Here is a 72,089-nt window from a genome sequence, read left to right as displayed (position 1 = left end):
CCAACTAAGCCAGAGCTGAAACCCAGCCACCATCATCCTGAGAACAATCCCAAGCTGCCTCTGGCACCATTAATAATATTACTCAATCAGGTGTGTGCAAGAGTAGGACGAAACTCACAGAGGCACTGGTTTTCTTGAGCAAATTTCCCCATGCTTTCTATGTTGCAATTTTTATGTAAGGATTTTTATGTAACGATCTGATCAAAGTGTTTAAAATGTTAAAATGATTTAGTGGGCAGACACAGAAAACCCATTCCCTTTAGTGAAGGAACCATGAATGAGGGGGCAGAATTCTTAAAATTAGAGCTCAGACATTTAGCACAGAATTCCAAAAGCACTTTTCACACAAAAATTAGTCAAAATCTGTCCCAAAAAGGATGCTGGAGGCCAGTGGACAATTGGAGCTCTCAAGACTAAAATAGGTAGATTTTTATTTGGATAAGGATACCAGGGAGTTTGGGGAGCCTATGGTTCTCTGTTGCTTTCTCCATGGCAATGCCTCGGCCAATCAGAGTCAACTTGCCAACCAATCAGCACCCGCTTCTCCTGTAGCATAGATTTTTGTGATTGTTTGAAATTTGGCATTCTTGTGCTTGTCCTGATAAGTGCAAGACAAAAAGTTTCACCAACACATCTCTTTTCAGCAATATTCAAGTTTTGGACTACCAAGCGATTGTTTGTAAGGGCAGCAACGGAAATGGATTAAAGGCCAAAAAATGTCATTCAGGTGCAGATGATCAAATTGAATGGTGGAGCAATGTCAGAAGTTGAGTGGCCTCTCCCTGCTCCTTCAGAGGAGGAGGCAGTGAATGGGGAGCCCCCTTGATGGCTCTGTAGCTTAATGCATGGCATAAAATGGATTGCCATCATACAGGCTACTGAGATTCTAGGTTCAATCTCTGGTCCAATTTGTTGACTGCCCTCAGCCAGGGTAACAATGGGACTTCAACTTCCTTGGGTTAGGTGGAGAAAGAGGAACAAAAGGCTTGCACAGTTCCTGTTCTCGATCACAATACTGTAGCCTCAGCTAGAAAATGCATGGGTTGATCCACAGCCAACATGTCAGCACATTCAGGACAGTAGGAGAGGTGTGGAAGTGGGTAGGCATTGGGGAGGGGGTGAGGGGGGGAGGGGGGGGAGGGGGGGGAGGGGGGGGGGGGGCGGGGGGAGTTTGACAGGGCCCTTGCTGTCTCTGTCAGCTGTGACCCAGGTGTGGCACTCTCAGTTCTGATTCAGAAGGTTGTGGGTTCAAGTCCCGCTCCAGAGGTTTGAGCACGTAATCCAGGTTGACACGTCACGGCAGTTCAGAGGGGGTGCTAGACACTAGATAGAGACACTGCCTTTCAAATGAAACACTAGACCAAAGCCCTTTCAGGTAGACATAAAACACACTATGGTATTATTTGGTAGAAGAGTATGGGAATTCTCCCAATGTCTTGGCCAATGTTTATCTCCCAACTGTTGTAAAGTGTTGAGCTAGTTCAGTAGGTTTTATGAAGGTACTTGTAGTCTTAGGTAGTTCAACAGTAAGCATGTATTAACTACCAGGAACTATATACATTGGTACAGTAAAGGTCAAAGCTGGGAGTTGTCTCCATGCTTGCTTCTACACATGGCTCTGTCCAACACTATACTGATCCCTAGGTGCAAATCATGTGCTGTCATACATCACTGTGTGGGTGGTACTGTACTCAGTCCCACGTTAACCTTTTATATGCCAGACCCTTACACCACATCAACCAACACCTAAAACAGATAATGCAGCCAATAGCCATTCTGTGGGACCCTGCAGTATGCAAAGCGACTGCCGCATGCAAGTTACAGCAGTGCCTACCCTTCAAAAAGTCTTTTAGTGGCTGTAAAGCATTTCAGGACATCCTGAGGGTCATAAGGGGGCACTATTATAAATGCAAGTTCTTGCTTTCTTCTTTGTTCCTTGAATGGTAATTCTGTGCTTCTTCCATATAATTGATGATTGCCATAGTCGTGCTACCGAGCTGCAAGTGTCTCACTGTTCAGTACACTGACCCTTCTCACCCCAAGGCTAGGCAGACGAGTGCTGTGACCTTTGTGCATCACTGGCCAATCCTCGGTTAGTTTCGGTCTGACTCCAACGCCGTTTTCTCACAGTTTCCAGGCTTGCTTTAGCTGCCTGTGTCTCCAAAAACAAATAAACACAGGCAACTCAAAACAAGCCGAGAACTCGGGAGAGCAGCTCTTGTAGGGAGAGATGAGAAAATGACAAGAAGAAATAGAGGACTACGTGTATCATCCTTTAGTTTATATGGCAACTTTAATCCATTAAAGTAACCTGCGTCACGTCCTGTTCACCCGTCACCCATGTGCTCGCGGCCCTACTTTGGTGGTTAGTCCGGCAACCCCTGGATTTTAAGATTCTCATCTTTGAATTCAAACATTCCTGGACCTCACACCTCCCTGTGTCTGTAACTTCCTCCAGCCCAACAAACCTCTATTCTAAGTTATCTGTGCTTCTCCAATGCTGGCATTAGTGGAGAGGTCATGGTGTAGTGCTAGTATCACTGGCTTAATAAGCCAGAGGCCCTGTTTTGGGGACATGGGTTCAAATCCCGCCATGGCAGCTAGTGGAATTTGAATGCAATTAATTAATTTGGGATTATAAAGCTAGTCGCAGTTGTCATCATTGATTGTTGTAAGAACAATCCTTTCAATTCCCTTCAGGGAAGGAAATCTGCCATCCTTACCCGGTCTGGGCTACATGTGACTCCAGACCCACAGCAGCGTGGTTGACTCTGAAATGGCCTAGCAAGCCACCCAGTTCAAGGGCAATTAGGGATGGGAAACAAATGCTGGCCTCGCCAGTGACGCCCACATCCCGCGGAAAAAATAAGGAAAATAAATCCCTGATTATCATTGAATATAAAAAAACAGAAGATGCTGGAAATTCTCAGCAGCTCTGGCAGCATCAATGGAGCGAGAGAGAGAAACAAAGTTAACGTTTCAAGCCGACGGCTTTTCAACACTACACCGCTGGTGGCTGTACCTTCAGCTGCTTGGGCCCCAAGTATTGGAATTCCCCACCCCCCCAAACCTCTCCTTCTCTCCCTCCTCCTGTAAAGTGCTCTTGAGGACATGCCTCTTTAAGGCCACCTCCTTGTTAATCGATCCTGGGAATAAATGCCTTGGAACCTTTCACCACTAAAAGCTCTATGTAAATCCAAGTTGCTGGCATTAACGTATCTCAAGAATCAATGCAATTTAACTAAGTAATCAGGTCTCACCTCCACAGGCAGCTTGTCCGGTAGGAGGGGGCCTCAATTTCGGGTCTTGTACCTCACCAGCAGCGACTGGCACATGAGTTCTGGGATGGGGAGGGGTTGGTCGGTGTGGGGGTGGGCAGACAACAACTGCTCCCCCACGCTTCTCAGGAAAGAGAGTTTCTTACAAAACTAAAAACAAAAGGGAAATACTCGAGTTTATATAGTGCCTTTCACCACCACCAGATGTCTCAAGGCACTTTACAGCCAATGAAATATGGTGGCTAAAAGCAAAAAGCTGGAAATCTGAAATTAAAACAGAAAATGCTGCAAAAACTCAGCAGGTCTGGCAGCATCTGTGGAGAGAGAAACAGAGTTAACGTTTCGAGTCCATATGACTTTTCTTTCAGAGCTAAAAAGAAGAAATGTGATGGGTTTTATACTGTTTAAGAGGGGGTGGAGCAGGTGGAGCAAAATGGAAGGTCAGCAATAGGCGGGGGCTAAAGAGAGATTGACAAAGATATCATGGACACAAGATAAAGGGAGTGTTAATGGTAGTGTGAACAATAAAGGAGATGCTGATAGTGGCATAAAGGTAAAATAGTAGAATATGTTAATAGCAAAACAAGGGTTAGCGCTCTGCGAAATCACAATATAGAAACAAGTGACAGATGAAATATAGCAGCTGCTGTACTGTAGGAAGTGCAGCAGCCAATTTGTGCATAGCAAGCTCCCACAAACATCAATGTCATAATAACAGATAATCTGTTTATGTAATATTGTTTGATGGATAAATGTTGGTTAGGACACCAGGGAGAACTCCCCCGCCCTTCCTCAAAATAGCGCCATGGAGTCTTTTACATCCACCTATGAGGCCATCTTGGTTTAATGTTTGATTGGAAAGATGGCACCTCTGGCAGTGCAGCACTCCCTGCATACCGCACCTGAGTGTAGGCCTTGATTTTTGTGCTCAAGTCCAGGCGAGGGACTTGAACATGGAACCTTTTGACGCAGAGGCTAATTAAAACAGTTCCCCTGGTCAACTGGCACAAAGCCAACCCATGCTCCACTCATCAAGAACAAATTTGTCAAACGGGTCCTTTAACAGGCTTTAGGCTCCTAAACTATATAATCAAGTAGATTAACACCTATATAGACATATGCCCAGGATGCCTATCAAATAGGTACAGGCCATCCCACTGACAAATTGGCATGCTTTACACCCATTTTATGCTCAAATAACGAGTGTAATACATAATAATTTCCACCCTAACCCTTCTCTGTTTAGGCCATCCCTCAGGATTGAGGATGACTTGCTTCCACTCTGGTTCAATGGGCTCTGAGATGGCTGCGCGATCCTTAGATTGTGCAGGTGATGTCTGATGGGTTGGATAGATGGGAAACAGACGGGAAACTGTTCAACCTGCATCGCCTTCAATCCAAAATCAAAACCATTCCAATCTCAGCCATAAAGCTTCAGTGTGCAGATGACACTTGTGTGCGCGATCACCCAGAAACAGAGCTCCAGGTCATCGTCGACTTCTTCTCCGAAGCATTTGAGAAAATGGACCTTTCACTTAACACCTGGAAAACTAAGGTCCTCTTCCAGCCAAATCCCACGACAAAACAGCTTCACTCGTCAATTAAGATTAATGGTGAGATCCTGGAAAACGTGGACCACTTTCCATATCTTGGAAGCCTCTGCTTGATGAAAGCACACGTAGATATTGAAATTTATCATCAGTTCCAATGTGCCAGCTCAGCCTTCGGAGAGCTGCGGAAAAGAGTATTTGAGGACCAGGATCCCAAACCTGAGATGGTGGTCATGGTTTACAGGGCGGCTCTGATCCCCTTGCTCCTGCATGCTACCCTGACCAACTGTGTGATGACTGACTAGATAAGGAAACAAACAAAAACAGAAAGCTCTGGAAAAACTCAGCAGGTCTGGCAGCATCCGTGGAGAGAGAAACAGAGCTAGCGTCTCGAGTCCAATATGACTCATCTTCAGAACTGAAGAAAGGTAGAAATGTGATGGATTTTACGCTCTTGAAAAAGATAGGGTGGGGGGAGGGGTGGTCAGGTGGAACAAAAGGGAAGGTCAGGTAGGTTAGAGGGCAAGGGAGGCTAAATTACAATTTGTACCTCTCTTCAGTTCCAAAGGAGAGTCATATTGGACTCGAAACATTAACTCTTGTTTCTCTCTCCACAGATGCTGCCAGACCTGTTGAGTTTTGACAGCACTTTTTGTTTTTATTTCAGATCAACGGTATCCACAGTAGTTTGTTTTTATCTTAGATAAGGAAGCACTTCATTTCAACACCAGTGACACCCTTAGCTGGAAATTAATAATCACAAAGGTCACTACACTTCAAATGTACTTAATTGGCTGTAAAGCACGTTCAGATGGCTTGTGGTCATATGAGCATAAGAACATACAAACTAGGAGCAGAAGTGGCCATTCAACCCCTTGAGCCTGCTCCACCGTTCAATAGGATCATGGTTGATCTGTTTCTGTTTCGAGTTCCACGTTCCCATCTACCCCCGATAACCTTTGATTCCCTTGCCTAACAAGAATCTATCTACCTCTGCCTTAAAAATATTCAGTGACCCCACTTCGGCCACCTCTGAGGCAGAGGGTTCCAAAGTCGCACAACCCTCTGAGAGAAAAATTTCTCCACATCTCTGTCCTAAAAGGGCGATCCCTAATTTTAACACAGTGCCCCTTAGTTCTGGACTCACCCCAACAGGAAACATCCTTTCCACGTCCACCTTGTCAAGATCATTTAAGACCTTGTATACTTTAATCAAGTCACCCCTCACTCTTCAAAACTCCAGTGGAAACAAGATCAGTCTGTCCAACCTACCCTCATAAGACAACCGGTTCATTCCAAGTATCTATCTAGTAAACCTCCTCTGAACTGCCTCCAATGCATTTTACATCCTTCCTTAAATAAGGAGACCAAAACTGCACACAGTATTCGAGATGTGGTCTCACCAATGCCCTGTATAACTGAAGCATAACATCCTTACTTTTATGTTCAATTCCTCTCGTAATAAAGGATAGTATTCCATTAGCCTTCTTCATTACATGCAGTACCTCCATACTAACTTTTTGTGACTCATGCATGAGAACACCTAGATTCTGCTACACCTCGGAATTCTGCAGTCGTTCTCCATTTAATTAAAACTCTGCTTTTTTATTCTTCCTGCCAAAGTAAACAACTTCACATTTTCCCACATTATGCCCCATCTGTGAGATTTTTGCCCACTCATTCAATTTATCTATATCCATCTGCAAACTCCTTATATCTTCTTCACCAGATACCTTCCTACCTAACTTTGTGTCATCTGCAAATTTGGCTACCATGCCTTCACTCCCCTCATCTAAGTCATTGATATAAATTGTAAAAAGTCGAGGCCCCAGCACAGACCCCTGTGGGACTCCAATCGTCACATCCTGCCAATCAGACAAAGACCCATTTATGCATACTCTCTGTTTTCGCCAGCTAGCCAATCTTCCATCCAGGATAGTATGAAAGGCACTATATAAATACAAGTCTTTCCTATGGTATTGTTGTTTCAGGAAGGACTGGGGACTCAGGAGAGGAGATAATAAATGGAAAATGGTGGTAAGCAAGTGCACCTGAATTTCCGCTGGAGAGAGAGATATCTGAAAAGATGAAAGGCCAGAAGTGATGAGGGAAGTGAGAAGGGATTGAAATATCCTCACTCAGTCAACATTGAGCAATATGATGATGGGGAAAATCAGAATGGGGGAGGGGGGTGCAGAAGGAGTGAGAGGGATTGTGAGAGGAGGGTCAGAGAGGTTAATAGGTGAGTCCAGGTGAGATACAGCTTCTTGAAATGATCAGATCATTAAAAATAAACATTAAGCACAAGTGCGTCTCATACCAGTCCTATATATCAGAAATCACAGTGCACAGTAACCAGGATTCACTCCCCAGTGATTGAAACAGTCAGAAAATCAAGGGCTGCTCACCAGGGTCATGAACTCCGAAAGTTTCCCTGTTAATATCCACATGTGCTGACAAACAGCTCTTCAGTTTAAAGAAAGAAATACATTCTTCAAAGAAAGAAGTATATTGGGAGCTTTCTGATATAACCTTGTCCTCCAAGTGTTGGAGTTTCTCACCAGCCTGCATCCTATTGCAAGTGGATGCAACCACACGGGGAACATTTCCTGAAATCTGACCACAGCTGAATGTACCACCTGGTCAAAAAACATTTTCACCAGGATGATATCACATAATATCCTAAAGTGAGAGACAGAGAGAGAAAGAGAGAGAGCATGGAGAAAGAGACAGCATGGACAGAAAGAGAGAGAGAATAGAGAGATACAGCATCGAGATAAAGAGGGAGAAAGAGCCCAGAGAGAGAGAATGGAGAGAGAGAGAGAGAGACAGCACACAGAGAAAGCATGGAGTTTGAGAGACAGAGACAGTGTGGATTGAGAGAGGCAGCATGGATTGAGAGAAAGAGAGAGAGACAGCATGGAGAGAGAGCATGGAAAGGGAGAGAGAGAGACAACAGAGAAAGGAACTATATATATAGACTATGGAGCTACACTACTTATCTAGACTATAGAGCAAGGACTATATTTGGAGGTGGGAGAAAGCAAGAGATTATGTAGAGAGAGGAGGGGACTATGCAGAGAAATACAATAGAGACTGGAGAGAGAAATATCTGAAAAAGATGAAAGGCCAGAACTAATGAGGGAAGTGAGAAGGGATTGAAATATCCTCACTCAAACAACATTGAGCAATATGATGACGGGGAAAATCAGAATGTGGGTGTTTGAGGGGGAGAGGGAGTGAGAAGGAAAGCAAGAGGGTCAGAGAGGTGATAGGTGTGTGATGGGGAAAGAGGGGTAGAAAGGGGAGGGGCAGAGTGGGGGAGGAGAAAGGGAGAGAGTGAGGGAGAGAGAAGAACAAGAAGCAGATAATTGAGGGAGGGGAAGAAAGTAGGATAGACAGAAAAGCAGAGCTTAAGAGAGGGAGGAGGGGAGATAGAGAGAAAGGGGAGGCAGGAAGAGAAAGGGGTGGGAGGGGAAGACTAAGGATAGCGTGAGGGAGAGAAGGGCTGAGAAAAGAGATGGAGAGAAAGGAGGCAAAGGGTGAGAGGGAAGACTGAGGGTTAAAATGAGGGAGAGGGAGGCAGCAGATCCAGTTTGTAAGGGGCAGCGATGGGAGGTTCCTGGTTTTAGATGTTGAGGGTGAAGTTTCTAGGAAAACATTACTCACTTAGGGACGATCTCCAAATTCCTGGCAGGTTTCTGCTCTATCTCCGGGCGGCTGGGGCTGGACTGGCCGTGATAACTGAGACCCTGGGGAAGTTCCATCTCCAGGTCCAGCTCTCAGACCCAGGTCGAAGCGGCGGACACCTCCGGACTCCGCTCGGTGGAAGCGGGTTTGCGCCGAGTTGGTGAGTTGCTTCGCTTCTTGCCAGGTGGAGAATGAGAGGTGAGGTTATTGAACCCGGATTGTGAGCAGGATGTGAATGCGTGGCTTCTCTGTCTTAAGAGAAAAGAAACAACTAAACAAACAAATCTTTGTGAAGTCGCTTCCCAGTTGGGGGCACTATTAACTAACATAGCCCAAAAATCCAGGCACTTAGTGGCAGGGTGTCTGAGAAAAGACAGGGCATTACACACACACACGAAGACACATTTCTGCAAGTGTGGTGCAATTTTAACCGGTATGAATTTAATCTTGAGGAGTATTATGGGGATGTTTTTTTTTTCTGGACATTACTAACTTTCAATGTTTTTGTTCGTCACTGAATTTTTAACAGCAGCGATCAGCTTCCGAGCCATTGGTTTGGATATATCCACCCTCTCCAAAACCTGATTTAAAAGCATATTATATAAACTTTTGTTATAATTGTTAAGAGAACAGTCCCTCTCGAACAGACAGAGTTTAAGTCAGATGCGTCTTGGGTGAACACAGACTGGTTTGGCGTCACATGGGTCAGGGCTGTTCAGTGGACATGCAGTCGGGTATATTCGGTAAAGGGTCACCCATCGGACCACCACCAGCAGCTGGTTAAAAATCTACCTCAGTGCTGGGCGCAATGGCTCAAAATTCATTCCCATTTTGACATGGTGCGATCCTGAGAGAGAGAGAGAGAGACATCATCATTTTACTTGTATTTGTTTGGCATTAACTAAAGGGAAGCTGCGCCCACTTTTAGGGCGTGTGCAGCTGGTGGGAGTGTAACCATTGGCAAATTCCGAGCAAAGGGCATGAATCCAGGAATTGTGGGATAAAGTTATGAAAAAATTAATAAAGTTAAAATGAAATTACAATAAAATTTAATAAGGTCACCATTAACCTTGTTGAGCTAAGGATTATACTAACAGCTAATGTAAGATTATCAGCCAAATTCGCATTGTGGCTCACTTACGCTTGCTAGAAGCTACATATATTCATAAGCAGGGACCTGTCCTCTGAGGGCAAAAGGAACGAGTCCAGGTATTGCACCTTTTCTCATTAAATAAAAGCACTGGAGACAGTAGTTCCCTGATGCATTCTCCATGGCAATGCCTTGACCAAATCAGAACCGACTTGCCAACCGATCAGCATCCTTTTCTCATGAAGTTGCTCCCGTTGAAATTTGGCATCCCTGCGTCTGTCCTGATGAGTGCAAGGCGAAAAGCTTAGACAGCATGTCTCTTTTTTTCAGCATTACCCAAGTTATCATTTAAGATTTCTACCTTTTTATCTGAAACCCATGAAACCAGCTGACCATCCTCGACCCACACTCTCTCCGTTTTTCACTACTAAGGGAAAAAAAATGCCCCTCGTGCTCTCCACTATTGCTCACTATCACCCCCGGCGTGCAGTCTTCCATCCAATAACTACAGGGCCGGTTACATGATTAGAACTTCTGGTGTGTGGGAGAGGAATTTTTACCCCTGAAAAACCTGCTGACAGGATGAATTCCTCTGCGCATTGGTTCGTACAGTGATAATTAGGCCTGATTTTAACCCCCACCCAAATAAAGGTGGGCGGGATGAGATTAGCTGCAATGGCAGGGGAGTTCCTGCCTAGTACCCGACCACTCCCGGCCCTTTTTCCATCTCAAATTGACTGACATCAATGGATCAGTTTTAACATTGAAGAGACCAAAATCAATTTCAAGAAGGAATGAAACAAATACTTGCATTTATATAGCGTCTTTCACTGCCTTGGGGTCCACCAAAGCACTTTACAGCCAATGAAGTACTTTTGAAGCATGTTAGTTGTTGTAATGTAGGAAACACAGCAGTCAATTTGCACACAGCAAGATCCCACAAACAGCAGTTAGATACTAACACGATAATTTGATTTTTTTAGTGATGTTGGATGAGGGCCACATGTTCGCCAGAATTCTGGGGCTCAGCTGTTCTTCAAATAGTGCCATGGAATCTTTGTGTCCACCTGAGAGAGAAGTCTCGCTTTAACACCTTATCCGAAAAACTGCACCTTCAACAGTGCAGCTGTCCTTCAGTCCTACATTGGGAGTGTCAGCCTGGATTACGTGTTCAGCTCTTTGGAGTGGGACTCAAACCCACAACCTCTTGACTCTGTGGTGAGACTAGAGGTAAGGCAGAGCGGAGAAGCTTATTATTCCTCAGGAACCTACAGTTTTCACTTCAGCCCTCAAGCCACCAGTAAAACCTGTGAACTCCGAGCCCAGGTAAAGTATGGAAATTATGCTAAACCTGTATCAAACCTTGGTTAGGCCACACGTAAGAGTACCACATGTAGTTTGGTCACCATATTATAACATGAAATTAGAGGCACCTGAGTGGAAGCAGAGAATGTTTACAAGGCGATACTAGAAATCTATGAGTATGGATATTAGGAAAGGATTGATAGGCTAGTTATTCTCCTTCCTCAGTTCTCTGCCTGAAGCCAAGTCTAACCCACAGTGCTATGACCTCCACCATGTGTAGGGCAAGGAAGCAGGTCCAATATCCAGCCCAGACAGAGTGGGGCTTGAGCTCCTGTACTGTTGCTGCCAAACTGGCTGTCCCATCAACTGAGCTAACCCCCCCTCCCACAAGGAGTCTGAGTTGCTGTGGCAACATACACTTTTACATGCATGTTGTAGCCTGGAGCTATGGATTGTGATGGCAGAGGCTCCAAATTTGTTAGGTCTTATCTCTTGAAAAATAAAGGCTGAGTGGTGACCTGATAGAGGTCTTGAAAGGTTTTGCTGAGTAGTTAGAGAGACAATATTTCCTCTCGTGGGGAAGAGCATAACTAGAGGCCATCAATATAAGATAGTCAGCAAGAAATCCAATAGGAAATTCAGAAGAAACTTCTTTACCCAGAGAGCGGTGATTGGTATAGGTGCATTTGAGGGGAAACTAGACAAGCATATGAGGGAGAAGGGAATAGAGAATTACAATATTAGATTTAGATGAGGAAAGATGAGAAGAGGTTCAAGTAAAGCATTAACACCAGTTGGGTGGAATGGCCTGCTTCTGTGCCATCTTTTCTATTTTAATCCTACGTTTAATTTACATTTTAAAGGTTCCTTGTAAGAGCATAAGAACATAAGAAATAGGAGCAGGAGTAGGCCATTCGGCCCATCGAGACAGCTCTGCTATTCAGTGCGATCATGGCTAATCTTCTACATCAACTCCATTTTCCTGCCCTATCCCTATATCCCTTGATTCTCTTAGTGCTCAATAATGTATCCACCTTGTCTCAAAGATACTCAACAACAGAGCAACCCCAGCATTACGGGCTAGCCAAAGATTCACAACCCTCTGAGTGAAGAAATTTCTCCTCCTCTCAGCACTAAATGACCACTCCCTTATCTTGCTACATGGAACTTAGGAGCAGGAGTAGGCCATTTGGTCCTTTGACCCTGCTCCGCCTTTTGATAAGATCATGGCTGCTTTGTTTGTGGTCTCAGTTCCACTTTCTTATTTGCACCCCCCACCTCCCCCCACCATAATGCTTGACTTGCTTATATATAAGAACATTGGATTTAGGAGCAGGAGTAGGCCATTTGGCCCGTTGAGCCTGCTCTGCCTGTGACTATGGATCCAAGGCTCTCAGCATTTAACCTGTCAAGCCCCCTAAGGATGTTATGTGTTTCAATGAGATCACTTCTCATTCTTCTAAACTCCAGAGAATGTAGACCCATTTTATTCAATCTCTCCTCATAAGACAATCTCCTGATCACAGGAACCAGTCTAGTGAACTTTTGTTGCACCCCCTACTAGGGCATTTATATCCTTTCTCATGTACAGAGGCCAAAACTGTACATAGTATTCCAGGTGTGGTCTGACCAAAGCCCTAAATAATTGCAGCAAGAATTCCTTACTCCTATACTCTAATCCTCGCGCAATAAAGGGTAACATCCCATTTTCTGCCTGTTGTACGTATTCCAATGTTCCAACATTCCCATATTACACTCCACCACCCTGAAAGTGACCCATTTACTGGTATCGCGAATCCCTATTTTCTTTCCATTAACCAATCCTTAATCCTTGCTAATATATTATCTGCAATCCTATGAGCCCTAACCTTGTGTAAGAATCTCTTGTGTGGCAGCTGATCACATGCCTTCTGAAAATACAAATATACTACATCTACTGGTTCCCCTTTATCTACTCTATTAGTTACATGCAAAAATGCCCACATTTGATACCGCTGCTTTTCTAGAAGATAAGGGAGTTACTTATGAGGATTTAAGAGTTCTGTTCCTCAAAGCGTTAAAGGGGCACTTAGAATTAGAGTTTCACCTGAAAGCTGTAAGATGTATAATGTTAAAACATGTGGCCAGAAAATTAGGTTGCAAACCTAAGACAAGAGTAAGAAAAGAAATAGAATTGGTGAGAATACAGCTAAAAGAGAGATGAAAAGAGTTAGGACTTCAAGCATTGGAAAATGAGAGAGAGAGAGAGAGAGAGAGAGGAAAGAAAAAAGGGAAAAAGAGAAGGCTTTCCAAAGACGGCTACATGAACTGGAAAGGGAGACAAAGGCAGCTGAGGCAGGACAAAGGATTGTCCTCCTGAAAAGTCAGGAGAAGCCACTTGACTCAGAAGAAGCTAAAATGGTTGGAAAAAGCCAGCTGGAACCCATAGGAGTGCAGGGAAACGAGAAAGGCTCAGAGGCCCTGCAGGGGGCAATGAAACCTGTAAGGGTTGACGTAGCTTAGAAAGGGCTACCTGGATTTAAAGAGGCCGGAAAAAAGCAGCAGAATTCTGCAGGGGTGCAGAGAGCTGGAGAACGTTCAGAGGCCCCAAACAGGGCAATAGAACCTGTGAGAGTTGGGGTGGCTAAGAAACAGCTGCTGGATTTTTTTAAAAGGCCAATGTTCGGCATATAGAGTCAAAGGAGTTCCAGGAAGGACAAGTGGAATCTAAAGCAATGAGAATGACCCTGAAATTGGATTGGCAGATACATTTTCCTCAGACTTAAACAGGGACCAGGGGAGTCCCAAAGCAGGTAACAAGACAGTGAGGGGGTTACCACACCCAGCTGGAGAGCCACTTGAAGTTCAAAGGGACAAACAAGCCAGCAGAAGCACAAGGAAGTTAGGATAGAAACTGAGGAAATAGAGCAGGAATAGAGGTCCATGAATGGCCTGTAAAGGTTAAAAAGGAAAAGAGGAATAGGCCAGCGACCTGTTCGGTGGACAGTTGCATGGCAGATTTAAACAGGGACAAGGAGAGTTCCCCAACAGAAAAACAAATAGTGAGGGAGTCGCCTCACCCTGGTGGAGAGTCACAAGTGAGTACATCAGGAGCTAAGCATCCACTTGGGGGCAGTAGTTACAGGAACAGGTTAGGGAAACACCCATTCCCAAAACAAAGGAGGGTGCTAATGAACCAATGACCTGTTTAGAGATAGCTTCATGGCGGATTTAAATGGGGACCAGGGAAGCTCCCAAATAGACCAAGAAAGATGAGGGTGATGCTCCACTTAATGGAAGAACGACAGGGAAGTAGAGCAGGAGCTGAATATCCACTTGAGGGCAGTAGTGTTCCAGAGGACGTGGGACAGGCTAGGGGAATGCCTGTTCCTAAAACAGGAGAGGAAGAGAGGATAACCTACCCCAAATCAGGAGATACTTGTGGTCATCTCAAGGGGAATAGCAATGAAACTTATGCAGGGTTAACCACTGATAAGCAAGACGAAACAGACCGAGTTTTAAACCTCAACCGGATCTGCGCTGATGGAAAAGTCACTAAAGGCGAGGTGCCAGACACAAAACCAGGATCTCTACAGGGGGTGAAAATCAAAGCACACCCCACTAACCTCCTAACAAAGGAAGTGCCTGAATTTAAGCAAATAAATTCACGGGTTACAGAGGTAGGCAGGGAAGAGTTAAGCCTGACGAGAGCCCTACAGCCAAAGAAACTTGCACATTGAAAGCCTTTGTGAAAAACAGCATGAAGACAGGGCCAGGAGAAGCAAAGAATGCCTCTACAGGGAACGCAGAACAGCTTGGCTGTTATTAAAATCAGTCAGGTAAACCCACCAAACTCCTTAGATGATACTTAATCCAGAGTTACAGCAAGGGACAGGCACAGGGTGACTGACCAAAGGTGACTCCCATCAGAGATAAAGCAACTTCAGAACCCTGATACCAGCTTAATCTTTCAAACGAATGTAACAGACCACCTGAAATAAAAAGTAATGTAACGAGCAGGCTATCCGGGGCCTAACACTGTTCAGGGTCGTTGGGTATCAAGACGCAGTTAGAACTGATGGTATAATCTAGACCAAGCCTTAGAGAGTGAATGGGAGTGAACACATTTGTTGTTTTACACCCCAATTAAATCACCCACTCTGCCTCCCCTATTCTAAGGAAAACAGACCCAGCCTCTCCAATCTTTCTACATAGCTGCAATTTTCAAATCCTAGCAACATTCTCATAAATCTGTAAATCTTGTCAATTTCTCTCCAGGGAAATAACCCCTGTTGGTTTCTACTATCCTCAGATGTGTCAGAAGTTTCTGAGATGAAAGATGAAAAATGCAATTACTTGTTCTACAACAATGAGAGCAAGACATGTTAATCGAATTCCCTTCTTGGGAATATACATACAGTAGGTTTGAGAGCTGATTTTGCCAAGCCAGAGACGGACAAAAATCATCAAAGTCACCTGGGAAAAACTGCTGAAGGAAACAGTAAGGAATCTCTCTCTCTCTCTCTCTCTCTCTCTCTCTGAAGCTAATGTTGTCTCCAGCAAAGTGCAGATACCTGAACTAAAATTCAGCTCCAGGATTTGAACGGAAATCAGCTAACTTCAAACGGCCACAATGTTCGACAATCTACACTTCTTTTGACTTTTACTTGGACTCTAACTTTTCTTACTTCTGAGATCTGTGTGTGTGTGTGTGTGTCTGTCTGTGTGTGTGTGTCTGTGTGTGTGTGTGAGTGTGTGTGTGTTTGTGTGTTGTGAGTGTGTGTGTGTGTGTTTGTGTGTGTGTGTGTGTGTGTGTGTTAGTGTGTGTGTGTGAGTGTGTGTGTGTGTTGTGAGTGTGTGTGTGTGTTGTGAGTGTGTGTGTGTGTGAGTGTGTGTGTGTGTGTGTGAGTGTGTGTGTGTTGTGAGTGTGTGTGTGTGTGTGTGTTGTGTGTGTTTGTGTGTGTGTTGTGTGTGTGTGTGTGTTGTCGTGTCTTTTATCATTTTTTTCTTGGGTTGAGTAACTCATAAACTTGCTCTTTCTTTGACTCAAGAAAAGGTGGTTTGATTGGTTCCTCATTAAAAATAAATAGGATTGGAACAGGCAATAATGGGGAAAAGAAATTTTTAAAAACCTTTGTTATGACCAACCGAGGGGGCTGAATAAGGGGCAGCCAGTTCACTCCTCCTCACCTGGCCGTAACAATGCTCACCGAACTCTAATACATTTGCCATACATGATTTCCCTTTCATAAAACCTTTTGTCAAGTCTACTTAAACATATTGCGATTTTACAAGTGTCGTGTCCATTATAACAGATTCTAGCATTTTCTCTACTCAAGCAATCTGACCTATAGTCCCCAGTTTTCTGTCCCTCTTCTCTCTTGAACAGGGGCTACATTTGTTACATTCCAACCACAGGAACCATTCTAGAATCTAGGGAATTCTGAAGAATCAAAACCAGCGCATCCACTTCTCTGCAGCTACTTGTTTTAAAAACCCCAGGGTGCAGGAGGTCAAGTTCAGAGATTTGTTGAGTTTTAATCCTATTAATTTCTCTAGTACTTTTAATTAATCAATTAGGCCCTTGGTTTATTCAGTATGTTCCTTGTGTCTCCACCACTAAGGGACCCCATGTTTACTTTTGCTAACCCCTTTTTGCTTTTTACATACTTCTAAATTCTCCTGCAATCTATTTTTATATTTCTTGCTGGTTATACAAACATACGAGCGTTTAAACAAGGAGCAGGAGTAGGCCATTCAGCCCCTCGAGCCTGCTCCGCCATTTAATAAGATCATGGCTGATCTGATAGGAACCTGAGATCTGCATCCCACCTACCCCCGATAACCTGTCACCCCCCTTGGTTACCAAGAACCTACCCACCCCTGCCTTAAAAATATTCAAAGACTCAGCTTCTACCACCTTCTCAGGGAGAGAGTTCCAAAGATTCACGACCCTGAGTGAAAAAATTTCTCCTCATCTCTGTTTTAAGCGGGCAACCCCTTATTTTTAAACAGTGACCCCCCTAGTTCTAGATTTTTCCACAAGAGGAAACATTTTCTCCACATCCACCCTGTCAAGACCCCTCAGGATCTTACATGTTTCAATCAAGTCGCCTCTTACTCTTCTAAACTCCAGCCGGTACAAGCCTAACCTGTCCAATCTTTCCTCATAAGACAACCCGCCCAATTCCAGGTATTAGCCTGGTAAACCTCCTCTGAACTGCTTCCAACGCATTTACATCCTTCCTTAAATAAGGTGACCAAACGTGGTTCGCTCTAATATTCCACTTTCTCCCTCTTTTTATCAATTTTTGATTATTGTTTCTTGATTTTTTTTAAAAACCTCCCAAATCTTCGGCTTTACTGCTCATTTTGGCAGCATCACCATCTTCCTTCTTTAGTTGAATACTATCCTTAACGCCTCTAGTTAGCCACGGCCGTCGCACCTTTACAATCAGGTTTTCAATTTCCCAGCGTACGTTCATTGAGAACCCTGGGGCCATGAGGAGCAAGAAGGTTCCTTCGGGGCCCACTCAAGCACCTGTGCCTCCGCCCAACCTGACCTATCCTGCTGTTCAAACAATGTTTGCAAGCTTGGCAAGCCCACCGAGTGTTCGGCTGGGGAAGGTGGTCCCAGCATCATTGTTCAGCGCGGTTCCAGTGAACCTTCAGTCCAGCCTTGGCTATGACACGTTCGCTTTAGCAGGCGTCACCCTCAGTAAGTGAGAGCTCTCCCAGGGTGATGTTCAACCCTGAACTAACACAGCTCCAACATAATAAAAACGAGGCTCCCCTGAAATTAATAAACGGACAATAAATACAGTCACAACTCTCAAGTGTTTTGCAGAATGCCTTTTCTTTATTGTTCACTACAGTTATTTCGTAGTACAGGCTGGTCCGATGGTCGGTGAGCTCTCCATAACTTAGTGTTGGATCCGGCGGATAGACTGCAGCTGGTTGGTGTGGGCTTGGGTGCTGTACTCATTGTAGTTCTTGAACTCGCCATTGTGTCTGTCTCTCTCAAAGATGTACTGGTAGCCCCTGTATCCTGGGTACTGGTAGCCAACCCACCTGTAACAACAACGACATGCATTCATATAGAGCCCGTGATGTTATGAAACAAGAATCAGAGGTCATTTCATGGAAGTGTTATCAAACAAAACTTTGGCACCAAGCCGCGTAAGGGAGTGTTGCAACAGGTCAAAAGCGTGGCTTTGAGAAGTTGGCTAACAGAGGCGACAGGGAGGCGGCGGGGTTTAGTTAGGCATATCCAGAGCTTTGGGGCCTAGGCAGCTGAAGGCAAGGTCGCCAGTGGTGGAGTGATGGAAATTGGGGGCAGTGCATGCGGCCAGAATTGCAGGAGCGCAGGGATCTCGGAGGGCTGGGAGAGGCTACAGAGGTAGGGAGGGATGAGGCAATGCAGTGATACAAAAATTTAATCGGAAAATGGACCATGACCACATCACGCCTTCTCCCGCTCTAACTGCTTTTCCCCAGGCCCTCTGAGCAGTGGAGCTAATTTAATTCTCTCATGTTTCCCCACCCTCCAACATTTCACAAATTTATCGTCCAAAAGAGTTGCACCTAGGCCTCAAAATTGTGGGGGCTCTTGGCCGCTTGGACAAGGGGTCAACCAACCCATCGCTGAAGGCGAAGTCAATCCTGCTGAGGGTGATCAGCCCACAGTTGCTCCTTCTTGAATATAACTCCACTCCGTTCATTTTGTACTTTCACCTCCCACTAGTTTGCCCAATGCACAATACCTGATGTCAAACTCCTGGCCAAGGTGGTGCGCTTTCCCTTGGACAGTGGGGAGGAGGGACATGGGTACGTGTAACTGTGTTGCTAGCGTGTCCACTGGTTACTTACGCTCCAGAGTTGACCTTGATGGAAGCAACCTCCTTATTACACCAGCCCATGGCCTGCAGAGAGGGGTAGTCATCGCACAACTCAAACTTACGGCCCTGGAAGTTTTCATTTTCGTAAAGGGTGACCTTACTGTCGCTGTGGCTCTGGGAAGAGAGAGAAAGGGTGTAAGTGGCTGCATTGCAAATCCATAATATACAACACCCCAAGTCTCCAGAAAGATCCCTACTGCAAGGTGGCTAACTTCAGACACCCTGATGTGGAATCGCTTTCCCATTTGAATCCTGAATGCAACATGTTCCAGACCAGGTGGTGTCTTACAGGTGACATATTTCACCACGTGTTACATGTAACATATTCCAGACCGTGGGCGGGATTCTCCGCACCCGCCCGCCGCCGGGATCTTCTGGTCCCGCCGCAAGTCTATGGACTCCTGGCTGGGGGGCCCCCTCGCCCGTGGTGGGTCCCACCTGCGATGGGGCCGGAAAATCCCGGTCCATATCTTGTCATACGTGTACTACTCTCCAGCCCGTGTGTTTATCATAGATGTCATGTCACTCATTCCAGTCCGTGTACTCTCTTATATGTAACACATTCCAGGCCATGCATTCTCTTACATGTAAAACGTTCCTGCCAATGTATTTTCTCACCTGTAACACATTTCAACCTCTTATCCAATGCATAAACTCCAATTCTTGCATATTCTGTGTGTGACACACTTCAGTCCACGTGTTATCTTATGTGTAACATACCCCAGTCCATATATTTACCTGTGTGTAACACACTCCTGTACATGTGCTGTTCTTTATGTAAAACATTAAAGTCTACGTGTTGCCCCTGTGCGTAACCCACTCTAGCCTGAGTGTTCTCCTTTCTGTGGCCTGGCGAGATGGGACAAATGTGCTCTGTACACTTATAATAGCTTGACCCTTTCTGAAAGTGCATGGGATTTGATTGTATGTCCAGCACAGAGGAAACAGCCTCTTACCCTCACCTCTTTCTGATAATTGCGGGCTCGGAGTTACAGGACGGACATAGACGCTGAGAGAAAGAGTCATAGATAACGAGGTACTTACGGCACATTTGATGGGTCGGAAAGAAAGCAGGTGCTCTGTCCTGTAACCGCTGTTTCCACTCCAGGCATCCCAGTGTGGGTAGTCACCCTTCTCCAGAATGAACTGCTGTCCCTGGAACTCTGGATACTCATAGCCTACCCATCTACAAGTGAGAGAGGGAGAAAAGACATTCAGTGATTTTCCCCAAACAAACAACATCTCCTGATCCTGATATAACACTGCCTCCGTCCATGTACAGCTTCCCACCGCCCACATCTCCAATGTACGAACATGCGAATGTATGAACCAGCAGCAGGAGTAGGCCATTCGGCCCCTCGAACCTGCTTCGCCATTTATTAAGACCTGATAAGCAACCTGAAAACTGCATCCCGCCTATCCCCGATAACCTATCACCCCCTTGCTTACCAAGAATCTATCCACCTCTGCCTTAGGAATATTCAAAGACTCTACTTCCACCACCTTCTCAGGAAGAGAGTTCCAAAGACTCACAACCCTCCGAGAGGAAAAATTTCACCTCATCTCCGTTTTAAATGGGCGACCCCTTGGTTTTAAACAGTGACCCCCTAGCTCTAGATTCTCCCACAAGAGGAAACATTCTCTCCACATCCACCCTCAGGTCTTATATGTTTCAATCAAGTCGCCTCTTACTCTTCTGACATATTTCTCCCTTCCGCGAACATCCCTACTTCTGACCTTATGATGGAAGCAAGGTCATTGATGAAACAGCTGAAGATGGTTGGGCTGAGGACACTGCCCTGAGGAACTCCTGCAGTGATGTCCTAGAACTGAGATGATTGACTTGCAACAACCACAACCATCTTCCTTTGTGCTAGTTATGACTCCAACCGGCGGGGAGATTTCCCCCTGATTCCCATTGACTCCAGTTTTGCTAGGGCTCCTTGATGCCACACTCGGTCAAATGCTGCCTTGATGTCAAGGCCAGTCACTCTCACCTCACCTCGGGAGTTCAGCTCTTTTTGTCCATGTTTGAACCATGCGGCAATCTCTTTTGGAACCCCAGGATGTAGACCATCAGGTCCCAGGGATTTGTCAGATTTTAGTCCCTTGAGTTTCTCCAGTATTTTTTCTCTGCTGATATTATCTTAATTTTCTTACTCTCATTAGCTCCTAGGTTACCCTGTATTTCTGGTATGAAACTTGTGTCTTCTGCTGTGAAGACAGGCACAAAATATGTGTTTAATGTCTCTGCCATTTCCTTAATCCCCATGGTAATTTCTCATGTCTCTGCTTCCGGGGGACGATTGTTTACTTTAGCTACTCTCCTTTTTAAGTACTTGTAAAAACTCTTACAAACATATGAATTAGGAGCAGGAGTAGGCCACTCGGCCCCTCAAACCTGCTCTGCCATTTAATAAGCTCATGGCTGATCTGATCTCTTAAAATTTTTATATTCTTGGCTAATTTATTCTCATGTTCTACTTTTTCCCTTTTTATTAACTTTTTGGTGGACCTTTGCTGGTTTCTAAAACACCCCTAATCATCAGATTTGCCACTATTATTTGCAACATGGCTTTTAATCTAATATTGTCCTTAATCTCTTTGGTAATCCACAGATGGATCTTTCTCACTGTGTTTTGTTTTTCAATGGAATGTATTTTTGTTAAAGGTTTTGAACTGTTTCTTTAATTATCTGTATTTCCCACTGTTTACTGACTGCTATACCTTTTAGTCTATTTTTCCAATTAACTTTAGCCAGCTCTCTCCTCATGCCTATATAATGTACTTTGTTTAAATTTAAGATTCTAGTTTGGATTGGAGTATGTCATTTTCAAACTTAATGTATTATGATCGCTATTTCCCAGTGGATCTTTTACTATGACATCATTAATTAACCCTGCCTCAATGCACAAAACTAGATCTAAAATAGCTTTATGCCTAGTTGGTCCCACAGTATAACAGGAAACTGTGATAAAAGCATTCTACAAACTCACCTTCCAGACCACCTTTGCAATTGATTGGTCCAGTCTAGATGAAGATTAAAGTCCCCTATAACTATTACATTGTTTTTGTTACAAGTTCCAATAATTTCTTGCTTATCGCTCTGTCCAATGGTATAACTGCAGTTAGGGAGTGGGGGTGGGGGTAGGGGCTATAAACTACTCCCACCAGCGTTTTCTGACCCTTTCAATTCTTTAATGTATGAGACAGTGGGACCAGCTACCACACAAAATCTAACATCTCTATTTTACTAATGGCAGAGGACGTTGTTTGGGGATGTGAGAGGTGGCAGTGAGGGGCAGCGGTGTAATGTTGGATACTTACGGTCCACATTCCACTTTAATGGATCGGATCTTGTTGAAACCCCGCTCCATGATGTTGGGACATTCCAGCATAAACTCGCAATGTTTTCCCTGGAAGTTTTGCTCTTCCCAGATAGTGATCTTCCACTGACCCATGATGTCCATTGGTTGGGTAGTCATCTTGAATTGTTGCACTGTGCCTTCTGTAACTGCAGGAAGATGAACATATCATTAGCGGCAAAAACAAAGAGCAGCTCCCCAGTTGCCCTTTCAATTAAATGTACTGGCCCATTCATAATGGTGGTCACGCCTTCAGTGTTTTGACTCTACACTCTGGAATATCCTCTTAAAACATCTCCACCTCTTCACCCCCCTCTCCTGATCTAGAGCTGAACTATTCAGGGACCAGTTTGCTTCTAAACCTGTGACCCTCATCATCTAAAAGGGGAAGGGGAGCAGGTTCACAGGGCACCATCACCTCCGAGCTCCTCTCCAGTCACACGCCACCCCGACTTGGGCATGCAATGGCCATTCCTTCAGGATTGCTGAGTCAAAATCCTGGACCTCTCTCCCTAACAGAACTGGGGAAATACCTTCACCATGAGACAGCATCAGCTCAAGAAGGGAGTTTTGCTCCTTCTTCTCAGGGGTAACTAGGGATGGGCAATAGGTGCCAGCCTTGCCAACGATGCCCATATCCCAAGAATGAATTGAAGCAAAATGGATTTGTTCCACATTTGCGTTTAGTGAGTTGATCCCCCCTGAAGCAGGAGCTTGTTTTTTCAAACACCCCTGATTTGGGAAGGGGTAAAATATTGGCTGGGGTTCTTGGCTCCTCATCACAATCCAGATGGAAATTCTGACCTTGAATTTTCCTGAAGGCTACTATCGGCCATTTTCTGTAACTTTGTTGAGAGACTGGCAGAAACGGAAAACAAATGGACTAGGGAGTCATTTTCAACCATTTGAACTATTCAACCGGTGTGGTGTTCCACCAAGTCTCCTACCAACTAATCGCTTGGTAATGCAGAACCTGAGTATTGCTGAAAAATGAGACATGCTATCAAAGCTTTTCATCTTGCACTCATCAGGACAGCTTGCAAGAATTTTCCAACAGCAACAGGAGAACAACAATTTATACTGCATGAGAAGAGGGTGCTGACTGGTTGGCAGGTGGACTTAGCTTTTCCTGGTTGAACAAAGCTGGGCAGTTAACTGTTCCATACTGTATTCTCCAGGGCAACACCTCCATCAATCGGAGCCCACTTACCAACCAATCAGCACTGTCTTCTCATGCAGTGTAAATTGTTGTTCCCCTGTTACTTTTGGAAAATTCTTATGAGCTACCACGAGTGCAAGATGAAAAGCTTTGGTAGCATGTCTCATTTTTCTCCGACCCACCTTATAGCAGGAAAATAAGACATTGGGAGAACTACCAAGGATCTGCCACGGAATTGCAGGGCTTGTCATAAAATCATTACAGCAGGAAAAGGGGACCATTTGGCCCATCGAGTCCATGCCAGAGAGAGAGAGAGTGAACAATCCAGTCAGTCCCATTCCCCCACTCTATTCCTGTAGCCCTGAAATTCTACTTCCCTCAAGTGTCTTGACCTTTTGAATTCATTGATCATCTCTGTTTCCACCACCAATACGGTGCATTCCAGAATATACTAACTCACTGCATTAAATATTTTCTCCTCATCTCCCTTCTGCTTCTTCTTCCAATTACCTTAAATCTGCATCCTTTAGTTACCGACCCTCCTGCCAGTGAAAACAGTTTCTTCCTATCAAAATGCCTTCTTCTCCACTTTCACTGCCCTCCTGTCCTCCCTTATCCTCTCTCTTCATCCAAACTCTCCGACTCATATTCACAGCCACACCTCAAACCTGCCATCTCTTGTGGCCTCTCTGCTCCATCATCTGGACCGCAGATGAAGTCCACCTCTTCCTTATAATAAGCACCACCCATATCCTTCTCCCCCCTTACAAAGTCTCTTCTTTCTGTGGGTCACCCCCCGATTGCCCACCCTGTCTTGCCTGGAACAGGCTCTAAGCAAACAATCAAGCGGATACATGGCTGTGGAGAATTGTCACAGTGCAGATTGATCCCCTCCTAATCCCATGTCTATACACACACACACCTCAGAACAAGTTAAGGGAAATCTGACAGCGGTGCAAAAGATTATGACAGGTTTTGATAAGGTAGGCATGGAAAAACTGTTCCCATTAGTCAATGGTAGTAGGGGATACAGATTTAAGGTTTTAGGCAAGGGATCCATGGGAGATGTGAGGAGGAACGTTTTTATGCAGCGAGGAACTCACTGCCTACAAGGATGCTGGAAGCAGATTCAATAGTAGCTTCAGAAAAGAAAATTGGAGATATATTTGAAAAGGAAAAGAAAAATTCGTGGACTATGAGGCAAGTGTGGCTAATTGGATAGCTCTTTCACAGGAATGTGCTCAAGTCTTTGGAATGGGACTCAAACCCACCACCTTATGAGTTAGAGGCAAGGGTGCTGCCAATTGAGCCATGTCCATAATTTATTGACCCAGATCTTTCAATCAAAATGATGATAAAGCTAACCGCAAACCCAAAACTATTCAAGCGAGGGCGGATGCAGTTAAACACAAAAATAGAGAAGTTTCTGCCGAATTTCCAATGCTCCACCATTAGCTTCATGAACATGCTTCTCAGTGTCTGGCTCGCCACTGAAACCCCAAACACATGAACAATGGCGGACGGATAAAGACCTCCTGGTGCATCTAGCCTGCCCCACACAGCCGTGATACCTTGTGTATCTGGGACTTCTTCAACTAGGATTGTACCAGGAGGCAATATCTCTCAGGAGAAGGAGGTAAAGGAGAGAAGATTGGGGGAAAAAAAGGACTCGGAACAATATCCGTGGAATTTCATTAACAGAGATGTTGTGCTCAATGGCTTGGACTTGGCAGAACTCAATAAGCACTTCAACTGGCTTCAAAACATGATGTAATTCGAGGCTTTTAATAGGCTCACTGGTTTCAGGAGACTAGCACTGCATTGCCTGGCTCACCATTGAAATTAAAAATATACAACTGATGACAGACAGATAAAGACACTCTGATCCATCCAGCCTGGACCCCACAACTTGTATCACAATATATACAATTCGCAGCCCATCCAAAAACCAGGTGGTCTCCTAGGAGACGCAAAAAAACAGTTAAAAACCCTGGGGAAAAACATCAGGCAAATGCCTCCCCAGCACACCTAGGCAATAAAAACTGGTCCAGGAGGTCACCCTGGTAGAAAATCCCCAAAATACCTACCTTTCGTACGAGGTGATCTCTGTCACAGTCACCTCTCTCTTGCAGGAATTCCCTGAATGGCAAACAGCTCCCATACTTGGATTGTAGACACAAACTAAACTCTCCTCACAAAGTTAAGGCCTGGTCATCTTATTACAAAGTTGCCTTTTTAACGGTATGCTAAGTGTTAATTGCTGCCAAAAAAAATCTCGCTGGCGCTGAAGTTGAATTATTACGACTGTGGAGACTCATTCCTTCAGCTTTTAATTGTTACTGGAGATTTTTTTTCAAAACATTTTCTTTCTGTCTCTTTTTTTTCTTCCTCTTAATCCAATCTTTCTTTCCCTCTCTTTAGTTCTCTTTCTGTAGCTGGCTTGACACTGAATCCCCTGTTCTAACTTACACTGCCCAGTACAGTGGTTGTGCCCTACAGTTCAACGTCCCCTTCAAACTGTTTGGTTTTAAAGAGGCACACGATTGTTCACGCACAGTCCGGATGTCCTGCAGAGGATGCTGCGCTGTCTCACTCATCCGCCGGCAGCAAGTTTCACTGCAAGCCTCATGGAAAATAAACAGGCAAGGACTAGTGTAAATAATGACAGGCATTCATTGCCTGGCTCCATTAAATCCTGTGCCGTTACTCTCTAAACGTTAGTCTAAACGCTGAAGCAACTCTTCTTGCGCACGATCGAGTAGCTGTGCGTGCAAGGTACTCACTTGACTCTGCGGTGGCTAGATCCAACGAGGCTGCTGTGGTGTCAGTCAGGAAGGCAACGCCGTTTTTATACTCCTGCATCATCCCCAGTGTAAGTGCAGAATGGGCACAATCCATGCCAGCTCAGCAATGTGCAGCCTTGATAAGGCCCACGTGAGTCAAAAAGCTTTTGTGTGGAGCCTCTGACACCATTGTGGAAAGGATCAGCTTTATCTGTCTCCCCAAACCTCGCTACAATAGAAAATGCTGTTTCTACTTTTGACCTCCAGCCAGGTTGACAAGAAAAACAGACTGACACAACACGAGCTTGGCAGCCAGCGCAATTAGTTACATGCCACATTGCAAGGACAATGAGCTGGATATGCAGCTGTGATTTAGTGAGATTATGTTTGTGGAAAGTCCCTCCCTCTCCGTCTTGCGTTACTTCTCAGGCATTTTACCGCAGCACGTTGCTCGAGATGGGCACCTTCATCCAGACCTTGAGTTTTCTGTCCAACGGGGGGTCCCAAGTTCAGAAACAATGGCCAGCGGGGCCAGGCCCGAAGCCAAAACAGGAGGTTGTGGCTTTCCGTTAGTTATGAAGCAATTTTAAGTCAAGGCTCATGGCGTGAGACACTATCAAAGCTGAAAGGATTGACAGAGAAGACAGAACCACTGACCACTTAGATTTACAGAGAAGCTTTCGCAACTTGAGGACACTTCAGCACCTTAGAGCTCATTAGTTACTTCTGATCTTGAAGTGTGGACACTGTTGTCATGTAGGAAACGCGGCGGTCAATTTGTGCACAGCAAGATCCCACAAACGTCAATCGTGATCGTGACCAGATGAACAGTTTTTTTTTTAGTGACGTTGTTTGAGGGAGACTTTAGGTAGAACACCGGTGTTTCCCTTCAAATAGGGCCAAATACATCCAGCTGAGGGGGTCTCAGTTTAACATCTGATCGGAAGGATGGCACTGTCAACAGTGCAGTGCAGCGATCTCAGTGAATCATACAAGATTCTGAAGGGGCTCAACAGGGGTGGACACTGAGAGATTGTTTCCCCCCTGGTCGGGGAATCTACAACACGGGGACACAGTCTCAGGATAAGGGGCCGATCATTTAGGACTGAGATGAGGAGAGATTTTTACACTCAAAGGGAAGTGAATCATTGGGATTCTCTACCCCAGAGGGCTGTGGGTAGTTTATTGTCGAATACATTTAAGGTCGGGATAGACAGGGAAACGAGGGATATGGGGATATGGTCGTATTGAATGGTGGAGCGGGTTTGATGGGACATAGGGTCTACGCCTGCTCCTATTTCTTGTGTTCTTGTGACTGCGCCCACCATGATGACACTAGCCATGTTCCAATACCTCTCATGTGGACCCACAGTGGCTGTGAGGAACTGTCCCCACTGACTCTGGGTCAGTATATCCACAGGCATGTATGTGTTGCTAACATTTATTTTAGTGCAGGCATAGCTAATGAAACATGGCTCATATACCTAGATACAAGGACAATATTTCCTCTGATTGAGGAGATTCCAGAATGAGGGGGCCACAATCTTAGGAAACACTTTTCCATTTGGGAAAAGGCTGTGGATCAATCAGAGGATTCAAGACTGAGATCAATAACTATTTTTAAAAATTCTTTCACGGGATGTGGGCTTTGCTGGCAGGGCTAGCTTTTGTTATGCTTCCCTAGTTGCCCTTGAACTGAGTGCCTTTCTCTGCCTTTTCAGAGGGCAGTTAAGAGTCGGGGAACTGTGGGTCTGGAGTCACGGGTAGGCCAGACCAGGTAAGGACGGCAGATTTCCTTCCCTAAAGGGCATTAGTGAACCAGGTGGGTTTCACAACATAAGAATGAGAGTTGTCATGGTCACCACGACTGAGACTAGCTTTATATTTATTAATTAAACTCTGATTCTACCAGCGGCCGTGGTGGGATTTGAAGTCATGTCCCCCAGACCATTAGCCTGGCCTCTGGTGGTACCTTTGTTAAGTGACATTACCATTATACCACTAAGGTCTCTCATTGGCTGGCGAACGGAGCAAAGGCAGGTATTTGGACCTGAGATATAGATCGGCCATGATCTAATTTAGAGGGGGTTTAAGAAAACATGTTTTCACCCAGAGGTTGGGGGGGGGGAGCTTAGCTGGAATTCACTGCCTGGCAGAGGCAGGAACCCTCACAACATTTAAGAAGTATTTAGATGAGCACTTGAAACACCGTAGCATACAGGGCTACGGGCCAAGTGCTAGAAAATGGGACTAGAGTGGATAGGGGCTTGATGACCGGCATGGACACGATGGGCTGAAGGGCCTCTATCCGTGCTGTAAAACTCTATGACTCTATGACACACTATAATTAAGTGAACAGATTGGAGGGACGGAATGGCCTTCTTCTGTTCCTATCGTATGTACTTGCCGTAAACATCGCACTATGCGGCTGCTCATAGAGTTTCACTTCCTTTCGTAGTGTCACCTCTTTATCCCCTTCACCTTCAGATTGGGTAACTGGCGCCAGTGTCTTTGGGATGCCCTAATGATGTGAAAGATAGTGTATAAACACAAGTTTGCTCTTTCTTCCCGACACCACTAGAAATATTTCACAGAGGAAAAGCATCCACATAGCTTCTTAGGGATTCTTGATTATCTACTGAGTAGTTTAGCCCTTTTTAGGTGGCTCAATGGGCTGCACACTTGGCATCAAGTCATAAATTTATAGGTTCAAGTCCCACATCACAGGCTTGAGCTTAAAATCTAGGCTGGCACTTCAGTGCAGTATGGAGGCAGTGCTGCACTGTCACAGGTGCTGTCTTTTGGATGAGGCGATAAACTGAGACCCTGTCTGCCCTCGCAGGTGGACATAAATGATTCCACGGCATTGTTTTGAAGAGACAGAGAGTATTCCTCACTGTGCTGGCCGATATCCACCCCACAACCAACATTGCTGAAACACAAACCATTTTGGTGTTTGCTATATGCAAATTAGCTGCTGCCTTTCCTACATTACAACAGTGACTCCATTTCAAAAGCACCTAATTGGTTGTAAAGCACGTTGGCCTGTCCAGAGGTTGTAAAGGGTGCTATATAAATGCAAGCCATTCTTGTCAGAGGGTAGGTACTTCCAACAATCCTTCAGCACCCCGGCATTGATTAGCTGGACTTGTACAGTAGCAGCAGTGTGTGTACCATCTACCAAATGTACTTCAGGAATTCACCAAGGCTCCTTCGACAGCACCTTCCAAGCCCATGACCGCTACCATCTAGAAAGACAAGGGCAGCAGATAAACGGGAACACCACCACCTGTAAATTCCCCACAAGTCACTCACCATCCTGACTTGGAAATATATCGCCCGTTCCTTCACTGTCGCTGGGTCAAAATCCTGGAACCCCCCTCCCTAACAGCACAGTGGGTGTACCTACACCACATGGACTGCAGCGGCTCAAGAAGGCAGCTCACCACCACCTTCTCAAGGGTGATTAGGGATGGGCAACAAATGCTGGCCCAGCCAGCGATGCCCACATCCCGCGAATGAATAAAAAAAATTAAAAATCAGTAAATTCACCACATAGAGTAAACCATGTTGGCAATAATTGGTGGAGATGAGAAGGGGCAGTTGTGGCACCTTTGGTCTTATCATGTCACTGAAATTCCTTGGAGAATAAGCAGCATCGTCCTGCAGGTGGCGCCATGGTTCCATCAATCACCTTGCGTTGTTTTAGCTCTGCAGGAAATTTTTGGAAAGCAGGCGCAATTTGCTTTTTTTAAACCCATTCTTGAGATGTGGCCCTCACGCTTATTCCATGTTGCCCTTGAGAAGGTGGTGGTAGTGGGCCTTCTTCTTGAATTCCAAAAATTCACAACTCTTTGAGTAAAGAAAATACTCCATATCTCAGTCCGAAATGGCTGCCCCCTTATAGAACCATAGAACCACAGAAAAGTTGCAACACAGAAGGAGGCCATTCGGCCCATCTTGTCCATGCCAGCCCGAGGACACCCAGGTGCCCTTTCTAATCCCACCTTCCTGCACCCGGCCCATAGCCCTGCAGCTTACAGCACTTAAGGTGCAGATCCAGGTATTTTTTAAAAGAGTTTAGAGTCTCAACCATCAACTTGGGCAGCGAATTCCAGACACCCAGTACCCTCTGCGTAAAAAAGTTCTTCCTCATGTCCACCCTACACCTTCTGCCACTTATCTTGAATCTATGTCCCCTGGTTCTGGAATTCTCCACCAAGGGAAACAATTTTATCCTGTCCACTCTATCTATTCCCCTCATAATTTTGTACACCTCAATCAAGCCACCTCTCAGCCTTCTTTGTTCTAAGGAAAATAACCCCAACCTATCCAATCTCTTCTCGTAGCTACACTTTTCTAACCCTTGCAACATTCTTGTAAACCTCCTCTGCATTCTCTCCAGAGCTATTACGTCCTTCCTGTAATGTGGTGACCAGAACTGCACACAATACTCCAGTTGTGGCCTCACTAGTGTTTTATACAATTCCAACATTATATCCTTACTTTTATATTCTATACCTCTGCCAATGAAGGAGAGCATTCCATATGCCTTCTTTACAACCTTGTCTACTTGAACTGCTGCCTTCAGGGACCTGTGTACTTGTACGCCAAGATCTCTCACTTCATCTACCCCTCTTAGTATATTCCCATTTATTTTGTAATGCCTGTAACTGTTTGACCTCCCTAAATGTATAACCTCACACTTCTCTATGTTAAAATCCATCTGCCACTTTACCGCCCACTCCACCAACCCATTTATATCGTTTTGGAGATTATGGCTATCCTCTACATTATCCACTACTCAGCCAATCTTTGTGACATCTGCAAATTTCCCAATCGTGCCCCCCACGTTCACGTCCAAATCGTTAATATATAACACAAACAGCAAGGGTCCCAACACCGAGCCCTGTGGAACACCACTTGAGACAACTTTCCATTCGCAAGGGCATCCATCGACCATTACCCTTTGTTTCCTGTTACAAAGCCAACCTTTTATCCAGTTTGCCACATTGCCCTGAATCCCATGGTCTTTTACTTTCCTGACCAATCTGCCATGTGGGATCTTGTCAAATGCCTTGCTAAAATCCATGTACACAACATCCACTGCACTACCTTCATCAACCCTTCTTGTCACTTCCTCAAAGAACTCAATCAAATTTGTGAGGCAAGACCTTCCTTTAACAAATCCATGCTGACCATCCCTGACTAGTCCATGCCTTTCCACATGACAGTTAATCCTATCTCTCAGGACTGATTCTACTAATTTGCTCACCACTGATGTAAGACTAACTGGCCTATAATTGTTTGACATTTCCTTTGATCCCTTTTTAAACAATGGAACTACGTTCGCATTTCTCCAGTCCTCTGGTACCTCCCCTGTATCTAGTGAAGATTGGAAAATCATCCTCAGAGCATCTGCTACCTCCTCCCTGACTTCCTTCAGCAGCCTCAGAAACAATCCATCTGGCCCTGGTGACTTATCAACTTTCAAGGATTTCAACCCTTCGAGTACTTCCTCTCTCTTTATGACTATCTCGTCCAATATCTCACAGTGTTCCTCCTGGACTACTATATCTATATCCTCCCTTCCCTTTGTAAATACGGAGACAAAATATTCATTCAAAACCCTTCCCACAGCCTCTGCATCAACACACAAGTTTCCATCTTCATCTCTGATAGGTCCCACTTTTTCCTTAACTAACCTTTTAGCATTAATGTATTGGTAAAACATCTTTGGGTTATCTTTAACTTTACTTGCTAATCTTTTTTCATGCCCTCTCTTTGATTTCCTTATTTCTTTTTTACTTCGTCCCTGCACTTCCTATATTCATCTAGGCTATCTGCAGTGCTTAGTTCTTTGTGCCTATCGTACGCTTTCTTTTTCTGTTTGATCTTCCCTTGTATTCCTCTAGACAACCAGGGGGCTCTAGATTTGGCAGTACCACTCTTATTTTTGTAGGGGACGTCTACTTTGTACAATTGGGATCTCGCTTTTTAGTGCTTCCCACTGATTTCCCACTGTTATATCCTCCAGCAGTGCTGTCCAGTCCACCTCAGCCAAGTCCCTTCTCATTTCTGCAAAATTTGCCTTCCCCCAGTTCAAGACTTTTACTCCTGCCTTGTCTCTGTCCTTTTCCATGGTAATGCTAAATCTAACTGAATTGTGATCACTGTCCCCGATATGGTCGCCAACTGTCGCTTCACCCACTTGCCCTTCTTTGTTCCCCAAGACTAGGTCTAGAATTGCATCTCCTCTCCTTGGGTTTGTCACTAATTGGTTGAAAAAATTTCCCTGGACACACTGCATGAATTTTTCTCCCTCAGTGCCCCTTATATTGTTTGAATCCCAGTTGACATTAGGATAGTTGAAGTCTTCTACTATTATTGCCCTCTTGTTGAGATGGTGACCCTGTGCTCTAGATTACCCAGCCAATAGGGGAAACACTTTCTCAGTATCTACCCTCTCAAGCCCCTTAAGAATGTGATATGTTTCGGTTAGATCACCTCTCGTTCTTTTAAACTCCAGGGAGAATAGGCCCAGGCTACTCAATCTCCCCTCACAGGACAATCCTCACATCCCAGGAACCAATCTAGTGAACCTTCATTATACTCCCTCTAGGGCAAGTAAATCCATCCTTTGGTAAGGAGACTAAAACTGTACACATTGCTTCAGATGTGGCCTTACCAATGCTCTGTATAATTGTAATCAGACTTCTTTACTCTTACACTTCAATCCCTTTGAAAAAAGAGCTAACATATTATTTGCCTCTACTAACCTCAACAGCAATCCAAAGATGGGACCTGAGATCAGTCAGGGGCCATTGACATATGGGCATTTATTTATCTTTGTGCTGTCTTATTTTAACCAAGGTTAAGAAACATGATAAATAGCAGAGAGAGAGAGAGAGGAATTTCAAACGCATATTACCCCAATGGGTAATGCTTCTTCCTATGGAGTTCTTATGATGCAGTGGGTAGTGTCCATGCCACTTAAGTCAGATGATCCTGGTTCAATTCCCACCTCAGAGACTTGGTGGCCTAACAAGGCCATTATCCATTCATGGGATGTGGGTGTCACTGGCTACAGCAGCATTTATTGCCCTTGCTCAGGTGGCATTTTAAGATAAGAGGGTCAACTGCATTTCTGTGGGTCTGGAGAGACACATAGGCCAGCAGGTTTCTTTCCCTAAATGGGCATCAGTGAACCAGATGGAGTTTTTTCAACAATGGTTTCATGGTCATTATTAGACATTTAATTGCAAATTTTTAATTGAATTCAAATTCCACCATCTGCCATAACAGGATTTGAACCTAGGTCCCCAGAGGATTACCCTGGGTCTCTGGATCACTAGTCCAGTGACAATACCACTACGCCACCTCCTCCCCTCAGCTATCAACCTGTAAATCCTTCCTTGGTCATCGAGTCCTGAGGTGAGACTTGAACTGGAAGCTTCTGGGTCAGAGGCAGGGATGCTACCCACTCCACCACAAGGACCTCCTCCCTTACCTGGGACATTATTCCAAATAATTATCACCTGTTGAGAAAAGAAACTCAAAAGGGAATTAATTACATTTGAAAAGGCAACATTTGCAGGGGCCATGGGAGTTTTAAGTTTATCAGTTTTAAGTTTTTTTTTTACCAGTTTTAAAATACATTCTCAGTCCTTTTTGGCCTAGTTTGTTATGAATAACCCAAGTTCACTCCATTTGTATCAGCTAATACTTCACTTACACCACTGCAGCAACAACCTGCGTTTATAAAGTATTTTTGAAGTACTAACGCGTCCCAAGGTGCTTCACAGTATCATCGTCAATCGTCATTAAATTACTTCTGGCTCAGGGTTGGGATTCGTCCTCTAGCAACCTCGAAACAGCTTTCTGGCAAAGCGACAAATCTTTCAGGTGAGGCGGCAGGGAGGTCGTAGAGGGAAAAAAATAGTGCGATGGACCAAATGGCCTCCTTCGGGGATGTATGAACCTATTCTATGGACGCCGAGCGTCCCCTTTAAGTGTCAGAACAATGCAAAGCAGCACCTGCTTTTAAGTGGGGCCCAAAGCCTGAGGCTGCACAGCACAGGAACAAAACCTGTCTCATTATTTAATTATAATGCAGAGCAAATGCACAATCTTTACCACAATGCGGGCGCAGCAGAGAAGCCACTATATTATTTTTTAAAAAAAGCATCCTTCAGGCAACAATTGGCTGATCTAATCTGAAAGAAAGCTGCTGCATCAGGGGCATTGTGACTGTGTGTGAGTGAGGGCCAGGACCTGCTGCTGTTCCCTGTGTAACCAAGATTGTTTAGAGTGACAGGCATGGAGTTCTTCACTGACACAGTACAATGACATTACGTTTTAGGGCCTGTGCTTGACAAGTGTAGAAACCCAGTGCCATATGTAAAGAGTATTGGAGTTCAACTACAGAGGAAGCCAGGCTGATAACAGAGCCTCTGTTTAACCTGAAGCAGATGACACGTTACCTCCAAGCATGGGGACACACCCCACCTACTTACCTCAGCCCAGAGGGTTTAGCCACGTTTTTTCAAGCAGTGTGACTTGGGAGCATTAGGAAGAGGAGGAGGCCATTCAGCCCCTCAAGTTTATTCCACCATTCATGGCTGATCTGCCTCCCTCACTTCATTTCTTTACAAATTTATTCTTTCATGTAAGTTTGAGCTTCCCTGGCTAGGCCAGCATGTGTAGCCCGTCCCTACTTGCCCCCTGAGAAGGTGGCCCATGTGGAGTAGGTGCATCCACAGCGCTGCTAGGGAGGGAGTTCCAGGATTTTGACCCAGCAGCAGCGGCGATATAGTTCCAAGTCAGGATGGTGAGTGGTTTGGAGGGGAATTTGCAGGTGGTAGTGTTCCCATGTGTGGGAATCTGAGGTGCAATACATCTTTAAGAGAATGTGAGCAGATTGACCACGTGACGGTATTACCCAATGGCTGTGTAGCGTGGGCTACAATGTTGATCAGTAGTTTAGAATAGGGGCTGGTTGGAGAAGCACACATGGTGTTAGTGCTCTGTTACTTGTGTTAATAAACAACATGTGCTTCATCTTATATTGGTCCCTGCGTCTGCAGTATATTGCTGGCCAACTTACCCACCAGTAGATAGGCGTGCAACTGTGTTCACGGGCAAAGCGATCCGACAGAAGGAACATAACACCATGTGTCTGCTGGCCTTGCCCTACTAGGTGGCAGAGTCGTGAGTTTGGAAGGTGCTGTCGAAGGAGTCTTGGTGAGTCGCTGCAGTGCCTCTTGTAGATGGTGCACACTGCTGCCACTGTGCGTTGGTGGTAGAGGGAGTGAATGTTTGTGGGTGCGGTGCCAATCAAGCGGGCTGCTTTGTCCTGGATGGTGTTGAGCTTCTTGAGTGTTGTGGGAGCTGCACTCATCCAGGCAAGTGGGGAGTATTCCATCACACTCCTGGCTTGTGCCTTGTAGATGGTGGACAGGCTTTGGGAGTCGGGAGGTGAGTTACTTGCCACAGGATTCCCAGTCTCTGACCTGCTGTTTTCCTGCCTTTGTTCCATATCCCTTGACACACTTATTGAACAAAAATCTATGATCGGGCACCACCCAATGAGGTAACAAAGAGCCTGTCTGCTTCTTATTTGACTGCTGGAGGTCAGTGTGTCATGACGATGGATGCATTGGGCAGCCAATGACAGAGGAGTGGGGAGCGGACGTTCAGAGATAGGTGGTCATGTGATGCACCCTCCAGGGTAATGTTCAACCAGAGTTGGCAACCCTATTTAACCTGCGAATTTACCTGTGAGCATTGCAGTCTCTGACATTTGACTGCCTGCTACTCGTTTCCCCTCCCCCGCCAGTGCACATAACTTTACATGGAAATGATCTGTTACACTTGTTTTGCATGTAGGTTGAACATGGTTCAGTGCAACAAGTGGAACTATTGTCACATAATTATATTTGAGGCAAATTATACCACTTTTCTGGATATCATGATCTCTCCCAGAATATATCACTGATGTTGCTGCATTATCATTTCTTGAATATTGCTGAAAAGAGAGACATGTGGCTGAGGTTTTTCATCTTGCACTCAGGACAAATGCAAGGATGCCAAATTTCAAATGACCACAACAACTTATACTACAGGAGGAAAGGGTGCTGATTGGTTGACAAGTCAAACCTGATTGGCCAGGGCATTGCCATGAGAAAGCAACGGGGAACTATAGGCTCCCCAAGCTCCAACGTACATTCATGCACAGGACCTGTTCTCTGCCAACAAAAGGAATTGGGAAGTAGGCTTAAGATGCTGTTTTATTATAGGCTAACTGACTCCCTGGAGAGCCCATTACAATTCCTTGCACCTAGTTTGCCTTAATTTAGCAGCAGTCCCACATCTACAAAGCCATCAGGTCCTTGCAGGCTGTGTTGTTTATACCCAACAGTGAGAGGACAGAACATCTTAACAGAAACACATCTTAAACCATCCTCAGCATCCATGCATGTCCACATCAGTCCTCCTCTAGGTACTACACCCCTATGAGGGTGTTGGCAACTATGGACTTCCATTGGATTGGCCCATGATTATGCTTGGCAAAGTATTGCAGTGGTTTGCTGTTGCCTTCTGTGGTATGGCTGACCAGGAAACTCTCCCACTCTTACCTCCTGCCATCAGGCATATTGGAAGGATTTACAGACTGATAAACGACCTGCTTGGACATGTTATGCACACACTTTCCATGGCCATCAAGTCCTGAAATGGGACTTGAACCCTGGGTTCCTGGCCCAGGGGCAGAGACATTACCCCACTGCACCACAAGACCTCCCTGTCACCAACATTAGAATAGGGGCTATAAGGGTTAAATTATGAGGGCACTTTGCATGGACTAGTCTTGTATTCCTTCAAGTATAAAGAATTAAGGGTAAATCTAATTGATGTACTTAAGACGATTAAAGGATTTGACAGTCAGTAGAGAGAAACTAGTTTTCCTGGAGGGCGAGTCCAGAACAAGGGGACATAACCTTAAAATCAGAGCCGGGGAATTCGGGGGGATGTCAGGAAGCACTTCTTCACACAAAGGGGGGGGGTGGAAATTTAGAGCTCTCTGCCCCAAAAACATATGAGGCTGGGGGTCAACTGACAATTTCACAACTGAGATTGACAGGTTTTAGTTGGACAAGGGTATCAAGGGCTATAGAACTAAAGGTGGGTCATGGAGTTAAGATACATATCAAGCATGATTGAAGTGAAAGGTGGAACAGGCTTGTACATGACCCCAAAACACCTCATGTTGTCACTGTTGCGATGTAGGAAGCATCTAGACTCGCACCTCTGAAATTAGCTTCCTAAAGATATCTGCCTTTCTACCTCTGTCTCCTCTGAGGAAAGAACCTACCTCTTTGACCAAACCTTTAGTCACCTGTCCTATTATCACCTCCTCTTGTGCCTAGGTTCCTATGACCCTTAGACACTGCATGACAGACAAAAAGCAACAAGACTGCTTACAGATTAACTGTATTGAATGGAGTTGCCGTTCATCTACGACTTTGAGACTAACCAGTTGCTGCCTTCATGTTACATGATAGCGAGAGCTTCAGGCACCAGTACTGTGTAAAAACAGCCAGAGGGGGCAGCACCGAGACTCCAGCAGCAGCCAACAAATGGCTGGAGATGGCCCATGTCTTCTGGCCATGGGTGGGAGCAGAGACCAGCCAGAGCCAAAAGCTGCTTCGTTGACGCATGACGACCCATGTTAGATCCTCCATAGGATCAACAAGAAGTTACATTTATATAGCGCCTAGAATATAGTGAAACGACCTGAAGTGCTTCACAGGAGTATAGTCAGTTAAAAATTGACACTGAGACAAGAAGGCGATAATAGGGCAGGTGACTAAAGGTTTGGTCAAAGAGGTAGGTCCTTTTCTCAGAGGAGAGAGAGAGATACAAAGGCAGATATCTTTAGGGAGCTAATTTCAGAGGTGTGAATCTAGATGCTTACTACATCACAACAGTGACAACATAAGGTGTTTTCGGACATTTTGAAGTCGTGAAAGGCGACGTGTACATTTGTCTTTCTTAAACAGCTAAAGCATTGGCTGCCCATAGCAGAGGGTAGGAAGTGGGGATGCATGGAGGATGCATGGAGGATGGCTGATCTTTCAGAGTTGCGCAGCCGGTGGAGATTACAGAGATAGGGAGGGGTTGGATTGATGTCAGAGAGACATGGAATTTCTGCAACACGCGTCAGTTTACCTGACTGGACTTCACTCAGGACAGTGATCGAGAGGCCCATCCCCTCCACTGCTGTAAAGTATATCCCACAATGTACATACAAACATACAAACACATGAATTAGGAGCAGGAGTAGGCCACTCGGCCCCTCGAGCCTGCTCCGTCATTCAATAAGATCACGGTTGATCTGACCAATGCTCGCTTTGTTAATTCTTTTCTTATTTAAATATCTATAGAAACTCCTAATATCCATCTTTATATTACTGGCTCGCTTTCCCCTCATACTCTAGTTTTTCCCTCCTTATTAATCTTTTTGTCATTCTTTGCTGTTCTTTATATTCTTTCCAATCTTCTGACCTGCCACCTGTCTTTGCATAATTATATGCTTCTTCTTTAATTTTGATACTGTCTTTAACTTTTTTAGATGGTGGGCCCTCCCCTTGGAATTTTTCTTTCCCATTGGAATGTATATGTTCTGTGTATTCTGAAATATCCCTTTAAATGTCTGTCACTGAACTTATATTGACATATCCCTTAACCTCATTTGCCAGTTCGCTTTAGCTAGCTCTGCTTTCATGCCCTCATAATCGCCCTTACTTAAGTTTAAAACACTAGTCTTGGACATACTCGTTTCTCCCTCAAAATCAATGTAAAATTCAATGATATTATGATCGCTGCTACCTAGGGGTGCCTTCACTAGGAGGTTATCAATTAACCCTATCTCATTGCTTAATACCAGCTCTAGTAGAGCCTGCTCTCTGGTTGGCTCCAGACTATCCCGAAAACATTCTACCTTCTATGCTGCCTTTGCCCATCTTATTTTTCCAGTCTATATGTAGATTAAAATCCCCCATGGTTATTGATGTAGCTTTCTGGCAACTCCCATTATCTTTTCCTTTATGCTCTATAGTACTGAGTAGTTACAATTAGGGGGTCTGTACACCTCTCTCACAAGTGGCTTCTTGCATTTATCATTCCTCATCTCAACCCAAAACACTTCTACATCCTGCTTTCCTGAACTTACGTCATCCCTCTCTAATGTGCTAATACCATCATTAATTAACAAAGCCCTTCAATATTCAGGTCCCAATCTATGTCATCCTGTAGCTATGTCTATGTAATGGCTATCAGATTGTATTTATTTATTTCTATTTACATTATCAGTTCATCGGTTTTGCTTTGAATGCTATGTTTGTTTAGATACAGAGCCTTTAGTTTTGTCCTTTTATTATTTTTGTAGCGTCTAGCCTTATCTGCTGATTTACTCTTAGATTTTAACTCTCTGTCCCTTACTGTCACAGTCTGTTTATCATTTACCATATCAATACCTGTCTCTCTTGCCTTGTCTGTACTCTTTGGTTTACCACATCTTTTCAAATTTGATCCCTTGTCCCCACTGTTCAGTTTAAACCCTCTCTACAACCCTAGTTAGGCAGCTCGTGAGGACACCAGCCCCAGCACAGTTCAGGTGTAGACCATCCCAATGGTACAGATCCCGCTTTCCCCTATAATGGTGCCAGTGCCCCACAAATTGGAACCCACTTCTCCCTCACCAGCCTTTGAGCCATGCATTCATTTCTCTAATCTTATTTTTCCTATGCCAATTTGCTCCAGAAATTATTACCATTAGGTTCTGCTTCTTAATTTGGTGCCTGGCTCTTCATACTGACTATGCAGAGCCTCCTTCCTCATCCTGCCTACGTCGTCGGTGCCTACACAGACAACGGCTTAACAGAATATCAATAAATGAAATTCGCAGGTGTCTCTGCTCAGGGCTAATGCTACTGGCCTGGATCTGCTATATTCACTCAGTCTCCAAGCTGCCAACGCAATGACAAACAAAGCAGCCAGAAGCACTTAATAGAGGGAGCTTTTTATTTTGGACTACAACCTGTGTGCTTTTGCACCTGACAGCCCTGTTTTCAAGAGGGTTTGCAATAGAATCATAGAATGGTTACAGCACCAAAGGAGGTCATTCAGCCCGGCGTGACTGTGCTAGCCCTCCGAAAGAGCAAGTCATCTATTGCCACTCTTCTGCTTTTTCCCCATAGTCCTTAGCCACTAAATTTTTCAGACCAAAAATTGTATGTTGAAAGTGTGATTTAAAGAAGTACAATCTGATTTTTCTCCCCCCCCCTCCCCCCCCCAACCGCCCATTTATTCCCGGGAGAGTGCAATTGGTGATTAAAGTTTCAAACTCATTTTCATCATTATCGGTGAGAAGGCCAACCCTCTGTCTCGACAGGTTTTATTAGTGGATTTAGCAAAGGTTGCCAGCTCTTACAACAGGGGTTCAAAATTATGAAGTGTTCTGATAGAGTAGCTCGGGAAAATCTGTTTCCACTGACAGGAGGGTCAATGACCAAAGGACACAGATTTAAAATGCGCTAATAGCTACACTAACAACCAATTTAAGATAATAGGTTGAGCTTGTCACGTGGCTCATTTAAACTTGCTGGAAACAACATGCAGAGACCATTCTCTGCAAACAAAAGGAATATGTTCAAACCTTGTGCCTTTTTTGACTTACACATGGGGAGCCTATAGTTTCCCATTGCTTTCTCTATGGCAATGTCCTGGCCAACCAGAGTCGACTTGTCAGCCAATCAACACCCTTTTCTCCTGTAGTATAAATTGTTATGGGTGTTTGAAATTTGGCATTCTTGCACTTGTCCTGATGAGTGCAAGATGAAAAGCTTCGGCAACTTGCCTCCCTTTTCAGCAATATTCAAGATTTTAAATAATTGGCAAAAGAAGCAGAGAGGTGAGATTCGGAGAATTTTCTTTTGCACAGTGAATTATGATGGTGTGGATGGTGTGGTATGCACTGCCAGAAAGGGTTATGGAAGCAGATTCAATAACTTTCAAAAGGGAATTGGATACATACTTGAATAGGAAAAGATTTGCAGGGTTGAGGGGGATAAAGCAGGGGAATGAGACTAACTGAACAGCTCTTTAAAAGAGCCAGAATAGGCACCGTGGGCAGAATGGCCTCCTCCTGTGCTGTAAGCCGACACAAGAGACTTTCCATTGCACCTTTTATGAACTCAGAACATCCCAAAGCACTTTACAGCTAATGAAGTACTTTGTGGAAGCATAATCACTGTTGTAATGTAGGAAGTGTGGCAGCCAACATATTCACAACAAGGCCCCACAAACAACAACATGATGACAATGAGATCATCTATTTATAGTGATGTTGTTTTAAAAAAAAATTGGCTAGAACAGCAGAGAGAACTCCTCTGCTCCTCCTCAACATAAAGCCATAGGATCCTATAGGTACACTTGAGAGGACAGGCGGGGTCTCAGTTCAATGTCCCATTCAAACAGCAGCAACTCCAACAGGGCAGCACTCCCTCAGTACTGTACTGGGAGTGTCAGACTTAATTTATTTTCTCATGGGTCTAATACCCACAACCTTCTGATTCAAGACAGGATTGTGACCCAGTAGGCCATGGCTAGCTTTGAGGAAATGTTTGACTGAGATTGATTCAGTTAATCTGTTGAGTTATTCAGAATAAGGCATACTAAAAAAAAACTGGATCAATTCACAATGAATATGTGTCACTCCAAATGATTGACAGTCTGTAAGGGTCTCACAGTCCAAGCTCAGTCAGGTTGTTCTAGTGGCCAACTGCACTTGACACAGCGCACGAATCCTCAGTATGTTCTTACCCTGTTTTCCATCAGCATGTCCCACTGATAGACCCTGCCCTTAAATAAACCTGCTATGCATGCAAGTATGCAACACTCACACTTACATATCCAATGAGCTTCTGCAGTTTTATAAGGTACACGTGGCTAGTGGAGCTGCCTGTTAGTTTATGTGTTGGGGCCAGGCTTTGAATTTATTCTTTCTGCTGGCTGTTTACAGCCTATCGGTTAATGCATTCATGCCAGGCCCTGTCTGTGACATTTTAACTCACTCATTAACCCATTAACAGATTAATTAATGTGTGAGGATGGAACAGAGAACATTCGCAATATTGCACATCCCCAGATAATCTGAAGAAATGAAACTCCAAAGTTTAATGTATATTTATTATTGACTCATTTTGTTGTTTTAAAGGCAAGGGACATCAACACTGGAGAGTTCAGCGCCAAGAACGGGCTTTTTAAAAATTCATTCATGGGATGCGGGGGTCACTGACAAGGCCTGTATTTATTAACTATCGCTAACTGCCCCCCAGGAAGTGAGCCACCTTCATACGAACATATGAATTCGGAGCAGGAGTAGGTCTCTCGGCCCCTCGAGCCTGCTCCGCCATTCAATAAGATCATGGCTGATCTGATTGTAACCTCAACCCCACATCCCCACCTACCCCCAATAACCTTTCACCCCCTTGCTTATTAGAATCTATTATCTACCTCTGCATTAAAAATATTCAAAGATTCTGCTTACACTGCCTTTTGAGGAAGAGTTCCGAAGTCTCATGACCCTCTGAGAGAAACAATTCTCATCCCTATCTTAAATGGGCAACCCTTTATTTTTAAACAGTGACCCCAGTTCTAGATTCTCCCACAAGAGGAAACATCCTTCTCACACCCACCCTGTCAAGACCCCTCAGGATCTTATATGTTTCAGTCAAGTCACCTCTTACTCTTCTAAACTCCAGCAAATACAAGCCTAACCTGTCCAACCTTTCCTCATAAGACAACCCTTCCTTTCCATAACAAAAACAGAATTACCTGGAAAAACTCAGCAGGTCTGGCAGCATCGGCGGAGAAGAAAAGAGTCGACGTTTCGAGTCCTCACGACCCTTCAACAGAAGTTCTGTTGAAGGGTCGTGAGGACTCGAAACGTCGACTCTTTTCTTCTCCGCCGATGCTGCCAGACCTGCTGAGTTTTTCCAGGTAATTCTGTTTTTGTTTTGGATTTCCAGCATCCGCAGTAGTTTTTTGTTTTTACCTTCCTTTTCCATGTATTAGTCTAATAAACCTTCTCTGAACTTCTTCCAACACATTTACATCCTTCCTTAAATTAGGAGACCAATACTGCACACTGTATTCCAGATGTGGCCTGAACCACTGCAGCCTGTGTGGATTGTAGTTTTGGTAGTGGATTGGAAGGGCATTTCAGAGACAGCCACATTGCTATTAATCAGGATTTATAGATAGGCCAGACCAGGTAAGGACAGCAGATTATTTTCCTTTTAAGGATATTAGTGAACCAGATGAGGTTTTTTTTTGGACAATCTGGCAGTTTCATGATCACCATTACTGATACTAGCTTTTTAACTCCAAATTTATTGAATTAAGTGAATTTAAATTTTTCAGCTGCTATAGTGGGATTTCAACTCATGTCACGAGGTCATTAGTCCTCTAGGTGTCTAGAATTACTAGCCCAGAAACATGTTATACGCTTGGCAATATGGTCAGCAAACAAAGAGATTATTGAGGGATCTGGATGTCCTAGTGCATGAATCACAAAAGGTTAGTTTGCAGGTACAGCAGGTAATTAGGAAAGCTAATAGAATGTTACCATTTATTGCGAGGGGAATTGATTACAAAAGTAAGGAGGTTATGCTTCAGTTTCATGGCATTGGTGGGATGACATATGGAGTACTGTGTACAGTATTACTCACCTTATTTAAGGTAGGGTGGAAATATGTTGAAAGCAGTTCAGAGAAGGTTTGCTAGACTAATTCCTGGAATTGGCGGGTTGTCTTATGAGGAAAGGTTGGGCAGGCTAGGCTTATATCCACTGGAGTTTAGAAGAGTAAGAGGTGACTTGATTGAAACGTATAAGATCTTGAGGGGTCTTGACAGGGTCGATGTGGAGAGGACGTTTCCTCTTGTGGGAGAATCTAGGACCAGGGGTCACTGTTTATAAATAAGGGGTCGCTCATTTAAGACAGAGATGAGAATTTTTTTCTCTCAGTGGGTCATGAGTCTTTGGAATATTCTTCCTCAAAAGGTGGTGAAAGCAGAGTCTTTGAATATTTTTAAGGCAGAGGTAGATAGATTCTTGATTAACAAGGGGGTGAAAGATTCTTGATTAACAAGGGGGTAGGTGGGAATGTGGAGTTGAGGCCACAATCAGATTAGCCATGATCTTATTGAATGGCGGAGTGGCTCAAGGGACCGAATGGCCTACTCCTACTGTTAATTCGTATGTTCGTATGATAAGCTGAATGCATTCAAGATGTTCTAAATATCCTACATAGACAGGAAGACCAATGAGTAAGTGCTGGAAATGGCTGGAAAAAAGTCTAAATTAGTGTATAACATCAAACATCAAAGAGAGGAAGACGTAACACGTCAGTCACATCATCAGAGCAGACGGGAGACAAAGACATTTATCAGAGGGAAAGATCAATGGAAAACATGGGAGCAGGAAGCAGAGGAGAAATTGGATGATGGATATAATGGATTGGATGCAGTTGACTTTTGTGGAATGTGTAAGGGCAGCACAGAATAGAACAGACGTGGAGATCATGACAATCAACATTTTGGGAAGGAGATACACCACCAACCAACGAACATGACCACTATGCTACCGTTCCTGTGAAGTGTTTTGCAGCACTACTCATGCAGAATGAAGCCCCCCCCCTCCTCCTCACACCACCCCCACTCAACCTCAACACTGTGTACCAACCCAATCTCAGAAATGCTCCTTACATTTTTCCATTTTCTATACATAAGGACAACCCACCTGTTCTGTGGGATTTTAAATGCAGAGCTAACTGGGATAGCTTTCTGTTGGCCACAGACCTCAGACCTTATAGGAAGTGACGTTGCTCTAATTCATGCGTGGAAACTATGAAGAAATAATCAGACCTTCATGCCAGCAAAACCGAATCCAAGCTTAGCCCTGGGTTAGACCCTCCCAACTCATTAACTGCTATTTGTAACCTTTCATGGGTGGAATTTGAACCCACATCCCGTATGTGAAAGGGCGGAGGTGGGGGTGGTAAGGTGCTGCACCACCCAATCCTCCTGAGGGTAACACTCTTTAAAATGACCTTCCCCACTCATTAACAACCATTGTCCTCAATCATCCTTCAGATTGATGTCGGAGGGTACGCTTTACCTGGAGGCAATGGTTCAGTATATTTCGAATGGTTTCCCAGTTGCAGCTTTAAGCCCTGCAATATAAGATTTTATTGTGTTCTGTGCAGCTACAGGAATATTGCACCATGACAGCAGAATCAGGCTGCACTGACTGCAAGATAATTCAAGAGAGAAAGAAAGATGGGCTCATCGAAAGATAGAAAAAGAAATAAAAGGAAGACTTGTGTTTATAATAGCGTCTTTCGCAATCTCAGGATGCCCCCAAGCACCTTGCAACCAATGAGCACCTTGAATGAGAATCTGGATAAGAAGGGACGATGCACTGGCCGGAGTGGGCAAAGGGTGGGGTGGCGGGGAGTGGTGGTCGGCAGTGACTTGCGAAATTGAGAATGGAGGGTTTAAACCAATCTGATTGTTTATTTCATGTGCATCGAAAAGGTGGCCGAGAGGCAATCAAGGATCTCAGACTGAGGAGCGGAGATCGGCTCACATTCAGCCTAGAAGTGCAGGGACCGAGGATATGGAGTGAATGCCAAAAAGGACCCAAGAGACTAAATGCCTCCTGATGTTCTTTTATTTCAGAGCACCGACTTCAACCTTGGAACGATCCCAATAGATATCCGTTGTTGCTCAGTCCGTAGTGCTCTTGCCTCTCGGGGGGGTTCAAGAACTGACAACAAAATCTAGGCTAACACTCCAGTGCATTGCTGCAGGAGTGCAACCCTGTTGGAGGTGCAGTCTTTCGGAAGAGACATTAACCCGCAGGCTCTATCTGCTCTCTCAGGTGGATGTTAAAGATCCCACATTGAAAAAGAGCAGGGGAGTTGTCCCTAGCATTATCACCAATATTTATCCCTCAATCAGCATCACTAAAGATAGATTAGCTGGCCATTATCACATTGCTGTTTTTGGGAGTTGCTGTGCGCAAATTAGCTGCCGTGTATCCTACATTACGACAGTGACTTGGAAACATTTTTTAACCCTCTTGAAATAATGTACTTCACCCTGGCCCTCATTCTAGATTCCCTCATCGTGCCTCAATCCGTTCCATGTCGACACTTTGCATTTATATAGCACCTTTAATGTGGGAAAATGTCTGCAGGGGGCAAAAAAAATGACACCAGCCAAAGGAGTAGATAGTAGGACAGGTGACCAAAAGCGTCATCAAAGAGGTAGTGTTAAATAGGTTAAAGGGGGGAGATGGAGAAGGAGCGGCAGAGGGGTTTGGGGAGGGAATTTCAACCTTGAGGGCCAAGGCAGCTGAAGACATGGCTGCCAACGGTGAAGCAAAACAAGTGCGGGTTGCACAGGAGGCCAGAGTTGGCAGGAACGCAGAGATCTCGGATCGTTGTAGAGCTGGAAGAGGTTAAGAGTCGGGAGGGATGAAACCTAGGCTTCTGTGTGCCAGGCATCCTGCTCCGAGCCTCAATTGGAATAATTATCTTTCACCTGACAGCACAGCCAAGATCGGAGAGCTGCCAAGTCGGGATGCATTGCCATCGGGCCACTTAACTGGTACCAATTTTTGTTAAAGCACATTAGAGTTTCAAAATCATCGTGGCATTGAATGTGTAAAACAAACAACGTTTTAAAGCATCAGGTTAATGTGCTAGTGAATTGAAAGATAAAATTAGCTGCGATTGCTACTCCTGATCACTTCACAGTGACCCTCTGCTGGTAAGTGGAGGTGTGTGTGGAGGGCAGGATAGGTTGCAATGTGCCTCCTCGCTACAACTGAATAACCTGCTCGCAAAGCTCGTGCAAGGTAGCAGAGGGAGCTTACAATTGTCCGGATGTGAGAAAACCCAGGAAATCTTCGGAAAACCAGGCAGCGCATGAATCCCAAAGCCTGTATTGTACCTCAGGAGGAAGTGTGTATGGTCAGTTCGTGTTTAATCTCTGAAAAATAAAATTTAATAAAACACACTTCCAGTGCACTGTGCGGGAAGTTAATTGTTAAAGTGGTTTTGGTTAATAATTACCTCTGAACACACAGCAAATGCAGTCAAATTACCTGCTCCATATGTTATCTGTCACCATGGTAACTAATCCCTTCAAAGACAAACAGGAGCAGGCAGTACATTATGGATGTTGCCTGAAATGTAGTTTACATAAAGTTAGGAGGGGGAGGGCATTAAGTGAATTATGCGCTCCAGTTACAGTGTGCGTATTGTCACATGAACGGCAGCCATTTTTGGCAGTGTTAAAGCTATAGTCCTCCACAAGCCCAGTGGTACGGTCGAATAGTTCCACGGACAAGTAACCTAGAGGCTAGGGCTAATGATTCTAAGACATGCGTTCAAATGCCAATATAGCAGCCTGGGGGATTTCAATTCACAGAATCACAGAATCACAGAACATTAACGGCACAGAAGGAGACCATTTGGCCCATCGTGTCTGCACTGGCTCTCCAAACGAGCATTATGACCTAGTGCCATTGCCCGTACCCCTGCACATCGTTTCTATTCAAATAATCATCTAATGCCCTCTCGAATGCCTCGATTGAACCTGCTTCCACCCACACTTCCAGGCCGTGCATTCCAGACCCGAACCACTCGCTGTGTGAAAAAGGTTATTCTCACGTCACACTGCTTCTTTTGCAAATCACTTTAAATCTGGGCCCTCTCATTCTTGATCTTTTTACGAGTGGGAACTACTTTGCCCTCTTTACTCTATCCAGCCCCTTTAAATCTCCCCTTAGACTTCTTCTCTCCAAGGAGAAGTCCCATCACCTCCAATCTATCCTCATAGCTGAAGTTTCTCATCCCTGGGACCATTCTCGTAAACCTCTTCTGCACTCTCTCCAATGCATTCACATCCTTCCTATAATGTAGTGCCCAGAACTGTACACAATACTCCAGCTGAGGTCTAACGAGCGTGTAATATAAATTCAGCATAAAAATTAAATTAAAATCTGGAATAAAAAGCAGTGTCGGTAATGGTGACTATGAAACTAAACCCATGTCCTTTAGGGAAGGATATCTGCCGCTCTTAGCTGACGTGGCCTATATGCCACTCCATGGGATGTTGACAAGGGCACACATCAAGATAAACATCAACTGCCACTGGAAGGCCATCAGCTTGGTGCGAGATGCTCTCTGGTCTGCCTGAAACCTGCTAGCTTCCCAGGGCAAAGAGTGGTCCATAAGTGGGTGTTGCAGACTGGTACATCCACGGTCCAGGGCTACCCGCTGAGGGATGCACCAAGGCTTGCTGCAAAGGCGCATGGGGAAAAGGCCACCATCTAAGGCCTTTCAGCCATAGTACACTGAGGCACGGGATACTATGTGGAACCCCTTGAGCTGTATGCTTGACATGGAATGTATGTTCTAAATATTAAAGAGTATTGCAATTGTTTTGAGGCACCTCAGAGTCCAACATGCTGTATGGAGAAAAGTTGGATTTTATTGCGCTCCCTGTTCTATTTAATTTGGTTTTTTTTTTGTCTGGAATTCACTTTTACATATTTTACAAATAAGATATATTTTGGGGGGAAAAAAATGCCACTCCAGACACACAGCAATGCAGTCAACTCTTAAACTGCCCCCTGAATTGGTTCAGGAAGTTACAACCTTCATTGTTACAACCTTCACCATTCGGGCTGCAGCAGTTGAAAGAAGGTGGCTCTCTCCCACCTTCTAGGGGGCAATTAGAGATGGAGATAAATGCTGAACCACACCTCATGAAAGAATTAGAAAAATAAATCAGGCCAAGGTATTCTGGTTGGCGTTATCTTCTAATGACCTTTAGGGAAGGAAATCTGCCGTCCTTACCCAGTCCGGCCTACATGTGTCTCCAGGCCCCACAGCAATGTGGTTGATTCTTAGCCGCCCTCTGAAATGGTCCAGCAAGCCACTCAGTTCAGGGGCAATTAGGGATGGGCAACAAATGCTGGCCTTGCCAGTGACACCCACATCCCGTGGAAGAGCAAATATTTTTCACACGTGTCATACCATAGGTGTCGACACGGAAGTTGACCTTTGAAGTCCCGAGGGATCCCTCCAAAAAAGGGGGCTCGGCTTCTACACTTTAGTGTAAAAGTGAACCGCCGGCGTGAGTGTGGGTGGTCGCCATTTTGAAATGTCATTAGCCCCCCCACCACCAACACAAAGAGTGGGCGCGTTTCAAACTCCTGCACATCTTCACAACACAGCCCATATTGCCTGCTTGATCCCTTGCACCCAGCTATAAGGTACCGGTGAGTAAAACAGGCATTTATGGGGGTGAAAAATTAAGGCTGACTACTATCGTGAGTATAACATGCCATGGCTGAAAAAGTGGGTCGACTTATATATGCCGAGTATCGGAAAAGTATGATTTATGGGGCTGGAAAAATGGGGTCATCTTATACCCGTTCGACTTACACCCCACGATTTACAGTAACTGTGTCTCGGTAGCAGCTGTCCCTCGATTCGAGGATGACATCCACTCGGGGTGGCAAGTTTCTTCCATAGGTCTTCACGTGACTGAATAGATTGATTCTTGACCCGCAGATCTTTGGGTACATGGGGCAGGACGTCCCACGAGGTAGTGGGACCCGGAGTGCAGGATTTGCTTCCTTTTCTTTCCTTCTCTGCCGCTGATCTGCCTCATCATTAAGACGTTGGGACTCAAAGCCTGATGCAACTTGATGGACAAGTTGTCGCCATTTTGAACGATTGGGAGCAAGCTCCGCCCAATCATTAATCTCAATGCGGCCGTGCTTTAGGAGAGCTTCAGAGTGTCCTTGAAGCGTTTTCTTTGTCCTCCCCTGGGAGCGCTGGCCATTTGTGAGTTGAGAAAACAAGACCTTGGCCGAGGCAGACGCTTTTCGATCATCTGGACACGGTGTCCAGTCCATCCTAGTTGATTTTGCAGGAGTTTTGCCTGATTGCTTGTGGAGCTGGATTCAAGGAGGACACTAGTGTTTGTTTGATGGTCCCCCCCATTGGGTCTGGAGGATAGGGCGGTGGCATTGCTGATGGAATTTCACTGGCGCTCTTAGGGGTTGGGTTTTATGCCTCCCCGCTGTGGATTTGAAGGTGGGGGGAGCATGAAAAATCCAGTAGGCAGCTTTCCTGCTAACTGGCCCCTGTCCCGTCTGAAATTCTACGCAGAATGGGGGAGGGGGAAGGGGTGCAATCAGCATGTCCACTCTTGAGCCTTGAAGCCCTTCGGTGGCCTGTTAATGGCCACTTCAGGACATTACTACGCCCCTACTGGTATTTTACCCACTGTAGGGTTGGGGGACGGCGGGGGGAGGAACCCCAGCCATGCAGGAGCCCAGCAGGTTTAGCGGGAGCCGGGGGGAACCTCCTTTGCTGGCGCCTGGAGCCATCAGAGGCACCTCTCCCCCTCAAAGGTCATTCCCCAGCACTTTAATCCTCCCCCTGTGGAATCCTGAACCCAGTCCCCGCCACCTCATACCCCTTCACAAAAACGGACTTACCTGAGGTCCTTGCTGAGGTGAGGCTTCCTACAGTCCCAGCAGTGGCCACTGCTCCTGGTCAGTCCAGCTCTCCAAGGCAGGACTTCCTCCAAGGAAAGGGGTGGAAATCTCACCTGAAAGCAATGTACGCTGCTCACAGTCATGAATTGTTGCGGTCCAGCCTTCAAGGTTGTGGGTGTCCTCTCCCTGACTTTTTAGTCAGGGGGGCAGGGTCCACAGCGTCTGTAAAATCCAGTCCGATATGTCACTGATGCACAGTCCAGGACTCACTGCAGTGCAGGGCTGTAGTGATGACAATAGCTCCATACACGAGGACTCTTGTTGACTTGCGGGGGTCTTTGCTGTCAAACACTCGTTGCTGTAGTTTGTAGAAGGCTGAGCTGGCACAGCTGATCCAGTGTTGGATCTCTTCGTCGATGGTGGCATTTTGAGAGAACTGGTTGCCAAGGTATGGGGAATGCTCAACATATTCCAGAGTCTCTCCTTCAACATATATGGGGAGGTGGAATATTTGGCTGACCAGATGTGAGTTGATATGTGAGTTGTGTTTTGGTAACATTCAAGGACAGGTTGAGATTCTTGTATGCAGAATTGAGGAGATTGAGAGCGGCTTGCAAATCTGGTGCAGAGTGGGCAACGACACTGCAGTCACCCGTAGATCATGTATGTCTATGGTGGTCAGTTTAGTTTTTGGCACGGAGGTGACTGAGGTTAAAGAGTTTTCCATCTAGACAGTATTTAATACTGACACCAGTGAGCAGTTGATTATTGATGAGATGAATAGCCACTGTCAGGTAGATTGTTAATATTATGGGGCCTATCACACAGCCTTGCTTGACCCCAGTCCAGATTTTGAAGGTATCTGTTTCAGATCTCCCACTCAAGACAGTTGCAGTTATATCATCATGAAACAGTTACAGGATTGTGATGGAGTTTCTTGGACATCCAAATCTATGGGGCACATTCCACAAAGCCTCGTGATTTACTGAGTCAAATGCCTTGATCAGGTCGATGAATGCAATGAAGAGCTCCTGGTGTTCTTGACGTTTTTCTTGGATTTGTCTGGCAGCAGAGACCATGTTCGAGGTTCCTCTGGAAGGTCTAAAGCCATACTGTGTCCCTGGGAGGATTTCCTCAGCCACAGGAAGTAGGTGATTCAGGAGAATGTGTGTAAGGATTTACCCCACTATGGACAAGAGGGAAAAAATTCAATAGTTCCTACAGCATGACTTAGCTCCCTTCTAGAAGATAGTTACAATTGTCGCATTCTGGTTGGAAATTTTTTTGCTCCTAAATCCGTAGGATGAGTGCATGGAGTCTGGATGTGAGCAAAAAGCCCACCCACCCAAAAAGTTTTGAAGAGCTCAGCTGGAATACCATCGGGGCCGCAGGCTTTGCTGTTTATCATCCGTTTGATTACTTGTTTCAGCTCTCCCGTCGATGGTGGTTCACCAGTGGATTCTACCACAGGGCACTGGGGGTTAGCCTGGAGAGCAGCGGGTGCCACTGTGGATTCACGGTTGAGGAGTTATTGAAACTATTCTTTCCAGCATTGATGGATGGTATTATCTTTAATAAGAGAAACACCATCCTGTGAGTGAAGGGGATGTTGTCCGTCGACCTTGGTCTATAGATGGCCCTGGTGGCTTCAACAAATCTTTGCATGTCATGATGATCAGCATATTGTTGGACTTCCTGAGGGCTTTCCCTTCCCACCACATGTCCTTTATCCTCCAGATTTGTCTTTGGTCATCAGCATTGAGCTGCTGGAATGTTGCTTTCTTGACCTGCGACCTTGGATCCTTCTGCCAGACAATGAAGGCTCGTTTTTATCCCAGGAAGTCAAATGTTTCAGGATCATTTTCGTGGAACCAGCCCTGGTGATGATGATGCTTGAACTTAATGGTCTGGCCATTAGAGTCTAGTACAGTTGACTTTATTTGACCCACTGATCCGGAGTCGAGTTGGATGTGTGAAGATTTTCCTGATTGGTGGTGAGATGCATTTGGAATTGCTCTTTTCAGTCAAGGCTGCTTTAGGGCTGAGCCATTGACCTTCTTCCTCTTGGGCTTTTGGGCCTTGTGGTGTCTTGCTGCCAGGTGAATGTTCATCACCAATTGAACAAGTCAATGATCTGTCCAGCAGATATCAGTTGCCTGCATGGATCGAGCGATACAAACATCACTTAGATCTTTGACCTGAGCAATGACATAATCCAGGAGGTGTCAATGCTTTGATCTAGGATGCTTCCATGTGGTTTTGTATTTGTCCTCCTGGGGGGGTTATAATGAGTTATTTGTTATAATGAGGCCACACTGAGCTCACTTTGTCAGCAGGAGGACACCATTTGCATTGGCTTTTCCCAGCCCGTTTTTCCCAATGGTTCCTCTCTAAAAGCTACTCGTTTTTAGCAGTTAACGACAGCGCAAGATTCAAAAGATATTCGGTACTCAAAGGTTAACCTGCTGTGTTTCACTTCAGTGATGTGTGCCAGAGGCAAAACACTTGCTTGGCCAGTGTTTTTTTAATTGCAGTTCCCTGCTGTTGTGGTTAGTTCACTTTGTACATTCTCCCTTTTTCTGAATCTGATTGCACGTTGGCAAACCCGCACAGCTTTCCCCTTTTCAAATATACTAAACTTAAATCTAATGGCTGGAAGACGGTGAGATAGCTATGGAAACGTGTTCAAGACCCTCAATTCTAATTTGCAGGGAACAACTGAAATGTATTTTTGCTCCTGACATTTTTGGCCTTTATTGCAGGAAGATTTGAGTACAGGAGTAAAGATGCCTTGCTGCAATTTTGTAGAGCCTTGGTGAGACTGCAGTTTTGAGTATTTTGTACAGTTTTGGTCTCCTTACCTGAGGAAGGATTATACTTGCCACAGAGGGAGTGCAACAAAGATTCACCAGGCTGATCCCTGGAATGGTGGAGGGGATTGTCCTATGAGGAGAGATGGAGGAGACGGGGCCTGTATCCTCTAGAGTTTAGAAGAATGAGAGGTGATCGCCATTGATTCATTCGAAATTTTACAGGGCTCGACAGGGTAGATGCAGCTGGATGGGGTTATAGAACAAGGGGACACAGTCTCAGAATAAGGGGCAAGCTATTTAGGACTCCATCCCCACGAGCAGCGGAGCTTGTGGTGGGCGTGGGCAGAGAATGCGATGGGATGGGAAAAAAATCGAGCCCCCGACAGCAGGAGCTTGTGGTCCTGATGGTTATGGCGGGGATAATGGATAATGGCAGGTCGCCATTCCTGCTGAAGGCTGCCGGTATATAATCCATAGAGTTTAAATGAGCACCCCACCAGAATTCTCCTCCCAGCATATTGTCCAACCCACCAGTGGGAGTTCACGAAACACGACCAGACCAGCGTGGCATTGAAATGACAAGGGCTTACCGGTAAGGCCTAGCCTGGTCCACTCAGTGGCACGACAAGTGGTGGGGTGGGGGGGCAGTGCTGGGACATAGGTGGGGGAGTGGGCAGAAAAGATTGGGTGCTGGAACACGAGGCGGGGGGGGTGTGAAAGCCAGGGAGGGGGGGTGCAGGTGGGAAGGTCAGGGTGGGGTGGTGGTAGATGGGGCTATGGAGCCTTGCTGGGGGGTGGGGGTGGGGGCGGGGGGCGGGTGGGGTGTGGTGGGGGCTGGTGGTGAGGGTAAGGCACCTGCGGGCGGTGCAGGAGTGAGGGGGAGGAGGGTTCACAGGGAGGGTTCTGTGGTGTCGATGGAGGAATCTTGGGCGGGGGGGGGTGCAAACTGAGGGTACTGGTGGTGGGAGGGCATAGTAACTGTTAGAGGGGTCAGTGGGATGCTGTTTGGTGGGAGGGTCCGTATGTGGTAGGTGAAGGGCCGGATTGGGTGATTGGAGGGGGCACGGATGTGTACACGGATCCTAGGGATGGGCAGGATAAGGATGAGCATGGGGACCGTGACAGGCATGGGCTCATTGGGGAGGAGGGAAGGCATGTGAAGGGTTATGGTGATGGGCTGCAGGGTGATGGGGTGGGGTGGGTCGGGGGGGAGCATTCAAGGGTCACAGATGGGAGGGTGAAGATAATATTGTGGGGGGGTCAATGGTGATGGGGGGAAGGTGTGGGTTACAGGGAGAGTGTACAAGGTGTTGGATACGGTCTGAAATCTCACGAGTACCATCCTGATGCTAAGGCACAGCACTGAATCCACACCCTCCATGTCCAGCTCAACGAATGCTGGTTGGGAAGAGGGTTACTGGGCAAGGGGAGCTGAAGGTCAGTTCAGCTGGTCAACTGAAGGGCGACCATAAGAAGCTATCCTGACAAGGGAAAGGTCTTTCTACAGATTTAGAAAGGCAGTGGAGGGAAAGGGAACAGTGTGTATGGGAGGCTCCTCGCACATGGCTCACAGGGGCCTTGGCAGAGATCGAAGCCTCCATGTACAGGCCTGATTCCGGGGGTGGACCCGGAGGGGGTTTGTGCAAAGACATTAACACAAGCAGCAGCCATATAAATACAGTGGCTACAAGAGCAGGTCAGAGGCAGGGAATCCAGCAGTGAGTAACTCACCTCCTGACCCCACCAAAGCCTGTCCACCATCTACAAGGCACAAGTCAGGAGAGTGATGGAATATGCTTCACTTACCTGGATAAGTGCAGCTCCAACAACACTCAAAAAGTTTGACACCATCCAGGACAAAGCAGCCCACTTGATTGTCCACTCCTCCACAAACATTCACTCCCTCCACCACCGACGCACAGTAGCAGCAGTGTGTACCATCTACAAGATGCACTGCAGGAATTCACCAAGGCTCCTTCAACAGCACCTTCCAAACCCACGACCACTACCATCTAGAAGGACAAGAGCAATAGATAGACGGGAACACCACCGCCTGGAAGTCACTCACCATCCTGACTTGGAAATATATCGCCGTTCCTTCACTGTTGCTGGGTCAAAATCCTGGAACTCCCTCCCTAACAGCACTGTGGGTATACCTACACCACATGGACTGCAGCGGCTCAAGAAGGCAGCTCACCATCACCTTCTCAAGGGCAACTAGGGATGGGCAATAAATGCTGGCCCAGCCAGCGAAGCCCACATCCCGTGAATGAATTGTTAAAAAAGCAGCAAGAAAAACCTAGCGGACCTCTGTAAAGTGCAATGAATAATATATATTCGCAAAGGTACAATAACTATTGACAATGCTCGTTCACCTGCGCTACCAGAATGAACTTAGAACTTTTTAATTTTCCTAACCCTACCTCTATGTCTAGGTGCTTCCCCGACATTTACAGCAGAGGTGGAGGCAGCCTGCTGACTGCGATGCCTCATTGCCTCCGATGGCTTTGGCGGATGTCCTCTGGAGGCCTGAGGCCTGGAGAGCCACACTTCTTTACCACCTTCTTTAGGTCCCCTTCCCTGGGGCAGATGCACCCTAGGCAGTCCCAGAGGCTGGAGCTGGTGTGGCCACAAGCAGATGGGACTCAGAACACATGTACACCCTTGGGGAGTCCTGGGTGGAGGCCCTAGTGGTTTCTGCCTGAGCTGCACCTCTCTTTGGGTGCCCAAGGGCCCCTCCCTGACTCTTTGAGTAGAAGGAGCACCTGGAGGGAGGTCGACGTGCCTTGTGCCCCTCTTGTGTAGCCACTGTAATAGCTCACCCATGGTAACAGCGATGGAGTGCAGGTCTGAGTGCATCTCTGGCAGAAACTGTGTGTTCTGCTGACCAGGGTCTCCATAGCGTCTGCCACCCTCCCCATGGAAGCCTCGATGCGCTCATATGTTGGTGCCACTACATCGGAGAGCAGGTGGATGGACATCTCCACCTCACGAGACACTCTGCTGAGGGCCTCTGACTCCTCTGCCTGATGTTTCCCCGCATCTCGCTGCATCTCCAGCATCTTGGTCCATGATCGTTCCCGGAGGCTCATCATCTGACTCAGGCTTAGCCTTTTCTCCAGCAATCCTCCGAGTGCCGGAGACCTTGGCCGTCACTGCCTCTCACTGCTGTCGATACCTGTCCATGAGATGACCGCCAGAGGGTGAGGCCCAGTAATCTAGATCCATGACCCACTGAGGTGAGTGTCTCTGGGCCGGCGGTGGGTACAGGTGACTGTTGTGGCGGTCCTGCAGGTGAGAGTTCGTCGCCCGCGTCCTCCTCCTCCAAGGTGCTGTGCGGGCTGGGGCTGGGGCTGAGCTCAGGTGTGGTGGCTGGCCTCAGCCTCTTCCTGCTGAAAGAGGAGGGAACGAGTGCCTGACTAGGCTGCCTCCTACATTGCACAGAGCCTCACCCTTTTGGGTTCCAATTGGCAGAGATTAAGCATTGCTCCCTCTCTCGGTGGCTTGGGGAGACCAGCCTCACCACCACCACCACAGGCCCAGTCACAGCCCTCCCCTGCTGGCTGGGCAGCCTGCTCTTCATATTGTGTGATGGGGCGGACATCGGGGATGCCCCCTCCCATCTACTCCCTCTGAGGTGCGCTGTCTTCTCCTGAATAAAGATAGAAGACGGTTTGTGAGTCTTTCTGATGTATGCGCAGATCACATGCTGCTAATTCTGTGTCTAATGAGCGACTTCGTGAGTCCCCAAAGCCTGTCCACCATGTGCAAGGCACAAGCCGGGGGGGATTTGAGGGGATATTGTCCACCTGCCTGAATAAGTGTAGCTCCAACAGCGCTGGAGAAAACTGGAGACCATGCAGGACAATGCAGGCCACCTGATTCACACCCCACCCAGCACCCTCAACATTGAGTCCCTCCACCACCAACCCTTGGGCAACTGTGTGTGCAGGTGAGAGATGCACTGCTGCTAGTCCCAAGGATACTTGGGCAGCACCTTCCACACCCACAAGCTCTAGCACGTAGAAGGACAAGGACAACAGAGGCTTGGGCATCAGCAAGTTGCCCTCTATGCCAGTCACCCCCGTTCCAAACAGTTTGGGGTGAAGGATTCGGCAGCCAGGATTTTCTGGTGATCGGGGTGGGCTGGGTGGGGGCGAGTGAGAGCGGCCGCGAATCGGACCCCCTGCCCGCGATCGGGCCACGACCACCATTTCACACTGGCTGACCAATTAACGGCCAGTCAGGGTGAATGGCTGCAGTGCTCAGCGCTGCCTGTGCGGGAGGGGGCAGGGGCAGGGAGGGCGAGCGCAGAACTTGGCACATGGGGGGGCGAGTGCGCCCAGTTAAAGCTGCCTGAGGCACAGAGCTGTCTCAGGGAGCTGAAGCTCTTGGAACATAAAAACAATAAAAGAGTTATAACTGTTAATAACATGTCCCTGCTCATGTGACAGAGTCACGTGAGGGGACATGTCACAAAGCGGCTTGAAAAATTCTTATTTTTTTATTAAATCACTGATCGAAACCTCGTCCCACCCGTGGGACGAGGTTTCACAAAAAATCCAAAGGCCGCCTGGTCTATTCACCCGCCCGCCCACCGCAGGGTTGGTCCGGCAGCGAAAAGTTTCATTTAATTAGAACTTTAATGGCCTTAATAGGCCTGTTAATTGTCGGCTGGCATGCTGACCACTCCCACGCGTGCCCACCCTCCGAAATATCGCGCGTCATTTTACACTCATTCGGGTCAGGCGCATGCCTGCCCAATGAGCGCATATTCTGCCCATTGTGTCTGTGTGTGTGTGTCTGTGTGTGTGTGTGAGGGGTAGAATGATTGTCTCTGTATGTGTGTGAGTGTGTGTGTTTGTGTGTGCGCGTGCATGAGAGAGTGAGTGTGTGTGTGTGTGCGCATGTGTGTGTGCGTGCGTGCGTGTGTGCATGTATGTGTGTGTGCGCATGCGTGAGACAGTATGTGCCTGTGTGGGAGAGTGAGTGTGTATATGTGTGTGAGTGAGAGAGTGAATCTGTGTGTGTGAGAGTGTTAGTGAGAGGGTGAGTGAAAGTGAGTGCGCGTGCATGTGTGCATATATGTGTGTGTGCGCACGTGTGTGTGTGTGCGTATATGTGTGTGTGCGCATGCGTGAGAGAGTGAGTATGTGTCTGTGTGGGAGAGTGAGTGTGTATATGTGTGTGAGAGAGTGAATGTGTGTGAGTGAGAGAGTGAATTTGTGTGTGTGATAGTGAGAGGGTGAGTGAAAGTGAGCGTGTGTGTGTGCGCGCGCGCGTGTGTGTGTGTGTGCGTGTGTGCTCCCTTGAGGGAGAAAGAAATGGAGATGTGGGCGCCCCCCTGCCCCTCCCTGCAAGCGAAAAGGCTGGACAAGTCTGTCTTAAATGGAGATCTCGTCCTCCACGCTGAGCAGCCAGAGCTCAGGAGCTGACAGACCAGCTTTAAAAAAAAATCAGAACTTCCAGGCTGAGAATCCCGGCTTTTGAAGCCGGTCTGTCATTGCTGTGCTGCCGCTGGGGAGGCTGGCGGAGAGGGGGTGGGGGGTGCAGTATTGAGGAGTTTGGGGAGTGGGGAGGGGTGGGGTTGGGGGGTGGAGAGGGAGGAGAGGAGGTGGAGAGGGAAGATTGGGGTGGGGAGGGGGAGAGCGGTGTCGGGGGAGAGGAGTGGGGGCGTTGGGGAGCTTGGGAGAAGGGGTGGTGAGGAGGTTGGAGGGATTTGGGTGGAGGGAGAGGATGTGGGGACGGGATGGGGGCTGGGGGTGGGGTGTGGGTGGGTGATTTGGGACTGTGGGAGGGGTTTGAGGGTGGGGGTGGTTGTTGGAGGTAGGGATGAGAAACAGATTAGTGGCAGTGGAGACCCTAATATTTTTCACTTAAACAGCATAGTTTTCACTGAATTTTCAGGACTCAAATGATTAATACATAAGAAAACAACGCAATAGTAGATTTAGAGATGATACGGCCAACACATTTTCTGAGAGCGCCTCAAAATTTGACACCTGAAGATAGCCTTGTATTATGAGCGGTACAAACAGAAAATTCTGAAAATGCTCAGCAGGTTTGGTAGCGTCTGTGGAGAGAGAAACAGAGTTAACGTTTCAAATCCAATATGTCTCTTCTTCGAAACTGATGTGGTGAGCGGTTTGGTGCAACTGAGTGACTCGGCAGGGCCATTTCAGAATGCAGTTAAGAGTCAACCCCGTAGCTGTTGGTGTGGATTCACACACAGGGCAGGTTAAGGACAGCCAGGTTTCTTTCCCTCAAGGACATTAGTGAGCCGGGTGCATTTTTACAACAATCTGGTATTTTCATGGGCACCGTTACTGAGACTAGGTTTTATATACCAGGTTTATTAAACTAACCAAATTTAACTTCCCCAGCTGCCATGGAGGGATTTGAACTGATGCCTCCAGATCATTAGTAGAGATTTCTAGCTTACTCACCTAACTACTAAGAAATACATCTTGCATTTATATATATTTTTTTATTCATTCACAGGATGTGGGCTTCGCTGGCTGGGCCAGCATTTATTGCCTGTCTCTAGCTGGCCTTGAGAAGGTGGTGGTGAGTGGCCTTCTTGAACCGCTGCAGTCCATGTGGTGTAGGTACACCCACAGTGCTGTTAGGGAGGGAATTCCAGGATTTTGACCCAGCGACAGTGAAGGAACGGCCGATATATTTCCAAGCCAGGCTGGTGAGTGGCTTGGAGGGGAACTTCCAGGTGGTGGTGTTCCTTTGTGTCTGCTGCCCCTTGTCCTTCTAGCTGGTAGTGGTCGTGGGTTTGGAAGATGCTGTCTAAGGAAAATATAGTGCCCTTCACAACACCAGGACATTCAAAGCGCTTCAGAACCAATAAATCACTTTTGTAGTGTATCACTTTTGGAAAGCCAGGAAATGCAGCAGCCAGTTCACACACCAGAAGATCCTATTACTACAACAATTGAAATAAGTGACCACATAATCTCTATTGCTTCTGTTGGTTGAGGAAATTGGGATATGCCCTGCAGGAATTTTATCCCACGTGCAGCTATAGGTGTCAGCCATGGTTCAGTTTGCTGCACCTGCAGCTGTGAGCAAAGTGGATCATGGCTCCAAGTCCCACTCCCGAGACAAGGGGGCAAAATTGTGGCTGACGCTCCAGGGCAGTACTGAGGAAGTGCTGCACTGTTGGAATTGCTGTCTACTAGGGGTTAAACTGAGGTCACATCTGCCCTCTCCAGTGGATGTAAGTGATCCCATGGTGCTATGTCGACAAGACAACTCTCCTGCTCTTCCTCAAACAGGGCCTTGGCTTCTGCCATTGTTCCTCCCACGTCTAGTTCTTAGGCTGCCTCACAATGAATTGTCGCCTTGTCTCTCTCTCTCTCTCTCTCTTGCGCTCTCTCTGCTATTCAATTTCAGGTGCAAATTTGGCTAATTTGCATTGAGCTTCATAAGCCAAGTTCTTGATGTAAATTAGAAACTGTCAAAGGCCCAACGTTGTTTCCCCGCCCAGCACCTCCGCATCTTGACCTTCTGCTGAAATTACGGCAGGTAATTGGGATGTGCCCTGCAGGAATTTTATCCCACGTGCAGCTCCAGGTGTCAGCCGTGGTTCAGTTTGCTGCACCTGCAGCTGTGAGCAAAGCGGATCGTGGCTTCAAGTCCCACTCCCGAGACAAGGGGACAAACCCGCGGCTGATGCCCCAGGACATTACTGAGGAAGTGCTGCACTGTTGGCAGTGCTGTCTACTAGGGGTTAAACTGAGGTCGCATCTGCCCTCTCCGGTGGATGTAAATGATCCCATGTTGCTATTTCAAAGAAGGGCAAGGGGGTGGGGGCACCCTGGCCAACCCAATCACTAGGACAGACAATCACGACATCACTTGGTGTTTGTGAGATCTTGCTGTGCGCAAATTGGCTGTCACATTTCCTGCATTGCAACAGTACTTCATTGGCTGTAAATTACCTCGGGATGTCCTGAAGAGGAGAGATGTGCTATATAACTGCAAGGTCCTTGTTTTTTTTTAAACAAAAAATGCTGATAATTAACTGGTTTATGCAGGGTTAAGCTGCTTTGTTGGATGTGTACAGACACTGGAAGAGTCATTTAAACAGGTGAAGGAGAGAGGACAGCTATTACTGCTGAGGCTATGGAAGGTAAACAGAAGCTGGTCTTTGGCTCCTGCCATTTAATTTGCAGCTGAGAGGAGACGGGGAGAGAGATAATAGGGAGTGCAGTGATAAGCAGGGACAGGTGGAGGTAGGCAAGGTAAACAGATGGGATGAAATGTCTGGATTTCTCTTAATGCAGCACCTGCAATAATGGCCTTAATTAACACATTAGTGCAAAACACCAGCATGACACCAGACACATAAAATTAAATGGCATTTTTTTAAAAATAGCATTTAAATGTCACACATTTACAGTGTTTAGTTGTGATACAAACCCTTCGCGGCTCCTTATTTCGGGATATTTCTGCTTCATCTTGCTTTACTTAATTTGAAGAGAGGCTAAACCATAGTCTATGTATAGAATCATCGAATTTTGCGACACAGAGGGAGGCCATTTGGCCCATCAGGCCAGTGCCATCCCCTGGCAAGAACTATCCAATCAACATAGAGAAGGTAGGTGAGGCAGTGGCGTAGTGGTAATATCACTGGCCTAATAATCCAGCTGCCCAGCGGACATGGGTTCAGATCTGACCATAGCAGCTGGTGAAATTTAAATTCGATTAGTAAATCTACAATATGAAGCTAGTATTAGTAATGGTAGTGACCATGATTGTTGTAAAAACCCATCTGGTTCACTAATATCCTTTAAGGAAGGAAATCTGCTGTCCTTAACTGATCTGGCCTCCATGTGACTCCAGACCCACAGCAATGTTAGTTGACTCTTAAGTGCCCTCTGCAATGACCTAACAAGCCATTCAGTTTAAGGGCAATGAGGGATGGGTAACAAATGCTGCCCTTGCCAGTGACACCCATGAATGAATAAAGTGGCACTAGGTGATTTTGCTCCTTTTTTTGAGAACCAGTGCAGACGTGATGGACTGAATGCCTCCTTCTGTGTTGTAATATATCTGTGAATCAATTAACTGCACTTACACTTTCCCTATAGCCTTGTCATTCTTTTCCTTTTCAAGTATTTTTCCAATTCCCTTTCAAAAGTTACTGTTGAATCTGCTTCTCAAGCCATAACTACTGGCTGCATTAAAAAAAACCCTCACCTCATATCTGCCATTTTTGACAATCATCTCAAGCCTGACCTGTTACCGATCGTCCAGCCAGCGGAAACAGTTTCCCCTTGTCTACTCTATCAAAACCCTTCATAATTTTAAACCTCTACTTGTCCTTCTCTGCTCTGAGGAGAACAATCCCAGTTCCTCCACATAAGCAAAGTCCCACATCCCTGGTATCATTCCAATGCGCCCTCTTCAAGGGCTTGACATTCCTCCTAAATTGTGATGCCCAGAATTTGCCGCAATATTCTAACTGTGGCCTAACCTCCAGGTTTTAGGAATTTGAAGGAAGTTGGCTGGGTTAAAAGAGGAAAACTTTTTCTGGTGGCAGAACAAGACGACATTCCCTTAAATTCAGAACTAGACCATTCAGGGATGAAGCTCGGAAGAGCTGCTTCACACAAAAGATGATAGGAGTGTGGAACTCTCTCTCTTTAAAAGCAGTGGGCGCTAGCTCAGTTTAAATCTGAGATTGATGGGTTTTTGTTGGTTAAGCGCATTAAGGGATGCGGAGCCAAGACTGGAGTTAGGACGTAGATCAGCCATGAACTCCTTAATTGGCAGAACAGGTTCAAGGGGCTGAATGGCCTACTCCTGTCCTATCCATCAATGATTTGCAAAGGTTTAGCATAACGTTCTTGCTTGATGTGCTGACACGGCAAGTGAAGCGATGCTGTGCTCGGCTTCAGCACCGCTGCAAACACACGAAGGAACACCAAACGGAACAGCAGAACCATGGAATGTCACAGCCCAGGAATGGGCCACTCAGCCCATCAAATCCAAGCCAGTGTTGTTCTGTCCAAATGTGCCACCTTGACTGAGAAGAGCTTCAGTTACTTCAGCTCAGTGGATAGATTGGAGAAGCTGGGGTTGTTCTTCTTGGAGAAGAGAAGGCTGTGAGGAGATTTGATAAAGGCGTTCAAAATCTTGAGGGGCCTGGACAAATTAGATAGGGTGAAACTGTTCCCATTGTTGGCAGGATTGAAAACCAGAGGACACCGATTTCAGGTGCTTGTCAAAAGAACCAGAAGCCACATGAGGAAAATGGTTTCATGCAGTGAGTACTTAGGATCTGGAATGCACTGCCTGAGAGTGTGGTGGAGGCAGGTTCAAAAGGGAGTTAGATAATTATCTGAAGAGAAAAAAATTTCAGGGCCACGATAAAAAGGCAGGGGTGTGGAACTAGGTGAGTTGTTCTTGCAGAGAGCTGGCACAGGCACAATGGGCAGAATGGTCTCCTTTTGTATTGTAATCATTCTATGATTTTGTCTTCGAAATTGCTCCCAACACCGTTACAGAAATCACAGGGGTGGGGGTGAGATGGTGGTGTAGTGTTACTGCCCCTGAACTAATAACCTAGAGGCCCAGGCTAATGCTCTGGGGCACAGATTCAAAGCTCACCACGGCAGCTGGTGGAGTTTACATTCAAATCGTAACTCTGGAATATGAAGCTATCATCAATTGTTGTAAAAGCCCATCTAAAGGAAATCCACCATCCTTACCAGGTCTGGCCTACATGTGACTCCAGGCCCACAGCTAGGTGGTTGACTCTTCACTGCCATTCTGAAATGGTCTAGCAAGGCAATTAGGGATGGGCAGCAAATACTGGCCTTGCCAGCAACACCCACACACCATGAAAGGTTTTTAAAAAAACACCCCCAGAGCTATGTTGGCAGACAGGGAGCAAATTCCAAGGAGTTTCTCAACCATAGTCCAATCCCACTCTTCTGTTTGGGTGGGAAATCCCATCAATATTCCTCTTTACATAAGATTAGGTATGGTTTTAAAGGATATATGGCACAGAAACAGGCCATTCAGCCCAATCAGTCTCCACCCCAAGTCTCCTCCATCTTTCCTCATTTAAATCTACCATCGTAACCCTCTATTCCCTTCTCCCTCATATTCTTGTCTAGTTTCCCCTTAAATACATCTATACTATTCACCTCAACCACACCCTGTGGTAGTGAGTTCCACATTCTCACCCCTATTTGGGTAAAGTAGTTTCTTCTGAATTCCCTATTGGATTTCTCGGTGACTATCTTATATTGACGGCCTCTAGTTATGCTTCTCCATATAAGAGGAAATGTTCTCTCTGTATTCACTCTAACAAAGCCTTTCATAATTTTAAAGACTTCTATTATATCACCGCTCAGCCTTCTGTTTCCAAGGGAGAAGAGACCAGCCTATCCATCCTTTCCTGATATGCATAGCCACACATTTCTGGCTTCATCCTTGTAAGTCTTTTCTGCACCCTCTCCAGTTCATCCATATTCTTTTTTATGATATGGTGACCAGGACTGCACGCAGTAATCTTAAGTGTGCTCTAAGCAAACTTTGATATAGATTTAGCATAACTTCCCTACATTTTTTAGGCAACTAATTCCCTTAAAGGACTGACGATTGACTCTGTTTCAATAATAGCTTGTGGCAGAGAATTCCAAATTTGAATCCCCCCGCCCTGCCCAAAGGCAATCTTTAATGTGGACGTCTTATTTTTGCATGTCCCAATGCCTCACCAACCAACAGAAACAAACCACACTGAGAGTTCCCGTGACCTCGGTCCCAGTTGGCGTAAGTTTGGAGAAAAGAATACGCCTGCCTTCTGAAGGTTTGTCTCGATGGGGCGGGCGAAGTGGGATTCTGGTTCTAAGATGCGAGTGGGTCCCTAACCACTTGGGTTACTGTCCACCCCGTGCTTGTGAGGCGAATTCCCACCGAAACCCCGATGGGTGTGGTCCTTCCATAACTGCCTGCATCATTCCACCATGGGATTTTGATCCCCGTCCCGAGTGATTTGATCATGGAGTACATCACAGTCTCACCAATACCCTGCCCTCAAGCCCATGTTTACACATTTAGGCGTTCCACAGCACACAGAACTGGATAACGATCTGAACGTAGGAACAGAAGTAAGACAGAATTCAGCCCATCACACCTGTTCTACCATTTTATCAGATCTTAACTCATCTGAACCTCAACTCCATTTACCTGCCTTTGCTCCTTACTCCTTAATACCCTTACCCATCAACATTCTATCACTCTCAGCCTTGAAAGCTCCTGTTGTCTCTCTACATGCACAGACGTTTTCCCTTCTAAATGGCTCCAGTGGGGTGGGTTGAGCAAAAGGAGGGTGTAACCTTAAAATTAGAGCTGACCTGTTCAGGGATAATATCAAGAAGCACTTTATCACACAAAGCTTAGTGGAAATTTACAACTCCCTCCCCCAAAAATCTGATACAACTGGGGGTCAATTGAAAACTTCCAAACTAAGATTAATAGATTTTTTCGTTAGGCAAGGGTTTTAAGATATATGGAATCAAGGCTGGTAGATGGAGTTAAGACACAAATCAGCCATGATCTAATTGAATTTTGGAACAGGCTGGAGAGGCAGAATGACCTCCTCCCATTCCTACTTTCCCATGGTCCTAATTTTACCACTAAGTGAACATCACCAACCAAGAAATGACAGCAGACATTCAGTGACAGGCTGTTTCCCGTGACCACTGTGTGTCTGAACCTTTGATAGGTGTGTCCTACAGGCGAAGTTCTCCAACCGGGGCTTCATCAGTGAGAGATTGCCCCTTGGATTTGTATGGTACAGCACTACGGCCATTCTTCCCATGCTGAGTGTCAGAAGACAATTCGACTGTGGACGACACTGGCTCATGGTGAAATAGTGCTCCCTTGGGATTGGCAGACTGCCAACACTTCACCCTATTGGGTATTCTTCATGCATGAACCTTGATGATGGATGTTGACAAAGGGCTGCTTAGGTGTGTAGGGAGGGTGGGGTGTAGAGGACCTGAGCCTGACCTCATCTGTTTTCCGTTCACAGAGACCATAAGCAGCAATGAAACATAGAAAATTAATGGCACAACGAGGAGCTGTTTTATCTTAAAAATCTATAATCCATGGCCACCCCACCACCAGCTAGAACTAAGTTGACTCTGTCCCAACTTGGGATCGTGCCTGCATTTGTACAGGAGTCACTAAACATACTAGGACTTAAATTACCCATTAAGTACCAAAGGGAGGGAAGCATGGTTGATATATTTAATGGGCCTGAGACTGCATATATAATGAAATGGACCTGTTCCACTGAGAACTGTAGGTAACTGCTTTAGTTTAAAACTGTCTGCGCCAGCCCTACGATTGTTTTGCGTGTTCTTGAGGCTTGGATGTCCCTCTGTGACTTCAATCCAGATGCCGGATCCAGGAATCCCACACTGTGGTAACCCTCCCACTACAGGCACCCTGTATCCTGTTCCCTCTGAATGAGTGACAGCTTCAATCAGATTACATTGTTGAGATGCAGTGACCTGGAATGGTCCTTCTGTACTGCAGCTGATCACCCAGTGGTGGGAATGTCTTTTTTTTTTGGAGAATAACTGGTAAATTCTGGCTAAGTTAAACCACCTAGCCGTGATCAAAGGTTATTAGCCTTGAGTGCAAGATTTCGTTTAGAGAAATAGAACAAACAGGTCGTGCCTGTTCATGTCGTGGAGCAAAAATTTCATCAGCCTCATTGAATCAGTTTAAATGCTCCAGCTTGGAAGTTAGCCATAAAGACAGGGAAGGCTCAGGTTTTGGTTCCAGGTCAGTGCTGAATTCACTGATCACAGGTAACAGCAGATCAGACCACGAGCTCCTGGGGTTCAAAGAGAATAAGTAAAATCACCCCAATCAGACTCCTGCTCCTTCTCTGTAGTGTCGCCCACCTCTCTGCCCCATTCTCCCTGCCTCAGCCCATCTGTTTCTGAGGCCTAGCTTCCACCCGTGCTACCGTGAGCTTCAAACTCAATTCCAATGCTGTCTTGGCTGCCATCCCACCTTCTACCCTCTGTAGTCTTCAGCCCTTCCAAAACTCTGCTGGTTGTATCCTAACTCGCACCAGACATCACCCCTGTGCTTGATGACCAATTGGCTCCAGTAATCCCTCCCTGACCTCAACCCTCCCTTTCCCTGTCACCTCCCCCAGCCTTTCAATCCTCTGAGAACTCTGTATTTCTCCGACTCTCGGCTCTTGTGCATCATCCATCTCATTCACCACCCGACCATCGGCGGCCAAGTCTTCAGGTAGTCTCTAAGCTCTGGAAAATTCTGAAAGGCTTTGATAGCGTAGATGTAGAGAAGACAAGTTTCCACTTGTGGGGGGAATCTAAATCTAGAGGTTCAGAAATATAAAATAGTCACTAATAACTCCAATAGAGAATTCAGGAGAAACTTCATTACCCAGAGCAGGGTGAAAACGTGGAGTTCATTACCTCAAGGAGTAGTTGAGACGAATAGCACAGATACATTTGAGGGAAAGCTAGACAATCAAATGAGGGAAAAAGGAATAGTTTGAAAGGTGATGAAGTTGGTGGAGAGGAAGGCGTGGTGCAGGTGGAGAGGAGGCTCATGTGGAGCTTAAACACTAGCATAGACCAGTGGGGGCCAAATGGTCTGTTTCAGTGTTGAAAATTCCATGTACCTCTAGCATTAGTCAGCTAGTGACCCCTAACCGAAAATGTGGGGAAGGGTAATATCAGCTTAGACTGTGACTCACGATCAAATATGCTGCCATGCATTTAATGCCAAGACTCACACATGAAGAGTGATCAGTTGAGTGGGATGCCAGGTAACTCTATGCACCCCATTAGTTCCTTCAACTTAATGTCAGCTTGATATAACTGAGATTCCCAACCGAAAAAAATGTGGTAGATTCAAGCTGCCCTCTAGTACGTGAAGACATAATCTAAGTTAACATTCAGTGCAACATCTGAGATACATTGTTAAAAGTGCCCCTATATGTTATTTGCTTCTGGGTTTTGCTAGCAGCCGTGTCTGGTAGATTAATCCTTATTTCTGGAAGACTCCAGGACAGTTGTTATTGGGCAAAGGCTCAGCAAAGGCAAGCGTTGGACTTGAGAGTTTAACTCCACTCCGATCCTTAGCCGAAATAGTAGACACGACATGACTGTCATGTTCAGCTTTGCCTTGAGAAGCACCCAGCTTAACACCATCTCACCTACCTTTACATGACACCTTCTTTCCTCCAGTTGCCTTAAGGAGAAATCCCAATAAGGAAACACCCCACCCGTTGCATCATAGGACGGTACAGCTCAGGAGGAAGCCATTCAGCCCATCGTGCCTGTGCCAGCCTTTTGATAGAGCCATCCCATTAGCCCTATTCCCCCGATCTTACCCCCAAAAGCCCTGAAAATGTCCCCTTTTCAAGTATTTATCCAACTTAGAGTTAATTTTGAATTTGCTTCCGTGCCCTTTCAGGTTGCCCAACAACTTGATGTGTGAAAAAAAACCTCATTTCCCCCATTCACCAATTCTCTTAAATCCGTGCCCTCTGGGTGCCAACTCTCCTGCCCCTGAAAACAATTTTTCCCCCATCTGCTCTATCAAACCCCTTCATAACTCTGAACACCCATATCAAATCTCCCCTTAACCTTTGGTATGGTAAAACAGATTATGGCAGGTTTCTCCACCACATATCCTCGTTCCTATCAATTCCAGTGTGGTGCAATTGTTAACTAATTGAAGGCGTGTCTTTTTTTAAAAAAGGAAGCTGTTGATCTACCTGGAGTGCGTTTCAAGAATATGCAAATACTGACAAAAATTAAGGAAATGATTCAACTTTTGCACATGGCATGCAAAACTCAGGCAAATCTCCCCCGGGTTGGGTCTAACCCCACAGTTTTTGCTATCAGCCCTGTCAAGGTTCTACCATCATTGAATCATGCAGCACAGAAGGAGGCCATTCAGCCCCTCGTGCCTTTGACAGCTCTCTCAATGTCACATCCACTTAGTTCCACTTCCTCGATTTTTGCCTGTATCCCTGAATGTTTTTTTTTTGCCTTTTGTAATTTATTCAATTGTCTTTTGAACGTTACAATTAGACTTGCTCCCGCCACCTTTTTACTGACCCTCCCACCAGTGGAAACAGTTTCTCCTTATTTACTCTGTCACAACCATTCACAATGTTGAACGCCTCAATTAAATTGCCCCTTAACCTTCTCTGTTCTAAGGAGAACAAACCCAGCCTCTCTCCTCATAATTGAAGGGCCCTCGTCTTTGTTACCATTCTGGCAAATCTCCTTTGCATCCTCTTCAAGGTCTTGAGTTTTTATACCCTGCTAAATAATGTCACATTATGAAAGAATTAATAACATATTTTTTGTTCTATGAAACAGATCTTATAAAAATAAAACTTTTGGTCATCATGTTGAGTCATGCTATTGCTGAGGAATGGGAACCCGATTTTAAAACGCATATGAGGTGTGGCACAGGAATCCTGACCGATGCCCTCACTACCTTAGGTTCCAGGGATGGGAGATGTTAGCTACAAGGTTAGGTGGGAGAAGCTGGGATTGTTCTCCTTGGAGCAAAGGAGATTGAGGGGAAATTTGATAGAGGTGCACAAGATTATGACAGGTTTAGATAAGGTAGGCAAAGAAAAGTTGTTCCCATCAGCTGATGATACAAAGACCACGGAATACAGATTTAGAAGTTTTGCAAAAGATACAAGGGGCTGTGAGGGAAGAACATTTTTATGCAGCGCGTGGGATGTGGGCGTCACTGGCTAGGCCAGCATCTATTGCCCATCCCTAATTGTCCTTGTTCAGAGGGCATTTAAGAGCCAACCACATTGCAGTGGTTGGTGGGTGGAATAATCAAGAACCAGAGGACACTGATTTAAGGTGAATGGCAAAGGAGCCAATGGTGACGTGATGAAAAACCTTTTTAGACAGTGGCATGGCGTTACGAGGTTCCCCAGAGTTGTTGATCCAAGCGAGACCCCTCAATTTGTCACCGTCTGGCTGGGACATCCCCAAATTGTTATGCCCCGGGTGAGGAGGGGTGAACTGGATCCCTGTTTTTATTCAGCCTCCCCCACACCACCACCCCCACTCCTCCCCCCGACCCCACCTCCCCCCGCCCCCCCCACATTGGTTGCAACACGATTTAATCTAAAGAGGATTCCCTTCGTGGATATCATTTTCTCAGACCCAATCATTTTGGTTTAGAAGGAGCCAATTTGATCAGACTTCCTTTAGTTAAAGGTAAGAGTAAGTGAGTGAACTACTAAAGGCAAGAAAAGATAAAACCCATGCATATACGGTCTCACAGGTTAAAAGTAAGAATTTACCTTGAAGTAAGTCAATATAAAAGGTATACGGAACAGCCCTTGACTCATGGGGAGTAGCTGATTGAGCCTTTGCCATTTGAGATTCCAGTAGAATTGGCTTCAATAGGCGGAATGGACGGTTTCGGAGTTCCTGCAGTGTTAATTTCGATAGAGAGGGAGAGGGATCGGGTTACCTGCAAAATGGCGATTTGCAGGGGTACTGTGTGTGGCTGTTACTTCCGAGCCAAACTTCCAGCACTTGCTGTCTCTCAGAACACCCACCAACAGACAGACACCGGGCCAAATTTTCAGCTCACTCTTAACCCCTTCTTTTGTACATTACGAGTGGGAAGCGAATTGACAGAACTGTCTGGACATTACTCACAGGATTTCTTGATGAAATGATACTCATCTCCCATTATGTCCCATTGTCTCTACCAGAGGGAGCAATTAGTTTCTGGATGTCTTTAGAAGTACCTTGCCTGGCTTGTGTGCATTTTTAACAATTCAGGTCTCATTTTTAAAGTCCAATATTTCCAGATGCAATTCGGTGTTTCTTCCTTCATTATCATGACATTGGTTACAATCACTGCCTGCGATGTTGTTGGATATGAAAAACCTTTCACTGTTTAAGAATTTCCCAAGTGCTTGAGTTATTAAATACTTAATTTATTTTTTCATGGGATGTGGGCATCGTTGCGAAGGCCAGCATTTGTTGCCCATCCTTAATTGCCCTAGAACTGACTTGGTAGGACATTTCAGAGGGCAGTTAAGAGTCAACCAGACTAATACCTGGAATGGGCGGGTTGTCTTATGAGGAAAGGTTGGACAGGCTTGGCTTGTATCCGCTGGAGTTTAGGAGAGTAAGAGGCGAATTGATAGAAACATATAAGATCCTGAGGGGTCTTGACAGGGTAGATCTGGAGAGGATGTTTCCTCTTGTGGGAGAATCTGGAACTAGGAGGTCACTGTTTAAAAAGGGGTCGCCCATTTAAAACGTAAATGAGGCGAATTTTTTTTCTCTCAGAGGGTCGTGAGTCTTTGGAACTCTCTTCCTGAAAAGGTGGTGGAAGCAGGGCCATTGAATATTTTTAAGGCAGAGGTGGATAGATTCTTGGTAAGCGAGGGGGTGATAGGTTATCAGAGGTAGGCGTGATGCAGATTTGAGGATACTATCTGTTGT

General features: G+C 45.8%; 1 protein-coding gene across 2 annotated transcripts; it reads right to left on the bottom strand.

Moving 5' to 3' along the window:
* Positions 1-17,729: 17,729 nt before the first annotated feature.
* On the bottom strand, positions 17,730-71,018 carry LOC144686318 (beta-crystallin A2-like). 2 transcript variants are annotated; one of them, XM_078551399.1, is made up of 5 exons: positions 70,928-71,018; positions 22,118-22,304; positions 19,835-19,976; positions 18,762-18,904; positions 17,730-17,963 (listed from the first exon to the last, which is right to left on the bottom strand). In XM_078551399.1, the coding sequence occupies exons 1-5, from the start codon at positions 71,001-71,003 to the stop codon at positions 17,816-17,818; spliced, it is 696 nt and encodes a 231-aa protein (XP_078407525.1). In that variant the 5' UTR covers positions 71,004-71,018; the 3' UTR covers positions 17,730-17,815. The 2 variants fall into 2 exon arrangements, with proteins under 2 accessions (XP_078407525.1, XP_078407524.1); XM_078551398.1 differs by lacking the exon at positions 70,928-71,018 and adding an exon at positions 26,098-26,328.
* Between the last annotated feature and the right edge of the window lie 1,071 nt (positions 71,019-72,089).

The sequence above is a fragment of the Cetorhinus maximus genome, chromosome 11 (assembly GCF_964194155.1).
Source record: "Cetorhinus maximus chromosome 11, sCetMax3.hap1.1, whole genome shotgun sequence".
NCBI lineage: Eukaryota > Metazoa > Chordata > Chondrichthyes > Lamniformes > Cetorhinidae > Cetorhinus > Cetorhinus maximus.
The sequence above is the reverse complement of the archived record's forward strand: the minus strand, read 5'-3'. Positions and strand labels throughout refer to the sequence as shown.

Bases quoted from the DNA above. Each gene is read 5' to 3' on its own strand.
- LOC144686318 (XM_078551398.1), bottom strand. From the start codon at position 26,212: ATGGATTGTGCCCATTCTGCACTTACACTGGGGATGATGCAGGAGTAT. The intron at 19,977-22,117 runs GTAAGTATCCAA...TCTCACTTGTAG, and splicing joins ATTAAAGTGGAATGTGGACC to ATGGGTAGGCTATGAGTATC. The intron at 18,905-19,834 runs GTAAGTACCTCG...CTCTCTTCCCAG, and splicing joins TCCGACCCATCAAATGTGCC to AGCCACAGCGACAGTAAGGT.